This window comes from Cannabis sativa, chromosome 2 (genome assembly GCF_029168945.1).
Source record: "Cannabis sativa cultivar Pink pepper isolate KNU-18-1 chromosome 2, ASM2916894v1, whole genome shotgun sequence".
NCBI classification, from domain to species: Eukaryota; Viridiplantae; Streptophyta; class Magnoliopsida; order Rosales; family Cannabaceae; genus Cannabis; species Cannabis sativa.
Window position 1 is genome coordinate 80,794,371 of NC_083602.1, and position 72,089 is coordinate 80,866,459.

The 72,089-nt window shown below is 35.6% G+C and overlaps 2 protein-coding genes and 1 non-coding gene across 3 annotated transcripts; 2 read left to right on the forward strand and 1 right to left on the reverse strand.

Annotated features, from left to right (window-relative positions):
• Positions 1-29,538: 29,538 nt before the first annotated feature.
• Positions 29,539-33,954, reverse strand: LOC115718674 (zinc finger protein WIP5). The gene is made up of 2 exons (XM_030647495.2): positions 32,547-33,954; positions 29,539-30,172 (listed from the first exon to the last, which is right to left on the reverse strand). Exons 1-2 carry the CDS (start codon positions 33,309-33,311, stop codon positions 29,735-29,737), a joined length of 1,203 nt encoding a protein of 400 aa, XP_030503355.2. The 5' UTR covers positions 33,312-33,954; the 3' UTR covers positions 29,539-29,734.
• Positions 33,955-37,656: 3,702 nt separating this feature from the next.
• LOC133035138 (uncharacterized) lies at positions 37,657-39,162 on the forward strand. The gene is made up of 5 exons (XM_061110919.1): positions 37,657-37,708; positions 37,782-37,958; positions 38,040-38,150; positions 38,570-38,741; positions 38,918-39,162. Exons 1-5 carry the CDS (start codon positions 37,668-37,670, stop codon positions 39,017-39,019), a joined length of 603 nt encoding a protein of 200 aa, XP_060966902.1. The 5' UTR covers positions 37,657-37,667; the 3' UTR covers positions 39,020-39,162.
• A 220-nt stretch (positions 39,163-39,382) lies between these two features.
• Positions 39,383-39,518, forward strand: LOC133035314 (small nucleolar RNA ACA64). Its single transcript, XR_009686585.1, has one exon. It is a non-coding gene; the product is annotated as a small nucleolar RNA ACA64 (small nucleolar RNA).
• The last annotated feature ends 32,571 nt before the right edge of the window (positions 39,519-72,089 follow it).

The following is a 72,089-nucleotide window of genomic DNA, read 5'->3' on the forward strand; positions in this document are numbered from 1 at the left end:
GATTTACTAAGTGTTGTACCACGAACACGACGTACCCCTCGTACTCGTGTTGGTAACACCGTAACCACACTAATATACAACACTATACTAACACCCTGATAGTTACATTCATATTAGTGCTAGTAGTGCAATCAACTAAAACAAGCATATATTCATATATATATTCTTACGCTATCTTACCTCGTTCCGTGCTCAAGTGTGTCGGTCAGCCTGAGTGGAAACGCAGCTCGACGCTTTACAGGGCCCTAAACCGTAATGTTCAAAATTCGATGAGAGACACGCTAAAACACTTATCAGGGATCTAAAATAGAAACTAAGCTTAACCCTATCAATAAATAGGATGCCAATACCCTAAATTACGTAAAATTGGGAAAAACTAGGGTTCGGGAAAAAGTCCCAACCGGAACCCCAGCTCCTGGGTACCAACCGGTGGACCGGTTGCTAGAGGCTTCCCAGAACCGGTCGACCAGTTCATAGCTGGGAACCTCAAAACCGATCCCCTCACCTCAATTCAATCCCAAACTTTCCACAACTTTCCAGAATACCTGCGTACACTATAATAAACCAATACCAACCAACAGAATTCAACAAATCAAACAAAAACTCAATCCACCATTAGAGTGCTAGGTTTGCGTTTTCAAACTCAATCCTTGCCAAAACCTTGAAATAATCCACAAAGATAGCTCAAAACAACTTAAACTAATACCAACAAGCTCCAGAACTATAACTAGAGTGACAACTAAACACACAGCACTAAAATTCCCAAAATCAAGCTTAAAACCTAACCTATGCTTACTAAAATCAACATTGGAAAGCTAGGAATCAATACCTTAAATTGAATCTTCTTTGTTTCAGGTTGCAACACTACAATTCCAGAATAAATTCCTTCCCTTGCTGGTTCTTTGGGGTGCACGAAAGAGAGAGGAAGAGAGAGATGCAACTTTGAGACTTCTAGACTAAGCTTCACTAATCCTTTTACTCTCGAAAATAAAATTAATAAAAAAATATTAAAAAGGCAGCCATATATTCCACTAGAAGCCAAAATAAGGGTTTAAAAAGGAAAAGACCTAACTACCCCTCTAATTAATTAAATTAGTTACCAACTCCCAAGGACTAATTGGTCATTACTAAACCCGACAATTCAACACTTAACAAAACACCACGAGCAAATAACATACATTAAAATATATACAATATGACTCTCTAAAGGCCCAACGTCGCTGTCCACAGCTTCCGAACACAATCACAGAAATTGAGTAATTTACATAAAATAGCATAATAACATATATGATATATTAAATATATTTCCAAAATATGCATTTCATAATTATTAATTTAATCTCATTTATGAACCCTAATTATTTAATAATTCAAAGCATTAATCATATGCGGTCTTTACAATTATCCCCCCGTTAAAAGGATTTCGCCCCCGAAATCTACCTGAACCACTCAGGATGCTGAGCCCTCATATCAGTCTCAAACTCCCAAGTGGCTTCTTCCACTTTACTATTCCTCCAGAGTACTTTAACCAACGATATGGTTTTGGTTCGAAGGACCTTTTCCTTCATATCTAACATTTGCACTGGTTGTTCATCATATGATAGGTCAGGTTGCAATTCCAATGCTTCATAACTCAAAACGTGCATTGGATCAGACACGTACTTTCTTAGCATGGAAACATGAAATACATTATGCACCGCTGACAATGAAGGAGGTAAGGCTAACTGGTAAGCAACTTGTCCAACTTTCTCCAGAATTTCAAAAGGTCCAATAAACCTAGGGCTCAACTTGTCTTTCTTTCCAAAGCATCTGATCCCTTTCATTGGGGATACTCGTAGAAAGACATGACCACCAGGTTGAAATGTAACATCCCGTCGCTTGGGTATCTACATAACTTTTGTGCCTGCTTTGAGAAGCAAGCATTCAAGCTTTAATTTTGTCTATTGCTTCATTTGTTTTCTTGACCAACTCAGGGCCTAAGTATTTCCGTTCTCCAGTTTCGTCCCAATGAATTGGGGAACGACATTTTCTGCCATAGAGCAGCTCATAAGGAGCCATTCCTATGGTACTTTGATAACTATTATTATAGGAGAATTCAATCAGAGGCAAATACTTACTCCATGACCCTCCACAATCCATGACACAAGCTCGTAACAAGTCTTCAAGTATTTGAATAGTTCGCTCAGATTGCCCATCTGTTTGAGGATGAAAGGCTGTGCTAAATTTCAAATTAGTTCCCATAGCCTTTTGTAAACTCACCCAAAACTTCGATGTAAATTTAGGGTCTCTATCTGAAACGATAGATTTCGGTACCCCATGAAGACGAACAATTTCTTTCACATACAAATCAGCATACTGATCCACTGTATAGGTTACCTTAACAGGTAAGAAATGTGCTGACTTTGTAAAGCGATCCACCACAACCCAAACTGAGTCGTACATTCCTGTGGTTCTAGGCAAGCCAACCACAAAGTCCATTGCAATGTCTTCCCACTTCCATTCTGGAAGTGTTAATGGCTGAAGTAATCCTGCCGGCCGTTGATGCTTAGCTTTAATTTGCTAACAGGTTAAGCACTTAGTGACGTAGTCCACCACATCCCTCTTCATCCCATACCACCAAACATAGGGTTTCAAGTCTTGATACATTTTGGTGGTTCCTGGATGAAATGAGTAAGGAGTAGTATGAGCTTCTTCTAGAATTTCTTTCTTAAGCTCATTGATATCAGGGACACACACTCGTGCTTTAAACAACAACATTCCACTGTCAGAAGCTGAAAAGTCCTTAGCTTTGCCCGCTAAAACATCTTCTCGAATTTTAACAAATTTAGGATCTTCTCACTGGGCCACTCTGATTCTTTCCAACAAATCTGACTGAAGTGTCAGATTAAATAACTTCTCAGTCACCAATTCAATGCTTGCCCTAGTCATCTCTGAGGCTAACTGAGGAGAAATCATGATCATATTAAGTATCTGATCTGGTCCCTTTCGGCTTAAGGCATCTGCCACAACATTTGCCTTTCCAGGATGATACAGGATTTCACAGTCATAGTCTTTCACCAACTCTAACCACCTTCTCTGTCTCATATTCAAGTCCTTCTGAGTGAAAAATTACTTGAGACTCTTGTGGTCAGTATAGATCTCACACCTCTCACCATATAAGTAATGTCGCCAAATTTTTAAGGCGAACACCACTGCTGCAAGTTCCAGGTCGTGAGTTGGGTAACGCTGCTCGTAATCTTTTAATTGTCGAGAGGCATAGGCTATGACTTTATCTGCCTGCATTAGCACACAGCCCAAACCCTGCCTTGATGCATAACAATACACCACAAACTTCTCTTGATCAGATGGCAGGGCAAGAACAGGAGCTGTAATCAATTGTTGCTTCAGCTCTTGAAAACTTTTCTCACATTTATCTGACCAAATAAATCGCTGGTTCTTCCTAGTTAACTCGGATAACGGCATCGCAATTTTGGAAAATCCTTCCACAAAACGCCGATAATAACCCGCTAAACCGAGAAAACTTTGGATTTCAGTGACTGTTTTAGGTCTACGCCAATTTTTCACCGCCTCAATCTTCCCTGGATCAACCATAATCCCGTCTTTCCCAACAATATTCCCCAGAAAGAACACTTGTGACAGCCAGAACTCACACTTTTTGAACTTTGCATAAAGTTTATATCTCTAAGTCGCTGCAGAACCATTCGAAGATGTTGCTCATGTTCTGCTTCTGACCGAGAGTACATAAGAATATCATCGATAAATACAATACAAAATTATCGAGCAAATCCTTGAATACCCTATTCATGAGATCCATAAAGGCTGCTGGTGCATTTATTAACCCGAAAGACATAACAAGGAACTCGTAATGGCCATACCTGGTTCGGAAGGCTGTCTTCGGAATATCCTCTTCTCGAATTCTCAACTGATGATATCCAGACCTCAAATCAATCTTAGAGAATACCGTTTTGCCCTGAATTTGATCAAACAAATCGTCAATTCTAGGCAGAGGATATTTATTCTTAATGGTTAACTTATTCAGCTCCCGATAATTGATACACATCCGAAGAGTTCCATCTTTCTTCTTCACAAAAAGAGCTGGGGCTCCCCAAGGTGACACACTAGGCCGAGTGAACCCTAAATCCAACATCCCTTGGAGTTGTATCTTCAGTTCTTTTAATTCAGCAGGTGCCATTCGGTAGGGTGCCTTCGAAACAGGTTTTGCTCCAAGAATTAAATCAATGATGAAATCTATTTCCCGCTGAGGTGTTAACCCTGGCAATTCCTCTGGAAACACATCCAGGAATTCCTTAACCACTTTAACCTCTTCGGGTCCAACTAACACGGGTTTACTGGAATCCACTACCACTACTAGGAATCCAACACATCCACTGCGTAGCAAATCCCTAGCTTTCAATGTTGAGATTCTTGGAACACGAGAACCTTGAACCGAGCCAACAAAGACAAATGGTTCCTCATTCTCCGGTTCAAAAGTTACCATTTTCCGTTTACAATCAATACTAGCAGAGTATTTCGACAGAAAGTCCATACCAAGTATAATATCGAACTCGGCCAATGGTAACTCCACAAGATCAGCGCTCAATTCTCTATTCTCAATTCTAATTAACACAAATCTAACCCACTTTCTTGAAACAATTAATTCCCCATTAGGCAACAGGGTTCCAAACCCCATCTCAAAAATATCGCTAGGTCTATGAAGTTGATCAAAAATTCTCGATGACACATAAGATCGAGTAGCACCCGAATCAAATAAAATAGTATAAACAAAACCGTTGATTAGAAGCTAACCTGCAACTACTGAAGGGCTGGCAGCAGCATCAGCCTGAGTTATAGCAAAAACACGAGCAGGGACAGGTGCAGGCTTGACCTTAGGCTTTGGTTCCTCTTTCTTCAACTGAGGATAGTCTTTCTTAAGGTGTCCCACTGAACCACACTGAAAACAGGCTCTCCGGTTACAAGTCCCCGGGTGATGCTTCTTGCAACGCGAGCACTCAGGATAGGAGTAAGTCTGACGTCCTCCTTTGTTCTGGTTTCCTCGAAGCCTTTTACCTTGTCCTGAACTTCCTGCAAATGGAAAAGTTCTTTTCTTTTGCTCAAAAGTGGAATCTCCACTTTCTTTTCCAGGACCAGAAGTTGGGAGAGTATCCATCCCACCAGCATTAGGAGGCTCTCGGGTTTCTTGCAAAAACTTAACTGCACCTTCAGCTCGAAGAGCCTTGTCAACCATTTCTGCGTAAGTTGTGGTATCATTTGTTGTAATAACCAGGTCATGCCTGATCTTGGCATTCAGTCCAGCCAAATACTTTTCCTTCTTGCTAAAGTCTGTCGGTACAATTCTGGAGGCTAGCTTAGCCAGGCGATCAAACTTGGTTGTGTATTCAGTCACTGACATACCCTCGCCTTGTACCAACTCAACGAATTCCTTCCCCTTTGCACTGCGGACAGCCTCATTATAATATTTGGCATTGAATAAATCCCGGAATTCCTCCCAAGTCATTCTGGCAACATCCCTGGTGAGGGATACCATCTCCCACCAAATCAGGGCATCCTCTTGAAATTGAAACGTGGCACATGCCACCCTATCATTCCCGATCACACCCATAAAGTTCAGTATTCTTTTAATAACAGTCAACCACTGTTCAGCCTTAAGAACATCAGGACCCCCCAAGAACATAGGAGGTGCTTGCTTCCTGAATCTCTCATATAAAGGCTCCATACGGTTACCGGCAACATGTTGCTCAGCTGGCACCGCAAGGGCTGCAGGAACCGCAGCAGGCGGTTGCGGGGGAAGCTCAACAGGAGCATCCCGTTGTTTGAGTCGTCGGATCTCTTCTTCTTGTTGATCAATTCTAGTTTGCATCTCAGCAAAACTTTGTTCCCAATCAATCGGAGCCTGGGGTGGGTTCTCCTGGCCAACTCTCGGGGCACGACCGCGGCCTCTACCGCGTCCACGGGGGTTTTGGGGATTTCTACCACCCCGACCACCTCCGATCTCAGCCATTTCACCCTACCTTTGATCGTTTCGCTGGGCGTCCATTATTAGGACTTAGCCTGCGAACCCATAAGGCACGTAGGTCAGACAGTGGTCCGAATATTTTTAAGACCGCAATTAAGGTTTTACAACATCTATTTAATCATAAATGCAACATATCTTAAAACAGTTTGCAAAAAGAAATAAAGCTTACAGAACCGTGAGTTGAGCTCGACACTGGCCTTGATTGTACATATCTTGACGGTCTTCAGTGAACAACCTGGTGGCTCTGATACCAAACTGTAACGCCCGTATTTGAAATTTACTAAACTCGAAAGATAACTTTAATATATTATATCTTAATAACCATATGGGTGAGGATTCCGAGTATCAAAATACATTTAAAAGTATTTTACTAATATCTACATATAATATTTATTTTTTTTAAACTTGCTAGCACGAAAGCTCAAAATACAGACTCCAAAACAATAAAAGACCGAAACCCTCCAAGCTACACTGCTGCGATATGTACAATCACTGCCGAGCTCTATCTCACTGTTCCTCTAGCTTTGCTTTTCCTTTACCTACACAAGGTACCAAACTGATGAGTCAACAGACTCAGTAAGATATGCAAGATATATATATATAAACTTAACGCGATGCCGGCTTTATGATTAAGCCGCCCTAAGCTCAATAGTTAAGCTCCCAAATGGATAAGAACATTCTTAAGGGAAGTACGACTACTGTACCAAATGCACTAATGTACCAACCCTGTACTAGTGTTGGTAGAGCCCTAACTGTACTCCCGAGATTTACTAAGTGTTGTACCACGAACACGACGTACCCCTGGTACTCGTGTTGGTAACACCGTAACCACACTAATATACAACACTATACTAACACCCTGATAGTTACATTCATATTAGTGCTAGTAGTGCAATCAACTAAAACAAGCATATATTCATATATATACTCTTACGCTATCTTACCTCGTTCCGTGCTCAAGTGTGCCGGTCAGCCTGAGTGGAAACGCAGCTCGACGCTTTACAGGGCCCTAAACCATAATGTTCAAAATTCGATGAGAGACACGCTAAAACACTTATCAGGGATCTAAAATAGAAACTAAGCTTAACCCTATCAATAAATAGGATGCCAATACCCTAAATTACGTAAAATTGGGAAAAACTAGGGTTCGGGAAAAAGTCCCAACCGGAACCCCAGCTTCTGGGTACCAACCGGTCGACCGGTTGCTAGAGGCTTCCCAGAACCGGTCACCGGTTCATAGCTGGGAACCTCAAAACTGATCCCCTCACCTCAATTCAATCCCAAACTTTCCACAACTTTCCAGAATACCTGCGTACACTATAATAAACCAATCCCAACCAACAGAACTCACAAATCAAACAAAAACTCAATCCACCATTAGAGAGTTAGGTTTCAGTTTTCAAACTCAATCCTTGCCAAAACCTTGAAATAATCCACAAAGATAGCTCAAAACAACTTAAACTAATACCAACAAACTCCAGAACTATAACTAGATTGACAACTAAACACACAACACTAAAATTCCCAAAATCAAGCTTAAAACCTAACCTATGCTTACTAAAATCAACATTGGAAAGCTAGGAATCAATACCTTAAATTGAATCTTCTTTGTTTCAGGTTGCAACACTGCAATTCCAGCAACAAATTCCTTCCCTTGCTGGTTCTTTGGGGTGCACGAAAGAGAGAGGAAGAGAGAGATGCAAATTTGAGACTTCTAGACTAAGCTTCACTAATCCTTTTACTCTCCAAAATAAAATTAATAAAACAATATTAGAAAGGCAGCCATATATACCACTAGAAGCCAAAATAAGTGTTTAAAAAGGAAAAGACCTAATTACCCCTCTAATTAATTAAACTAGTTACCAACTCCCGAGGGCTAATTGGTCATTACTAAACTCGACAATTCAACACTTAACAAAATACCCCGAGCAAATAACATACATCAAAATATATGCAATATGACTCTCTAAAGGCCCAACGTCGCTGTCCACAGCTTCCGAACACAATCACAGAAATTGAGTAATTTACATAAAATAGCATAATAACATATATGATATATTAAATATATTTCGAAAATGTTCATTTCATAATTATTAATTTAGTCTCATTTATGAACCCTAATTATTTAATAATTCAAAGCATTAATCATATGCGGTCTTTACATATTTAACTTGCAAACTTTATTTTCCTGCCCAGGAAGAACATAACCTTCTGGTTGCTCCATATAGATGGTTTCTTCAAGAAGCCCATTAAGGAAAGCTCTCTTGACATCCATTTACCAATTTTCATAATCGAAAGCGGCAGCAATGGAGAGAAGAATTCGGATGGATTTGAGCATGGCAACCGGACTAAAAGTTTCCTCATAGTCCACACCTTCTCTTTGGGTATAACCCTTGGCGACCAGTCTAGCTTTGAAATTTTCAACTTCGCCTCCAGCGCCTGTTTTCTTCTTGAAGACCCATTTACATCCAATTGGACAATAATCATCAGGTGGATCTACATATTCCCAGACTTTGTTCTTTTTCATGGAATCCATTTCTGAATCCATGCCGGCTGACCATCGCTTCCGTTGCGGACTTGCCATTGCTTGTTTATAGGTTAATGGGTCGTCATCAATATCGTCACCAACGACCATATTGATTTCACCATCCAAGCCATAACGAGATGGTTTTGTAGAAACCCTCCCACTACGACGAGGAGCGGTGACCTTCTGAACAAGAGCTTTGGTAGTAGTTTTCTCAGTTGCTACAACTGAGGGAGTGGGATTTTCTTCTTCTTGAGTAGAAGAGGATGGAACATTTGAAGGAACAGTATCTGCAAGCATTTCCACTAATACAACTTCACTTTTCGGTTTGTTGTCTTTCATATCGTTATCTTCAAGGAAAGTAGAATTTGTAGAAACAAATACTTTGTTATCCTTGTGACTGTAAAATAGTCCACCCCTAGTCTCTTTAGAATTTCCGACAAACGTGCAAACTTCAGTTCGTGATTCCAGTTTGCCTTCTTTCTTTCTCAAGACGTGAGCAGGGCACCCCCAAATCCTATAATGGCGTAAACTAGGTGTACGACCATTCCATAGTTCGACGGGTGTCTTAGGGACTGCTTTAGATGGTACAACATTTAAAATGTCGTTTGCCATTTGAATAGCATATCCCCAGAAGGACGTAGACAGAACTGAATAACTCAGCATGGACCTTACCATTTCCAAGAGAGTGCGATTTCTTCTATCTGCAACTCCATTTTGCTGTGGAGTGCTTGGGGCAGTGTATCGGGATTCAATTACAAGTTCAGTTAAATGATCATTGAACTACATATCCATATATTCTCTACCCTTATCAGTTCGCAAGATCTTTAATGTTTTACCTAATTGGTTTTGAGCCAAGGAAGGAAATTCCTGAAACTTTTCAAACGTTTCAGATTTCTTTTGCATTAAGTAAAGAAAACTGTATCTAGAGAAGTCGTCTATGAAAGTGACGAAATACTCATAACCACCTCGGGCTTTTACATTCAGAGGTCCGCAAACATCTGAATGCACTAACCCTAGGGGTTGTTTGGCACGCTCTCCCTTTGCAGAGAAAGAACGTTTGGTCATTTTTCCTTCTAGGCAAGACTCGCATACTGAGTCTATCAAAGCCTATTGAGTCTATCAAAGCCTATATGACCTAAACGTAAATGCCATAGATAAGTTTGATCATCATTATCAATCTCTTTTCTCTTAAGGCTTCTAGGTTTAGCAACATTGAAAAGTTCAGTATTTAGTGAGATTTGAGTATCAGGTCTTAAAACATAAAGCCCTTGTTCCATGTTAGCAACACATATATGAAATCCATTACGAGAAATTGAACAATTTGTACTCGAAAAATTCAATATATAAAATTGTGTTTGTAAACATGAAACACTAATCAAGTTTCTACTAAAATTGGGAATATATAAAACATTCTCTAAAAGTAAAAACTTCTTTGTATGAAACTTGATTCGGGTTGTTCCTCTAGCTTTAACTGATACCAACTCGCCATTTCCAACTTTAAGCTTTAACTCATCTGGGTGAAGATTCTCCCAAGTTTCAAGCAGCTGCAATGAAGAACATACATGGTTAGTAGATCCAGAATCAACAATCCAGGTGGATTTGTCATTCTCTAAAACACATGATTCAAAGACAAAGGCATCACCTTCGTTTGAATTGTCTAGAAGCCTGGGACATTGTTCTTCTTTATGTCCCTTTCCATTACAATTCGCACATAGAACATGATGTCTGATAATTGTACTTGAAGAAGCAGCTTTGTTAGAGCCCTCATACTTAATCCTCTTCCTCTGATTAAAGTTTGCAATACCAGGAGGTCCCATTGCAATCAGATTCCGCTCATGGGCCCTCAACTCAGTCTCGAGTTTGTCCATGTCGGAGGAGTGAGGATTGTTCAATAAGTAATATAGAACAAAACTATCATACTCCTGAGGAAGACTATTAAGGATGCGTCGTACCCATTGTTCCTTTGATAAATCAATTCCTCGTAGATTAGCCTTTTGGAATTTCAGATTCATCAACAATAGGTGCGAGTTAATGCAACTACCAGGATGCATTTTCACACTATTGAGTTCTTTTGCAAAGATACTAACTAGCAGTGGATCGGGGTGAGGATTATTCATATTGGCACTACAACATATCAATAAACAGATGTAAGGTTTTGTTTCTATAAATTCATACACAAGTTCAGAAAATAACAAATAATCACATATGTTATAAAAATACTAAATCTAACATAGTTTATTTTCTAAGGTTTCCAACGAACTGATACAGTGTCCCGTTTAGGCGAGAGTCAAAGCATCATCCATTGAATAGAGTTGTCAATTCATCTAAAATGTCAAACATTCTAGCAACCTTTTATTCGATCAAGATTGGAATTCAGCGTTGTCCCGTTTAGGCGAGAGTCAAGGCAATTTTATCTTATGAGCTTCTACCATTGTTTCATACTCTTGTAAGTCTTATACAGTCGCCACCATTAGGGTGGTCATAAACTATATAAAAAACTTATAAGAATACTTATCTTTCGAGTTTAAATGGTGCTAACTTGCTAATGAACGTTCCTCCATTAGGGAGGATTAACCTGAATAACTCTGGATATTGAGCTCTCATATCTGACTCTAGCTCCCAGGTGGCTTCTTCCACCTTGCTGTTTCTCGAGAGAACTTTGACCAAAGCTATGGTCTTATTCTGAAGGACTTTATCCTTTCTATCCAGGATCTGCACTGGCTGTTCCTCATAAGTCATGTCTGGCTGTAGCTCAAGACTCTCATAACTGAGTATATGAGAGGGGTCTGAAACGTATTTTCTCAACATCGAGACATGGAATACGTTGTGAACTGCTGATAAGGCTGGAGGCAATGCTAACCGATATGCCACTTGACCTATCTTCTCGAGAATCTCGAAAGGTCCTGTAAATCTAGGGCATAACTTGCCTCTTTTCCCGAAACGTTTAATCCCCTTCATCGGAGATACCCGTAAAAACACATGTTCCCCTACTGGGAACTAAACATCTCTGCGTTTCGGATTTGTGTAACTCTTCTGTCTGCTCTGTGAGGCAAGCATTCTAGCTTTTATCTTCTCTATCGCCTCATTGGTCCGCTGTACTGACTCAGGACCTAGGTATTTCCTCTCCCCTGTCTCATCCCAGTGGATAGGGGATCTACATTTCCTACCGTACAACAGTTCATAGGGAGCCATCCCTATCGTACTCTGATAACTGTTGTTGTAAGAAAATTCTATCAACGGTAGATACTTATTCCATGAGCCTTCAAAATCCATAACACAGGCTCTCAACATGTCCTCCAATATCTGAATTGTCCTTTCGGACTGACCATCTGTCTGAGGATGGAATGCTGTACTAAATTTTAGCTTTGTACCCATTGCCCGTTGCAAACTTTGCCAAAATTTGGAGGTGAACTTCGGATCCCTGTCCGAAACTATAGACTTCGGTACCCCGTGAAGTCTTACTATCTCTCTGACATACAGTTCTGCCAACTGATCCACTGAAAATGTTGTTCTAACCGGCAGAAAATGAGCAGATTTCGTAAATCAGTCCACCACTACCCAGATGGAATCAAATAAACCCGTGGTCCTAGGTAACCCGACCAAAAAATCCATCGTAATATCCTCCCATTTCCATTCTGGTATGGTTAGAGGCTGCAACAACCTTGCTGGTCTCTGATGTCCAGCCTTAATCTGCTGACAAGTGAGGCATCTCGATACGAATTCTACCAAATTCTTCTTCATACCGCTCCACCAGAAGTACGGTTTCAAATCTTGGTACATCTTAGTGGTGTCGGGATGCAGAGAATACGGGGTAGAATGAGCCTCCTCAAAGATCTCATTTCTAAGTTCCACACTGTTCGAAACACAAACCCTGGCTTTATACAAAAGCATCCCACTATCTGACACTGAAGAGTCCTTGGCTTGACCAGCCAACACCTCATCTCGGATTTTCACTAACTCCGGATCTGTCATCTGAGAGACTTTTATTCTTTCCATACTAGCTACTTGCCCGGGACCCTTTCTGCTCAGGGCATCTGCCACTACATTGGCTTTTCCGGGATGATAGAGGATCTCACAATCCTAATCCTTCACTAATTCCAACCAACGCCTTTGTCTCATATTCAAATCCTTCTGAGTAAAGAAATATTTGAGACTTTTATGGTCGGTATAGATCTCACACTTCTCCCCGTAAAGGTAATGCCGCCAAATCTTCAGTGCAAAAACCACTGCGGCCAATTCTAGATCATGAGTCGGGTATCGCTGTTCATAATCCTTTAACTGACGGGAGGCATAAGCGATGACCCGATCGGCTTGCATCAACACACACCCCAAACCCTGTTTGGATGCGTCACAATATACTACGAACTTCTCCTTGTCCGAAGGCAAAGCTAGCACTGGAGCAGTAATCAACCTCTGTTTCAGCTCCTGAAAACTAGCTTCACATTTATCTGACCAGATAAATCTCTGATTCTTCTTTGTAAGCTCGGTTAGGGGCATTGAAATTTTAGAGAACCCTTCGACGAACCTACGGTAGTACCCAGCTAAACCCAAGAAGCTTCTGATCTCTGTCACTGTCTTCGGTCTCGGCCAATCCCTGACGGATTCAATCTTCCCGGGATCCACCTTGATCCCGTCTTTGCTCACAATGTGCCCTAGGAAGGACACCTGAGATAGCCAGAACTCACATTTCTTGAACTTGGCATAAAGCTTATGTTCTCGAAGCCGTTGCAGTACCATCTGAAGATGTAACTCATGCTCCTCTTCTGATTGAGAGTACACGAGGATGTCGTCGATAAACACAATCACACAGATATCGAGGAAATCCTTGAATACTCTATTCATGAGGTCCATCGATGCTGCAGGAGCATTGGTTAGTCCGAATGACATAACCAGAAATTCATAATGTCCATACCTAGTGCGGAAGGCCGTCTTTGAAATGTCCTCCTCTCAGATTCTCAACTGATGATAACCCGAACGGAGATCAATCTTAGAAAAGACTGTCTTCCCCTGAAGCTGATCGAACAAGTCATCGATCCTAGGTAATGGATATTTATTCTTCACCGTCAGCTTGTTCAATTCCCTGTAGTCGATGCACATCCTCATAGATCCATCCTTCTTTTTGACGAATAAAACTGGGGCTCCCCAGGGTGACACACTGGGCCGAATGAACCCTATGTCAAGCAACCCTTGGAGCTGAATCTTTAATTCCTTAAGTTTAGCTGGAGCCATTCTATACGGGGCTTTGGAAATCGGTTCCACCCCTGGTGCCAAGTCAATCACGAAATCAATATCCCGCTGAGGTGGTAACCCTGGAAGTTCTTCGGGAAAAACATCCAAAAATTCCCGAACTACTTTAATGTCTTCTGGCCGAATGGTATCTGGCCGAGTGGTGTCCACCACCACGGCCAGAAACCCTAAGCATTCGGCGTGCAACAGTTCTCTAGCTGACATAGCCGAGATCACCGGGATCCGAGATCCCTGAACTGAACCAACAAATACAAACGGTTCTTCACTTTCCGGTTGGAAGATCACCATCTTCCTTTTACAATCAATGCTCGCCGAATATTTAGATAGGAAATCCATTCCTAAAATAATATCGAATTCGACTAAACTCATCTCTATCAGATCAGCACTTAACTCTCTACCATCTATCCTGATCGGCATAGACCTAATCCACCTATTGGAGATAACCAATTCTCCGCCAGGTAACAGGGTTCCAAACCCTGATTCATATCTATCATACGGCTTCACTCCAATTTACTAAAGACTCTGGCCGCCACATAAGAATGTGTAGCCCCAGAATCAAACAGCACTGAATATAGCGAGTTGTTAATAAAAAGCTGACCTGTGACAACTGATGGGCTGGCATCTGCATCAGCCTGAGTGATAGCGAACACCCTGGCTGGAGTGGGTATCGCTGGAGCTCGCGGTGCCTCTGGTCGGAGCTGGGGACAGTCCCTCTGGAAGTGTCCGGGCATGCCACAATGAAAGCATCCCTGACCTTTGCACTCACCCCGATGGTGCCTCTTGCAGCTAGGGCACTCGGGATAGGAGAATCGGGTCTCAGTACCACCAGGACGACTCCCTCTGTTCTGGTTCCCCCGGAACCTCTTGTTCTGACTCGAGCCACCGGAAGCAGTGGGTGCTCTCTTCCTCTGATCAATGGCCGAACCACTACTCCCCCTGCTGAAGCCTGATGCAGGAGGGGTAGGAGCTCCGCCACTCACCGGAGTACTGGCTGATTCTGACATACACCCAACTGCGCCCTCAGCTCGCAGTGCCTTCTCCACCATCTGAGCATAGGTGGTGCTGTCGTCTGTGGTGATCATCAAATCATGCCTAATCCTGGCATTCAACCCGTCCAGATACTTCTCCTTCTTGCTGAAGTCGGTCGGCACAATTCCCGAGGCTAACCTCGCCAACCGATCAAACTGAGTAGTATACTCAGTGACGCTCATGTTCTCACGCTGGGTCAGGTGAGCGAACTCTTTCCTCTTGGCGCTTCTGACCGCCTCGTTGTAGTATTTTGCATTAAAGAGTTCCTGGAACCTTTCCCAGGTCATGGTGGTGACGTCATGGATCTGAGACACCATGTCCCACCAGACCAGCGCGTCCTCCTGGAACTGGAATGTGGCGCACACCACTCTGTCGTTACCGGTGACACCCATAAAGTTCAGGATCTTGGTGATCACCGTCAGCCATTGCTCGGCTTTCATCACGTCCGGACCTCCCAGGAAAACCAGAGGTGCTGGCTTCCGGAACCGTTCGTACAGAGGTTCCAATCTATGGGCCGCCACCACTATCTCGGCCTGGGCAGCAGGGGCAGGTGCCACTGGAACTACGGGCACAGGAACTGCAGGAGCACCCTGCTGTCTTAACCTCTGAATCTCGAGGTCTTTCTCTTCAATCCGGGCTTGCATCTCCGCAAACCGAAACTCCCAATTCTGGGCTCCCTGATCGGCTGGGGGAGCCTGGGCAGCCTGTGGCGGGTTCTCATCACCCCGACCACGAGCCGTGCCTCGGGAACCTCTACCTCGGGCCCTAACAGGTGGGGGAAACTGAGCTCCCTGTCCTTGGTTCAACCCCACAGAATTGCCCTGACTCCTGGTAGTCCGCCTGGCGTCCATCTGATTAGAACCGCCTGCGAAACCAAGAGTTGGCATATCAGGTCGTATTCAAGGAGAGCTTACTAATGCCGCTTAATTTGGAAATTAAAAAGGAAACATGCGCCTATTCTACTATCAGGCTACTAACATGCTTCCTAACAGGCTTTTCTTTTCTCTTTTTTTTTATAACTAAATAAAATAAACTACTAAAGCAATAAAGGCTTACTGAACCGTGAACCGAGCTAACTGCTGATGATGATTGTACATGTCGTGACGATCTTCGGAAGACAACCTGGCGGCTCTGATACCAAATTGTAACACCCTAACTACCTTAGGCGTATTACGTGATTTTTAAACGTACTGTGCAGCTCGTTGCTAATCAACGAGGTTTATGGAAAAACGTGATTAATTAAAATTTTGCTTTTTAATTAAACTTATAAAACAATATTACAAAAGACTCGGGATCCCGATTATAAAATTATTTACAAAAGATTTAACTGTTTAACTGATACACAAAATAAAGGTCGTCTAACGACCAGTTACAAAAATCAGCCTCGCTGTCCCGATGATCGTACGCTCCAGGCCTAACCGCCCCGACATGTACAATCTTCACAAGCTCGCTCACAGTCCATCAGCCTTAGCCTTGCCTTTACCTACACATAAACGTAAAACTGTGAGTCGACAGACTCAGTAAGAAAAGCATAATAATACTCATACATAATTCTAACTGTCGTGTCCAACACGATACTGAGTCTCGCTACTGCCGTGTCCAACACGGTACTGAGCCACTACTGCCATGTCCAACATGGTACTGAGTTTTGAACGTTCACAGGGACGGTACTATTGACAAGTATCCTCCTGATCGGTCGAACCGGTCATACTCCGGCTGCTGGTCATACTCCAGCCTGTACCGACGGGATACGTCAATAGTACGGAACCACCAACCAAGTGTCAGCCTGATCGGTCAAACCGGTCATACTCCGGCTGCTGGTCATACTCCAGCCTGTACCGACGTGACAGGGTTGGATGGTTCGAAGCCAACATACAACTAATGTAATCTAATAGGCTTCCTACATGCACGCTAAACATGTAATCTACATATGCATACTGTTATACTAATCTTACCTGGATTCCGAATTCAGGTGTGCCGGTCAACCTGACTGGAACTTTAGCTGAGCGGCGGATTACAGGCTCCTAAACCATAAAAATCACAACGCTATAAGTGACACGCTAAATCACTTCCCGGGGACTTAAACTAGGAACTAAAAGTTTCCCTATCGATAAAAAGCATGGCAATACCCCTTAAAACATAAAAACGAGGAAAAACACGGGTTCTGAAAATTCCCCAACCGGCAGACCGGTTGCCCAACCGGAATTCCGGTTCTGGGAATTTTCGAAGCCCATCCGGAATTCCGGATGCACAACCGGAATTCCGGTTCCTCGCAGGCAGCAACATCAAATTTTCATATCTCAACCAATTCAACCCCAAATTGATTCAAACTTTCCAGACCTGTTCTAAACCTTCCCTAGAACATTTCTAAGGCCTCAAAACAACCCAGAATACACAGAAACAAAAATCACCATTGGAGCTCAAGCTTTGAGTTCTAAACTCAAACTTGAGCAAATCTAAACAACATGCATACCAAGCAGCTTAATTCTACTTAAACATGCTTAAAATAGCTTCTGAAATCAACTAAAAATATTAACCCAGCAACAGATTCAATCATTTCTCTTTGAAAACCATATTTTGAGCTAAAAATTCAAACTTGAGCAAAGCAATTAACATTCATTACTAACAACCTAAATAACCACAAATTAACATGCTTAAATTCCAGTAACAACAACAAAATCACAGCAGCAACAATAACAAATAATTAAGCATGCATCACATTAAAACTCATCCAAAATTTCAAAGAACATGAAAAGAAGCTAGAGCAAGGTTTACCTTGTCTAGGATTACTTAGATCTTGCTAAAAATAACTTGAATTCATCAAGAAAATCCAGCCCTAGCTGCTCCCAAGCTTGGCCGAAAATGAGAGGAAAGAAAGAGAGAGTTTTGCAATTTTTCTATTTTCTAACTTTGAATAACAAAAAGAATAAAATGAAAGCTTTTTCATTAATCTATTTAAGCCAAAATAATCAATTAAAATAAACATTTATTCCATTTAATAACTCACATAAGACAAAACACTAATGGGGCAAAAAGACCAATTTGCCCCTCCACCATAAAATCACATAAATCATACTAAAGGGGTATTTTTGGGAAATTCTAAATTCCCGGCCATTCCCGACATTCCCAATGTCTAAAACCTGTCCCCAAACTACTAACATACTCAGTTGTGATTTCTACTGAGCCAAACGCCGAGTTCCAAAATACCGGGCACCGGAAATGCAAAATATGAAAACTACTGAATAACATAACCATGCATTTCTGAATTCCATAAATAACAGTATAATAAATTATTTTAATAGCTATAAATAATTTCATAAATAATCATAATTAACCGATAATTTCCAAATTAACTAAGCGGGCTTTACAAAGATCTTGCGAACTGATAGGGGTGGAGAAATAGTTAGTAGATATGCAGTTCAAAGATCATTAAATTGATTTTTGAATTATATCCAAACTTACCTCCCCAGAAATTTCGAGTTGCATGTTGATGATTAGTTACTAGTCGTTGCCTAATTCCTTCTATGGTAATACAATTTCAGAATGATGTAATGGTTGTATACTTAATGTAAATCATTACTAGATTCATGGATGACCTAATCAAAATCTTAAGAAAAGCTAGAACTGTTAACCATGGTTTGTTAGCTGTTCTAAGTGATTAGGGTTGGACCATCCCATAGTCAATAGATAAGAAAGTGTGTGTTCAAACAAATACTACTTTTCTAAGAAAATGACTAAGTCTGAAAATAAAGTAGCAAATAAAGGAGATATTTATTTCTTGATTCCAAAAGTGTTCTATCATCTTACATATAATGATCCCACTGCCTCTGTTGTCTTGTCACAATCGAAGAGATCAATACCATTTAGTTTTCTTAGACATAATTCACGGTACCTTATCGTAGTGGGAGAGTTTCTAGGAACTCACCTTCTTATGACTTGGAAGACACTAGTGATTAAAATCCATTATGAGTTTAAACAAGTAATGGATTGTCAAGATAAGAAACTAAGAAGAAAAGCCAATAGAACTATGGTTTAATCCATTTACATGGAGTAACCTAAAGTTTTCTATTACAAGGACATAAAAGGAAATTTTCGTTTATAAGCCTATTCAATGGACTTAACAAAACTTCTTGTTCCTAGTATTATAGGTTTGAGTTTATCTAAACCTATGGCTTGTTGTATACCTAGTAATTACTTACTCTAATGCAAGCAACTTACTTTAGTGAGATGCTGAAGCATTTTCTTTCTAATGGCAATCTATAGAGGGTTCACAACTTCTTAAACATAGATTTTATTTATCTAAGGAAAAGTTTCAACTATTCCAGAAAAGATAAAGTCATGAAAGAATTTCTTAAATCAACAGTGAGAGGTCTTAGATATGCTTTTGTATGCCTTAGACCAGACACCTGCTGTTGAGTGGGAGTAATGAGTAGGTATCAGATTAATCCAGGAGAAGAACATTGGAAGACAATCAAGTAAATCCTAAGATTAAGAAGAGGAACTATATGTTAGTCTATAAGAGTGTGTTTAAAACTCTTAGACTACACCACATCAGATTTCGAAATTTGCCTTTGTGTTAGAAAATCTTTCTGATAAGATGGTGGTTACTCTGGGGGTGGAATAGTGATTTTGGAGAAGTGTAAAAACCTATCTGAAGTCTCTAGGTCTACCAGAAAGGGACTGAATGTTAAAGCTGCAAGAAAGGTACTTATTCAGTCTAAGGAAATTTCTATACATCTTTGGCACCATTCCAAATTGCCTCAAACTACTAGTGTTAATTTCCTGACTAACCAAAAGTAGTTGCCAAAGGTATAGAATCCAGTATCCCAAGAGAGTAGACATATAGAGAGGAATTTCACATTATCAATAATTTTGTGATTAAAGGAAGAGTAATGGTGGAGAAAAGGTTGTGTTTAATTCAAACTTTCAGATCCTATTACGAGGAGTTTACTACTGCTACACTTGAATTGTATATCAAGGTGTTGAGATTATTTGAAACGCACTTTTTGTTTTATATTAGTGCAAGTGGGAGTTTGTTGGGTTTTATGCCCTAAATAAAACTCATTTCAATATAATCAGATTTACTTATTAATATAGATCAGAAATAACATTTAATGTTGCATGGTTCACATGATTTATTTCATGATTATATGCACATAATGTATAAATTCATCTGAAACCCTTTTCACATACTTGATCCTATTTATTGTGTCGTCAACACATTGGAAAGTAAACATGACTATGTGAATAAAGTTTCCTAGATTTATTAGACATAGGGTTTTACTGATATGATAATCTACAACAGAGTTTACTTGCATTAGGAGAAGTGCTATGTTCTTTCCAGAGCATTGGTTAAAGTAAAGCTCAGGTTGGATGCATGGAGTATGCATCGGAAGGGACCGATATTGAACTTTGACTTAGATTTAATTAAACTTACTGTAAAATTTATTCAAGTCAATATCGCCAAGTTGATCCTAGATCAAATGTTCTTAATCCTGTTATGATTAGGCTCAATCTTGAAAGGCTATTCGTGTTCTCTGATTTGTTAGTTAAGCCTACTTTTAGGTCAGGGTGATAGGTACATTTTTGGAACACGGTAGTGCAATTGAGTGGGAGCGCTATCATAAACATGGAATCTATAGCTTCTATCTGGCTAATAGTAACCAAAGGTTGATCTCCTTCGAGCTTGACCAAACGAAAATAAATGGTGGAGTACTCATTTCACATAAGCGGAAATATCATTTATACGGGGTCAAGTGTTTTAAGGATAAAATACATAGTAGGGTGTTACGGTAATCTAATCCCTTTACAGTGTAGATCATTCATATAGAGGATCATTGGTCACATTAGGATTATAACGATGGATAACTGATGATGCGTCTATATGGTGGAACATATAGAGCATTCTATTATACTGAGAGTGCAATTCTAAGTTCTATGCGTGGATTCAACGAAGAATTAATAAGTTAGTGAATTTTAGTAATAAATTCTTGATCTACTTATTGGAAGCTCGGTTATATAGACCCATGGTCCCCGCACTAGTTGAGATAATATTGCTTGTAAGACTCATATAATTGGTTTTGATTAATCAATTATAATTCTCAAATTAGACTACGTCTATTTGTGAAATTTTCACTAAGTAAGGGCGAAATTGTAAAGAAAGAGTTTATAGGGGCATATTTGTTAATTATGATACTTTGTATGGTTCAATTAATAAATATGATAAATGACAATATTATTTAATAATTATTTATAGTTATTAAATAGTTAGAATTGGCATTTAAATGGTTGAATTAGAAAATTGGCGTTTTTGAGAAAATCAGATGCAGAAAAGATAAAACTGCAAAATTGCAAAAAGTGAGGCCCAAATCCACATGTATAGGGCCGGCCACTTTTGTAGGAAATTTAAATTGATTTTTTCATTATTTTAATGCTAAATAATTCAAACCTAACCCTAGTGGAATGCTATAAATAGATAGTGAAGGCTTCAGGAAATTTACACTTAAATTTTCTATTTTTCCTTCAGAGAAAAACCTGAGCCTCTCTCTCTCCCTATCTTTGGCCGAACCCACTTTCTCTTTCTTCTTTCTTCAATTTCAAAAATCTTAGTGTATGAGTAGTGCCCACACACAGCAAGTCATACCTCAATCATAGTGAGGAAGATCGTGAAGAAAGACTTTCAGCAAGAAGGAGTTTCAGCATCAAAGATTCAGAGAAAGAGATCCAGGTTCAGATATTGATAATTCTCTACTACAGAAAGGAATCAAGGGCTAGATATCTGAACAGGAGGAGTCATTATATTCCGCTGCGCCCAATGTAAGGTTTCCTAAACTTTATATGTGTTTATTTCATCGTTTTAGAAAGTTCATATTTAGGGTGTTAATCAACATACTTGTGAGTAGATCTAAGATCCTGGTAAAATAAATTCCAACAAAATGTACTATCACCCTGACCCAAAAGTAGGCTTAACTAACAAATCAAATAACACGAATAACACTCTTGAGATTGAGCCTAACCATATCAGGATTTGGATCATGTGATCTAGGATCAACTTAGTGATATTGAATCGAATAGATATTACGGTAAGTTTTATAAATCTATTTCAAAGTTCAATATCGGTCCATTCCAATGCATACTCCATGCATCCAACCTGAGCTTTACTTTAACCAATGTTCTGGAAAGAACATAACATTTCTCCAAATGCAACTAAACTCTGTTATAGATTGTCATATCAGTAAAACCAAGTGTTCTGATAAATCTAAGAATCCTTTATTCACATAGTCATGTTTACTTTCCATTGTGTTGACAACATAATAAACATGATCAAGTATGTGAAAGGGGTTTGGATGAATTTATAAATCAAATAGACAAGCAATTGATAAAGTGAACCAAAACATACACAAATGAATGAAACATACTTCTGTTACTTTATTGATATTGAATAATCTGGATTACATTGAAATGGAGTTTTATTTAGGGCATAAAACCCAACAATTAGACCCTAAGGCACTAAAGTGTGTCTTTCTTTGTTATTCTCGTCTTCAGAAAGGGTATAGGTGTTATTGTTAGATCTCAACAAATATCGTGTTTCTATATATGTTACCTTTGTAGAAAATACACCTTATTTTTCATCTTCCACTCCTTCTACTAGTCAGGCGGAGGATGATGATTTGTTGGTTTATTCTGTCACATCCTCTGCGCCTGATACATGTTCTGGCGAGTCTCTTGTTCCTTCACCTGCCTCGGTCGTCACCCACACAATGTCTACACCTCCACCACCTCCACCACTCCCTCGGCCTCCTATAGTATACACCAGGCGCCCCCTTCCTCCACCTCCTGTTTCATGTCCTGCACCTGCATCTTCGTCATCAGATCCGGAAATCACAGATGATCTTCCCATTGCACTACGTAAAGGTAAACGCCAATGTACTTTTCCTATTTCTTCTTTTGTGTCTTATAATCATCTCTCCTCGTCTTCTTGCTCTTTTATTGCTTCTCTTGATTCTATCACTATTCCTAAAACTATTCGTGAAGCAATGTCTCATCCTGGTAGGCTTGCTGCAATGATAGAAGTGATGAATGCTTTAGTTGCAAATGGTACTTGGGTCTTGGTTGATTTACCTTCCGGAAAACAGGTCATCGGGTGCAAATGGGTGTTTACGGTTAAATTCAATCCAGATGGCACAATTGCTCGCTTAAAGGCCCGTCTTGTTGCCAAGGGTTATGCTCAAACCTATGGAGTGGACTATTGTGATACTTTTTCTCCTGTTGCTAAACTCACATCTGTTCGACTGTTCATTTCCATGGCAGCTACTCATCATTGGCCTTTGCATCAGCTTGATATTAAAAATGCTTTTCTTCATGGAGATCTTGAGGAAGAAGTATATATAGAGCAACCTCCTAGGTTTGCTGCTCAGAGGGAGTTAGGGCGAGTTTGTCATCTTCGCAAATCTTTATATGGATTGAAACAAAGCCCTCGTGCTTGGTTTGGTAAATTTAGTCAGGCTGTTGAGAAATTTGGTTTGTTGAAAAGTAAGTCAGATCATTCTGTGTAAAGATCAACTGCTGGTATCATTTTGTTAGTGGTGTATGTTGATGACATCGCTATTACTGGAAATGATAATGAAGGCATCTCATCCCTTAAGTCTTTCATTCACACCTAGTTTAACACGAAAGATTTAGGGGAGCTCAAGTATTTCTTGGGTATTGAAGTTACTCGGAGTAAACAAGGTATTTTTCTATCTCAAAGAAAGTTTGTACTTGATTTGTTAACTAAGACAGGAAAATTGGGAGCAAAACCTTGTAATGCTCCAATGAATCCAGCTGTGCATCTTACACGTGATGGGAAACCATTTGAAGATCCTGAGAAATATCGCAGGTTAGTTGGAAAGTTGAATTATCTAACTGTTACTCATCCAGATATTGCATTCCCGATTAGTGTCATAAGTCAGATCATGTCTTCTCCAACAATTCATCATTGGGCGGCATTAGAGTAAATTTTATGTTACTTGAAAGGAGCGCAAGGACGAGGTATAATTTACAAAGATCATGGACATACCCAGATTGAGTATTTTTCTGATGCAGATTGGGCAGGCTCCAAAGTAGATAGACGATCCACTTCAGGATATTGTGTATTTGTTGGGGGCAATCTGGTCTCTTGGAAGAGTAAGAAACAAAATGTTGTATCTAGATCCAGTGCTGAATCAAAATATAGAGCTATGGCCCAGTCTGTGTGTGAGGTAATATGGATTTATCAGCTTTTAACTGAATTCAGGTTTAAGACTTCTATTCCAGCAAAATTGCGGTGTGATAATCAAGCTGCTCTTCATATTGCCTCAAATCCCGTATTCCACGAGCGAACTAAGCACATTGAGATTGATTGTCATTTTGTTCGTGAGAAAATTCAACAAGGTCTGATCTCCACAGGATATGTGAAGACCGGAGAACAACAAGGAGATATTTTTACAAAGGCTTTGAATAGGGTGCGGGTTGATTATCTTTGTAACAAGCTGGGCATGATTAACATTTATGCTCCAGCTTGAGGGGGAGTGTTAGAGTATTAGCTGTATATTAGTTGTAAAAGAATTAGATATTTAGTAGTTTCCTATTTTTTTGGTAGTTTCCTATTTTAGTCTCCTAGCTTTGTATATAAATATGTACTAGTCTATGAAATACATACACAATTCGATTCACTATTTTCTACAAATAGCTTCTCCGAGCTTGATGAAGCCTACACGGTCAAGAAAATCATCACTCATTGAGTCTACTGGGCCGTTCTTCATTATGTCTTTCCAAAGTTCACCGAGGACTTCAATGCCCCCCAGTATCGCGGACAACTTTTCGTCTTCAGTTACCCGTGAAACTTTCGTCACCTCCGTCATGAATCTGCTAACGTATGCTCGGAGAGGCTCGCCTGGTCTTTGCTTGACTTCGACAAGATCTCCCAGATGCAACAGAAGTTGACGAGAGGAGGAGAATTTTGCATGGAATTCCAAAGAGAAGGCTTTCCAAGAGTTGAACTTTCCAGGGGCCAACTTGAAATACCATTACAGGGCAGCTTCCGAAAGGGTAGCAGGAAAGATTCTGAAACACATCTCCTCGTATCCCCTACAAATCCATTTGCATTTCAAAATACTTGAGGTGGGAAAGAGGATCTTCTCTTCCTGTGTACATTTTCCATGTTGGCATTTTAAACTTGTGGGGCAATGCTAGAAGATTGATCTCGGGAGAGAAGGGAGTTTCACGTGCTCGGTCCAGCTCGAGATCATTGTTTCTCTGTCCGACCATGCCTTGGAACATATTTTTCAGCTTGTCTAGCGGTGCCTGCACAGCAGGCACAACTAGACTAACCTGCTGAACATTTTGGTCGATTTGAATCACATCAGTATCTTTCTGAGCGGGAATTTGAGCACGGGCTCCGGGCTGTACAATCGTCATGACAATCTGATTGTCTACTCCTCTCCTTCTGTTCAGATCGCTCCTTAGGTCATGAGTTATCCCCAACCATTCGAATATGGAAGCGCCTGGCTGTCTCAGTGATTGATTTGCTTGGTTGACATGTGGAATGGCGCCGTTAACCTGGTTGGAACTATCAGGTATGACCTCTCCTGATGAATTACTAGACAAGGTCTGCCCGCCTACTGCTAGGCCCACAAACAAAACTTGTGACCGGGGATTTGGCGGCTGACCATTTATAGTCTGGGAAGTATTCATCGCTGGATCTTCATCCGTCTCACCCAGGGGGGTAACATTCGGAGGTTGTTGTCTAACAGTTTGGTAGGCTTTTCGTATCAGCACAGTGTCTTGCCGACTACGATTTTCAATCTCAGTATGATGAGCCCTTAACGCTTCCATCTCTTTGTCCCTCCACTCGAGAAACGTGCGTCCTTATTCTTCGAACACGAGATTTACCGCAGCGCGGAGTTCTTCTTGATCATGACGTAGGGTGTTGGTATGACCTTGCATGAGTCCAAGAGCAGCGCGGAGGTTTTGGATCTCAGTATCATCTCTAGTGGTCGTTTGAACGTTGGTAGTAGGCGGAACAGCTGTGTTACGAATGCCCTGGCTGGGTGCTGAACTGGTATTCCCAGTCTCTTGCACACCAGGCGCGATTTCATCTACAGGAATCGTCACACCATGACCTACGTTCGACGGCTGTTTAAGATTAACAGCTGGCAGAACCGTTACGTTTCCTGGGTTCTGCAATACGGGATCCACCGCCTGTGGATTTTTTGGATCAACCAGGCCCCGGCTTACGAGTCTGTACCACCATCGTACTTGTGGTTAGATTTTGAATGAACAGCGATTCTTGATTCTTCTCTCAATGAAAGCACTAAAATATTAACCTCTCTTTTAGCCAACAACTGTGAGTCTTATTTAGTAAGCGACAAGTAGTTTATAACGATTGATATATAGCAAAACAATATAAAGACACAAGAATTTTATAGAGGTTCAGCTCCGAGTAGTTCGGTAATAACCTAATCCTCGTTATTTGTATTAACTCAAGAACAAGGAGAAAGCTTCCTTTTCTTATAGCTCTTACAACAGTATCTCTGAATATGAATTCTTAGACAATATCTCTCTACCAGAATGTTTTCCACCGACCCTTTGCCCAGTGAACATGCATCACTATTTATAGGGATATGAGCTTGGGGAAGAAGTATTTTCCTTCTCGTTACAATGGATATAAGCTGAAAGATTACATAATAAATACAGAATACACTGATCGTGAGATTTGGACAGCTTGGGATAACACCTACTATAATCCTATATAAATATATATATATTCTAGATAGATGTTACGTGCCAAGTCACGTATGTTAATTTTATTTTAGTTTTTAGTTTTTTTTAATATTATAATTTTAAAATTAATAATATTCAATGTAGTGATAATCATTGAAATTTGAAAGCATAATAGTGATTTAAATAAAAACAAAAATTACTATTATACTTTGTAATAGTAATTAAAAAAATTATTATTATTTGTCCTAAATTTATCTTCGCAATTAATGAAAATGCTCATCTGGTTAAACTATCAAAATATTTAAATTTAATTTAAAATAATATTTAAAATTTAACTAATTCTAAATATCAAAATTTGAAAATAATTTTTAATAAAAAAATAAATAATATGAACAAATTTATTATTAATTGCAACACTTTAGGTGGATTAATTATATTTAGGTTTGACTAACTACATAGATGCTGACATCTAATAATTTGTTACTTTTTTTATTTAAAAAAAAAAAGTCGCCCAATAACTTTTAGTAACTAAGAATTCACTTGTATATCTACATTTTATATAGAATAGATATATATAATAACAAGGCCGAAGTAAGAGAGAGAAATATTAATAATGTTTGACGGAATTAAAGAGTACACCGATTTGAGGTCTTTTTAATTAATTGTTAGGGAGCAATGTGAATATTATTAATAGTAAACAGTCCATTTTATATATAGCACATTTAGTTTTATCATTATATAATATTAAAATAATAAATTGGAAATACATTTCAGAACAACAAGCTTGTCTCAAGTTCGAAAAAGAAAATGCAAGGCAGAGAAAACACTGTGATTAGATTAGGCCTGTTGACATAACACTGGGGAGCGAAGAATTAATTAGAAAAGAATGGCATAATTGAATTAAATAGTATTTGTATGCTGTTTATATTGATGACTCAATGTAGCTTCTTTGTTAAATCTAAAGGTACATACATTGGAAGATCTCTGAATAACTGTCCTAAGCATATGTGTATAGATATATATATATATACACACAAAGATGACTGAGAGATATCTATATGTATTCATCATCATTATTTAAATATTTATATATATATGAGTAAATAAAAAGAAAAAGAAAAAGGATCAGGTAGTGATGACGAAGAAAGAAGTGAGAGGAGGGGGACCTAAAAATTTTGAAGCTCTGAATTGGGGGCACACACATACACATTACTGCTGATCCCACCAAACACAGTACAGTATTCTGAAATAATATTGTAGTTTGAAATGACATATGAGAAGAGAGATATATGACTTTTTTCACTGCTATAACTCTCTTTTTCTCTTTTTCTAAATTTTCTCATCTTACAAAGCTGCCAATAAGATCCATTATATCACTTCCTTACAACCTTTGTGGTAGTAGTAGTAGCAGTGTTGTTTCATGACAGTACATGTACAAATTAAATATACACTAGCTTTAGCTTATATAACCTTTTAAATATATATTATTTTATATATAGAACTGAGATATTGCTCTTATTATATAAATCTCAAGCATATATCTGAAGCTAAATCATTTTATATAATGAAGCCCTTCGTTTATATAAATATATCCTAAACATCTGTTATGTTAGGGGTTTATTAGTAATTTGCAAAGTGACATCTAAAGCCTACAAATATGTTGACACCCTATGGCACAAAAAAATAGAAGAAAAAAATGTTGATACCCTGCTCTACATTTGTAAGCTAGTATACTTAGAAAGCTGATTAATTATTTGTGTACTGTTGATACATATGAACAATAATTATTCAGCTGTCTTTTTAACTATTTTTATATATACTTATACAATAATTAATGGTATAAAAATTCCAACAAAAAATTAATGGAGCAATCGTAGATATTCACGTTAGGAGGTGTCGATTGTAATTTTTTTTTTTTCAAATTAAATGGAATATACAGTTTTTGTAATTTTTAAACGGTAAAGGCATTGTAAGATTTTAAAACTTTAAAAATCACACTGCAAAAATATGATATTGTCGGGTGTGGTTTAAACAATTTACACTATCATAATTATGAAATATTATAAGGAAAATTCAAAGATAAGTCTAATAAAGTTTAAAAAACATCAAAAAAAGAAAAAAAATTATTAAAATTTTAACATTATAACATATTTACTAATTATTAAATAATTCTATTCAATTGTCTCTAGAAAATCATACAATATATATACACATACATTACAAATATTTATTCTTATATCAAAAAAATAAATAAAAATTATATTTTAAAAATTAATAACATTGTAATATGTAGTACTGTAGTGCAGTTAAAACTACAATTATTAAATTTTAAATCATAAACTGCACCGCACTACGCGTTTTGGCAGAAGTACAAACTATAACCATACCGTTAAAAATTTCGAACTATATTTTTTTTACAGTGTGAGCACTTTAATGAACACCACGAATCCAATTATAAAAATAAACTGGGCAAGAAATACTAAGTGTCCCCCACACTATATATGGATAGCTCATTAAATAATAATTACTAATTAATTATAGAGTATTCTTATGAGTTATTAAGTTATCTAGTACTATTAAGAGGTGATGAATTATAATTCGTTAGAGATTTATTATAATATTTATTAAAATAAAATAAATTACATTTGTTATTGAATTACACACTTAATAAACTAACATAACAAAGGATGCTACATATTATGGGTAATTTTTAGCATTTATCTTAATTTTAGTAATCTTACATTCTATGGGTAACTTTTAGCATTTATCTTTATTTTAGTAATCTTTATAAATCTTGTCGTGGCCTCATTTAATTTCTCATCAATTTGTATGTCAAGTAAGTCCTACAAGTTACTTTAGCAGTTTTTCTACGGCTGAGCAAAATAATAGTCTATATGTAAATTATTTATGTTTGTTCCTGAAGAGAGATGTTGAGATTCTGGAGAACTTTATAACGTTGACCTGTAATAAAGAAAATTAATTAAATCCCGGATATATATGACTAACAAAAAAATATATGTTAAGGTCATGATATAAAGAAAATTAATTAACAATTAGTCAATTAAGAAATTAAAGAAGAATAGTGATTATCCCATGCATGATGAGATTTAATTCTTCTAGTTAAGTCTAACAAATTAATTATTATAAAAGGGTGGTTAAGTAGTGTCATTGCTAGGTGGAGGGTGATCAAGAATATCATCATCGTCTTGGTCAAAAGAGTCAACACCATAAGGTGCATGGGCATTGCCAAAGGCCTTAACATGGTCTTTAAGAGATCTCTTGTGCTTGAAATCAGAGCCACAAGTGCAATACCAGAGCTTGCCACAGTTCTTTTCATGGGTTCTCCAGTCACCTCTCACAGCAAAGGCCTTGCCACATTTTCGGCACATGAAGGGCTTGATGCCATGCTTCCGTTTGTAATGAGTTTGGAGGGTTCGAAAGTCTTTGAGTGGCCTTGACCTTGGATGGTCTATGTTGTTTCTACAACCTGGTGAGCAACAGAAGCATGGTAGCCTTAGCATTGCTGTTGGTTGTGTTCCTCTTAGTGATTCAGGACCCTTTCTGTACTGTGATCCATGCCCCCACATGTGCATCTGTCACACACACACGCACATATATACAGATTATCACATCCCTTATGAAGTAATACTAAGATTTTTAATAACTAATAAATTTTCCAGTCAATTATATAAATATACATATGAAACAACTGAATCATTGATCGAGTAGTATCTAATGAATTTAATAATGAACAGAGTTTGCGAAAAAATCCGATTTTGCACGAGTGCACGACTATACAGTTATATAGCACTTAGTTATACATAATAGTCTCATTATGAAGAGATACTCGACACTAAAAATAAACTTTGAGACATACTCGACACTCAAAATTTTTTGAAGAGATTTTGTTTTGCAAGTTCCATTAAAACAAAATATGTATATATATTTTCACCAAGTCGGAATATATTTATATATTTATATGTACGACTAACCTTTTCTCTTTTATTTTTTCATCTAAAGAGGATGTATGGCGGGTAGTTGAAAAGATAAGGTAACAGTTTTTATAAACAAAGTTTTCATCAAATAAAGAGGATATTTGTAGGAGTTTGAAAATAAAATTGTTTTATTTTTCTTGTATACTGTTGGGATATTGTCTTGTAAATATAGAATAGTGTATGGTTTTGATTCAACAATACAATTGATCTTATTCATAATAAAAACTTTTCCTTTAAAAGGAAATTACACTAAAATACTAAAAAGAGAAAAGAAAGAAGAAAGTTTCTATCGTCCGGCCTCTCTCCTTGAACATAAATTATAAATTTATATATTTATAGTTACGATCAGGAGAGGTAAATTTACTTTAAAGTGAAGGGGTATAATACTATGAATATATAGTTATGAAATGACATGATATCTATATATATATATATATATGATAAGGCAAAAGTTTTTTTTTTATTATTTGATTAAATGGCAAAAGTTTTTTTTTTAAATAGGTACTTTAATTAAGAAAAAAAAAACATAGAGAAGGAGAGTATAAGCTAGGAATTAAGCTTCATCCCTTGAATCTTAGCTAGGCATTAAGCTCCATCCCTTCAATTATCATTTTGCTAAAGAAAGTACTATGTAATGTACCAACTACCAACAAGTACTATAACCTTATATATAAATATATATGATAATAAGGATCATGTGTAGCAGCTAGCTAGTTAATAATTCTAGAGCCGTTTTTTTTAATGATTAATTTGAGGTGTTTCTGCATGTATATGGCTACGCAAACTTCATTAGGTACACTGAACAAAAATAAGATCTGAATATTTATTCTTTTATTATTGTTTCTTATAAATGAAACTTAAAATATTCCTAAAAACATAGTATACATGTATATTCCATAGAAAAAGTAATAAACCAATAATGTTGAATTGAGATCATCGTTTTTTTTTTTTTTCCATATGGTATATTTTCATATGTCCCTAAATGTATTTATGTGCGTATGTGTGATCTAAAAACATAAGCAGATATAACGAGAGTTGAAAAGGTTATAACATACTAATATTGATTACAAACTACGATTGTGGAATTAGCAACACAGACAGCAAATACATTTTTATTCGTGGAATGTGAACTTGGTTTTTTCAGGGTTGAGGTTTAAAATTAAAAATGATTTTTTATTTTTCTTGGGCTCTGAAACATGAGAGATCATTTGAAGAAAACTAAGATATCATCGATTTTACACACCTGCAAATGTGTAGCAAATATTATTATTATTATTACACAAACTTCAAGGTAAAAAAGAAGGGGCATAATGGCTTGTGTGGTTCAATCACTTAAAGAATGGGTTCTGATTTTCTGATCTTATTCTCTTGAGTTCGACCAGTAATAATAATAATAATAATAATAATAATAATAATAATAATAATAATAATAATAATAATATAATTACTTCGTCTTAGTTCAAAGCCCACAAATCATGCAAAAAAGATGAATTAAAAAGAAAAGGGGGGGGGGGGGGGGGGGGGACGGAAGAGAAAAATCTTTGCAGATAAAAGAAGAAATTAATGTAAAGTGCCAAACCAAATATAACATATATAATGTATTGTTTTTAACAAAAGAAAGAAAGTATGATTAAAGTAGCATACAAGAAAGGAAAAGAAAAAAAACGCTCTTCGGACCCATTAGCCGAGCATATAATAAGAGGAAAGTTAAAGAAATATTTTGATCCAAAGCCAGAACATTAAAAAAAAAAAAAAAAAAGCAAAGACATACAGGAACAATTAAGTTTTCTCTTTTTCAGCAAAATCAAAATGAAATTTACGAAAATTGACGAAAACGGGAAACTAGAATATGTATATATATTTATATATTATTACTATATATGTAAACATGTGTAATTTGGCATATATATATATATAGAGGGATTATATATAATTAATTTCTATATATGTATATTTATATATATATATTTACCTGCATGTTATTATATCTGTTGAAGGTCTTAAAGCAAAGAGGGCAAGAGAACTGGGTTGGACCGATCAAAATCTGAGAAGGTGTAGGGATCCAATACTGGCCGTTATTGAGCACTGATGACGATGATGATCTGTTTGAATGGTAGCCAGATGATGACGATGATACATGATGATGATCTTCTTCTTCTTCTTCTTCTGCTTCTTCTGTTCCTTCTCTAATAATAACTCCTTTGTTAATATTATTATCAGAGATCTCTGTGGAAGAAAGCCTCGAGGTCAAATCATGAGCTGATGAGTAAGCTGAACTAGGGTTTGGAAGCCCTAAATGCAAAGCCACGGTTACACTTTGATCATTATCATATAATGATGATGATAAGAAGCTGTTTTCATCCTCTAATAATTTCTTCTCTACCTTTTTCTTATTGTGCTCATTAACATCAACATCTTCCTCCTCCTCCTCCTCCTCATCATCATCATCATCACCATATTCATCATGATCATGTTGTGGTGATGATCTTGTGGGGCTTAGGCTTAGGAGAGGGAGAGCCTCTTTGAGAGGAGGTGAGGGAGGTGATGATGATGATAATAAAGAGGTATTTTGAATATTAAAGCAGATGTTAGTGGTGGTGGTGGTGGTATTAGTATTATAATTACTACTATTATTCAAGTAATCATAATAAGGAGAAGATATCAAGTTGTGATGATTGTGAATTTGGTTGAGATTCAACCAACCATTCATGAAATTTGAATAGGGATCTCTACTCATGATGATGGTAAAGGATGAGGGATATAAAAATAACTGGGCGTGAGTGATGTGGTTTTGGTAGAGATTTATGTATCGATGGGTGCTTTTTGGATTTTATATATAAGAGAGAGAGAGAGAGAGAGAGAGAGAGAGAGAGAGAGAGAGAGAGAGAGAGAGAGAGAGAGAGAGAGAGAAAACCAAAAAGTTAATGGAGGTGGATATTGAACAAAATCACCAAATTGAAAGAGGTGTAAGGAAGAAGCGAAAGAGAGAAGAAGGTTATATGTACTGTTACAAAATTAAAGTGGAAAAAGTTATTTATTTTATCATTAAAAAAAACCAAAAACAAAAAACCAAATTTAGTGGAAAAAGAAAGACAAGAAATCACTGCTGTGTGACTAAACAATAATGAAAATATGCTCAAGAGAAAGACAGAGAGGAAAGAGAGAGAACCATGTGTGGTTGGCACAGGAGGAAATCAGAGATCTAAGATCAGATTGTACGTACGAAATTATCTCTTGGAGATTATTAGAGCTTAATTAGCTACAGCTACAAATTACATAACAATTTTGTACATATCATAATTAAATAAATTAAATAATAATATCGTGCAATGCAATGATGAAGGTCTTGAATGCACACATATATAAGCTAACAATAATTATTCGGAGGGCCCGAAATCTGGCTCATTGGGACATAAAAGTCTAGTCTTTGGAGAGTGTATAGTAAACCAAACTAAGTTAAGAGGGGTGTCTTAGCTCGATCGCATTAATTTTTTTTTTTTTTTGAGAGATAAATTAAAGTTATATAGAAGATAAGTTTTAGACCCACATCAGTTCCACACCTTTCATATATAGAAAAGCTTGTTTGTTGCCTTTTATTTATTTGCATAGCTTCCTTCATATAGTTAGAAACTCATATTGGTAGTAGTTTTTATTTGTGAGCGATAACTAAAGAGAGAATTGTATTACATATATAATTAATAGAAACAAAAGTGACTAGTGATTATTAATAGGTTTTTACAAAAATATGTACCCTTTTTGTTATTAATTTATTCATTTTTTTCTCAAAAATACTATCTCAAACTGGATCTTAGTAAAGCTTAAATATGATCGTGTGAAGTGGGGTTTTCTTCGAGCAATGATGAGTAAAATGGGATTTGACTTGCGTTTCATTGATCTTGTTATTGCTACGGTTAGCTCTGTGAGGTATAAAATAATTCATGGCGAACATGAGCTAGGTCTGATTGTTCCTGAGAGGGGTATTAGACAAGGTGATCTTCTATCACCTTACTTATTTCTTATTTGTGCTGAGTGTTGGAAATATTTTACCAGGACCTAGATTTACTACGATGTATGTTTCATTAACATCCTAATATAGATTCTAAAACAATGAAATAAACACATATAAAGTTTAGGAAACCTTACATTGGGTGCAGCAGAATGTAATGACTCCTTCCATTCAGATCTCTAGCCGTTGATTCCTTTCTGTAGCAAAGCATAATCAAGATCTGAACCTGGATCTCTTTCTCTCCTTTCCTTTGATACTGATTCTCCTTCTTGTTGTTTGGATTCTTCACAATCTTCCACACTATGATTGAGATACCACTTGATGTGTGTGGGCACTACTCTATCACTAGGGTTCGAAATTGAAGAGGAAAAGAGAAGGGAAGTGGTGGCTAGAAAGTTTTCTCTGAAAGGAATGAGATGCTTGTGCATTGTTTCCTGAAACCATCACTTTCTATTTATAGAATACCACATAGAGTTAGGTTTGAATTGTATGGCATTAAAATAATGAAAAAATATAAATGGTAAAACACTTTGCATAGTGGCCGGCCATGATATGGATAATGGGCCTCACTTTGCAATTTTGCCATTTTGTCATTTTTCAATCCCATTTTCTCAAAAATGCCAATTTTCCAATTTAACCATTTAAATGCCAATTCTAATTATTTAATAACTAAAAATTAATTATTAAATAATATTTTCATTTAATATATTTATTAATTTAGACATATAAAGTCTCTTAATTAATAAATAAACCTAGAATCTCTTTTCTTTACAATTTCGCCCTTGCGTAGTGAAAATTCATAAACTAGACATAGTATACCTTTAGAATTATAATTGATTAATCAAAATCAATTAACTGAGTCTTACAAGCAGTATCGTCTCAACTAGTATGGGGACCATGGGCCTATATAACCGAGCTTCCAATAAGTCGAACCGAATTTACCAAGTAAATTTCCTAACATAGTAATTCCTTATTGAATCCATACTTAGAACTTGGAATTGCACTCTCAGTCATATAGCACGCTCTATATGTTCCACGATATAGATACGCTATTAGTTATCCATTGTTATAATCCTAATTTGATCAATGACCCTCTAATAGATGATCTACATTAAATAGGCACTAAATTACCGTTACACCTTCAATGTATTTTATCATTAAAATACTTAGCTCCGTATAAATGATATTTCAGCAAAGTGAAATGAGATCTCCACCATTTATCTCTGTTTAGCCAAGCTCGAAGGATATCATCGTTTCACTTCTAAATTCCTCTAGAAGTTATAGACTCCATATTTATGTTAGCGCTCCCACTCAATTATACTATCATCACTACTACAAAAGGCCAAATTCGCGACGGTCCCAAAAACGCTTTTTTTGGGGACCCGTCGCTAAAAAAATTATCTGAGTGTTTAAAACCGTCGCCTATATTGTACTATAGGCGACAGTTTTGAACACTCGTAAACAATAGGCGACAGTTAATAAATGTAGAGAAAAAATTAAAAAAAAAAATTGATACACTATTCGCCACGGTTTAGAACCGTCGGGGAAAGTATTCGCCACAGTTTTAAAACGTGGCTCATTCTTTGCCCGACGGTTCAAAACCGTCGGGTTTAAGGTTAAATAAAATTATATAATTTTTGCTTTCCCCCCATTTTGCCTTATTATTCCCTCCATTTATTCCCATCTCTCACCCACTCACTCACTCGTCACTCCATCTCACTCTCTCGATCTCACTCACTCTATCTCCCTCTCTCGATCTCACTCATCTATCTCCCTCTCTCTCTCTCTCTAACGGTGACGGAAATCACACCACCGGCGACGCAGCTCCGCCACCCCTCCACTGCCGAGAGCCCCTCCTTCAACCTCAGATCCGATCGTCGGGTATGCTCTCTCTCTCTCTCTCTCTCTCTTTCCTTTTTTAAATTTTTACAGAATTAGTTTCACTCTGTCTTGTTTTTCTGTACTTGGTTTGAAATGTCTATCCTTATATCTTTTTTTTTTGGTGAACGTAAAATGCTGTCCTTATTACGATTGGCAAATTATAACCTGAACAAAATCGATTTATGGATGAAAATATGTTTTTGACATGTTTCTGTTTTAATCATCCCAAATTATATTTTTTACTTTCTGAGTTTAAGATTTATTAGCATGTCCAAGGCTTGCTGCAATTAATATGAGTCAAAAGTTGGATGCATAATTTAAGTGTCATAAAATCAATCAAATCATTATTACAATTAAATGATAATAGTTTTTAGTGGACTATTTCTTTTTTCAGCTTTAAACTAAGTTTCATTTTCCTGATAGTTGAGTCGACTGTGAAGTTAAGTATATTTTATTTTGGTTTTTCTCTTCATATTTTAACTATTAAATTGATAAAATGTATGAATATATATATTTAGGTACTAGAAAATGCACAATCCAAAATCTAACTGAACTTTATCTGTTTCAATAATGTGTTTTATCTTTCTTTTTTTTTTTTTTGAGAAAGGAGGAATGGTTTCTTAATGAATCATTTTCCGATGGTGGTTATAGATTAAGGTTGTCTTTGTTCATATAAAGTATAAAATAAAATAATGATGCTGTAGTGTTCTATGGAACAAACATGATTTTCGTTGTTGGAAACATGAACTATGACCATCAAAGTATGATGGCATTTAAAGTTGGAAAACATCATGCTATTTTTGTCTATTATATCTGGAATTTTCTTTTATGGCTGAAACTCTAAACATTTGGCTGTTTAATTTAAGCTTTTATTACAAAGTTGTCCAGACTGAATTTATTGTTAATTTTGTGACCTCTGGCCAAAGATTGCTATTTATATACATCTTTTTCGATCCATATTCTGAAACGATTTCAGTCTTCTCCCCATCCTAAAACTAAAACAAAGAAAAAGAATCTAATGATTTGAATTCTCATCATTTCCTCAAATGCAGCAGTTCAAAGAGACTACTTTTTCTGATTTTACTTAGGAGTAGTAGGTTCTGTTCTGCAGTTGTCTATTTGACAAATAGATGAAACCCAGTTTGTTAATATAAAAATAAAAACTTGTTTCAATTGTGGTAAAGGGTCATCAAGGAATTGTGCCAAATGGGATTTTTAGGAGCCCAACCTATTGCAATCTGGTGCAAGTATGACATCCAATTCTTATTAAACTTGAAAATTTGTTTTGAGAGCTTGTTATTAATTGTGTGTTTTTAACAGGTTTTTGAAGGAACGGTTGCTAGATGTTAATGGATTAAGCAGACTATATGCATTTTTAAATCCTGGGGCCATTGCCTCTGATGCTGGGGATTATAATGCCCGTTCTCGAGCACTGCGCAAACGTATTCTTGAAATTGATAATCCGGCTAAATGGATTATTGCCCCCTATAACAATTAGTAAGTAAATTTAAAATTTATAGTTTCATAATTTATAACTCTACATAATTTATGGTTAATCTAACATGTTTGTTTGTGTAGTAATATGTATCATTGGATGGTTGTACTTATCCAACCAAGTACACATACAGTAGCGTACTTGGATTCCAACAATGGATATGTACCAGAAGATTTAAAATACATTGTTAACACGTAAGTTCTATACATGCCTAAAATCTTAAGCAATCTGCTAACTTTATCCTTTTCTTTTGTTGTTGATTAGGACATAGTAACTGCATGTAGACATAGTAAATTTATCAACCAAGTGTTAAGAACTAATGCATATTTATTGTACTTAATATATGTGAAGATTGAATATGAAAAGTTTTGGAAAGAGAGAGTAAGAATGTTTGATTTCTTTTGTGGCTGTTTAATTATATATTGATTCCTCTAGTTATGAATGTGAGACTCATACAATACTCTATTTTTAAATTTGTAAGTAAAGACACATTAAATACCACCAAATTTGTTTTTTTTGTTTCTTTCTTTTCCTTATATACATATTAAATACAATTATAGGTGTTCTGAATAAGTGTGTGATATTTTATATGCTAATTTCACTTTTTGTGTAGGTCGCTCAACATAGTTAATAAAAGCTTAACTAACCGCAATGATCGTCCCATTGAGTGGATAACTCCGATATGTCCACAACAACCAGACGGGAAGCAATGTGGATATTATGTCATGAAATTTATTGAGAGTTTCATGAACGAAGAAGATCCAATACGCCGAGTGAGAGAAATGGTAAAATTTATCTTCTCGTAGTCATTATATATTACACAATAATACGTAAACATAGTAATTATAGTCTATTGTAAGCTTCTCTTTCACTAATTTCGTGGTAGTTAGCTAGGACTTAGTATAATGTATAAGGTCTTTTACTAATTAATATGTAATTTCTTTCATTTTTTTTTTTGCAGGGTAAGAGCGATCCGTACTCAAATGACGAGATGAATATTTTGCGTGATCAGTGGATTGAATATGTTCGAGCACAAGCAGTGCGACAAGGGCTTTTACAATGACCAGTTTCTATTTTTGTTTATACTTTATCCTAACTAATTAGTGACAATATACAGTAAAAATTAATTAATGTAGGGAAAATTTTACTATGTAAAACAGGATCTGTTTAACTTTCACTAATGACAATATATATACTTTATCCTAATTATTTTTTTCTTTTTTTTTTACAATCCAATGACTGGCAAAACCCGTCGTTGAAAAATACGAAATTTATAATAGATTGAAAACATTATATGCCACGGTTTAAATCTGTGCTTAAAACATTATATGCCATGGTTAAAAACACTGGCCTATAGTATAGGCTATGATTTAAAACTGTGGCTTATACTAAAGGCCACGGTTTTTACATGTGCCTACAACATTATAGACCACGGTTTTAAACTGTGGCCTATACTATAGGCCAAGGTTAAAAACCGTGGCCTATAGTATAGGCCACAGTTTAAAACCGTCGCCTATAGTGTTTACTATAGGCGACGGTTTTAAACCGTGGCCCATACTATTTTCCCGACAGTTTTCAACCGTCGTTAATTTTACCAAGTTTTCGCGACGCTCGTATAGGCGACGGTTTTATGAACTGTCGGGAATTCTTTGGCCGACAGTGTAAAACCGACGGGAATTTGAGATTTTTTAGTAGTGCATGTTCCCAAAATATACGTATCACCCTGACCCAAAAGTAGGCTTAACTAACAAATCAAAGAACATGTATAATACTCTTGAGATCGAACCTAACCATATCAGGATTAAGATCATTTGATCTAGGATCAACAAGTGATATTGAATTGTATAGATATTACGATAAATTTTAACAAATCTAATCAAAGTTCAATATCGGTCCCTTCTGATGTATACTCCATACATCTGATACTGGTAATCTTTGCTAATGCCTTGGAAAGGACATAACACTTATCCAAGGTGTAAGAATACCTATCGCTGATTATCATGTCAGTCTAAATCCAGTGAATTGACAAATCAGGGAATAAACTTTCGAACATATAATTAAGATTATATTCCACTGTGCTGACAACACTATAATCATTAAAAGATTCATATGTTCTAGACTTAAATAGAATTCATACATTATATATATAATCATGAAATAAATCATGTGCACCATGCAACATAAAATGTTATTTCTGATCTTTATTTAGGGCACAAAACCCAACAGTTCAAAGATCATTAAATTGATTTTTTGAATTATATCCAAACTTACCTCCCCAGAAATTCGATTTGCTTATTGATGATTAGTTACTAGTCGTTGCCTAAATCCTTCTATGGTAATATAATTTCGGAATGATGCAATGGTTGTATACTTAATGTAAATCATTACTAGATTCATGGATGACCTAATCAAAATCTTAAGAAAAGCTAGAACTGTGAACCATGATTTAGATGTTTGTTAGCTATTCTAAGTGATTAGGGGTGGAACATCCCATAGTCATTAGATAAGAAAGTGTTTGTTTAAAAAAATACTACTTTTCTAAGAAAATGACTAAGTCTGAAAATAAAGTAGCAAATAAAGGAGATATTTTTTTGATTCTAAAAGTGTTCTATCATCTTATTCTACATATGATGATCCCACTGCCTCTGTTGTCTTGACACAACTAAAGACACTACAAGAAAACCCACTTTTAAAATGCGCCGGCAAAAGTACACTACTGCGCCAACAAAGCTTATCTGGGAAGCTTGGTCGGTGAAATACTTTTTACCGGCGCGTAGAGTAAATGCGCCGGTAAAACTTCCTTTTACCGGCGAGAAATCACGCCAGTGAAAAATAAGCGCCGGTGTTAAAAAATGCCCTTATCCGCTATAAACTTGCTTTGATAAAGTTTTGCCGGCGCAATAGTGCCCGGCAAAACTATTGGCGCCAACCGTCAGATTGGCGCCAATAGTTTTTGGCCACTTTTTACCAGCGCAGTAATGCGCCGGCAAAAGTATTAATTTTTATTTTTAAAAAAAATTAATTAATTATAATATTACTAACTTTTTCAAATTTATAATATCATTTTATTATATTTTTAAAATTACTAACTTTTTCAAATTTATAATATCACTTTATTATATTTTAAATTATATATTACATTTTTCACTTTTATTATTTTTTTAATAATTTATTATTAAATTAAAATTACTAACTTTTTCAAATTTATAATATCACTTTATTATATTTTAAATTATATATTACATTTTTTTTTTCATTTTTATTATTTTTTAATCATTTTTTATTTAAATTAGAATTACTAACTTTTTAAAAAAATTTAATACCACTTTATTACATTTTAAATTATATATTACATTCTTTCATTTTTTTTTTCAATCATTTATTAATTTTTAATCATTTTTTATTTAAATTAAAATTACTAACTTGTTAAAACTAATAATATCATTTTATTATATTTAAAATTATATATGACATTTCATTATTAGATATTTTCTCTACTAAAATTTCGACAGCATAACGGCTTAAAAAGTGTAAACCCAAAATTTTTAATACCTATAAATAACACAAATAAATATTTCCAGACAATATATACACAAACAAATAATCCACCCATCCAACAACAGACAATTTTATCACAGAACCTGTTAGGTTTTATGCCCTAAATAAAACTCTTTACAATCTGATTAGTTATCAATATAAGAAATTTGAAGTGATTGATGTTTGCATGAATTTTACATGCTAATGGTTTAATATGTTTAATATGTTTATTACATTCATACACACAAAATCAATTAAATCCAGATCATATGTTTATTCACAATTACAGTATCGTCAACACAGTGGAATGTGATTGTGATCATATGAATCAAAAGTTTTGGTCCCTGTTTCATCAGTGTTATTGGATTTACACTAATGTGATAATCAGCGATGATGTGTACTTACACTTGGAGTAAGTGTTATGTTCTTTCCAGGACATTAGTAAAGTATACTAGTTTCGAATGTATGGAGTATACATTGGACTGGACCGATATTGTAACTAAGTTAAGATATTACAAACTTACCGTTATACATATCTTTCCAAGTCAATATCAGTAGTTGATCTTAAGATTGAAAAGAATCTAAATCCTGATATGCTTAGGCTCAACTCAGGAGTGCTATTCATGTTCTTTGATTTATTAGTTAAGCCTACTTTTGGGTCAGGGTGATACGTATATTTTGGGAACATGATAGTATGATTGAGTGGGAGTGCTGAACATAAATATGGAATCTATAGCTTCTACTGGTGTATAGAAGTTAAGTGATGATTCCCTTCGAGCTTAGCGAATAGAAGTAAATGGATGAGCTCTTGTTTAACTGACTAATTATTAGATCACTAAACACCATTTACAGGTAGCTAAGTGTTTTAAGGGGCAAAATACATTGAGGGGTGAGAACGGTAAAGAAATCCCATCTCGATGTAAATCATCTATATAGAGGATCTTTAAATCACAATAAGATTATAACAATGGTTAAATGAGATAGTATATTGGTATCGTGAAACATACAATATGCTCTATATAAGTCTGAGAGTGCAATTCTAAGTTCTAAGAGTGGATTCAACGAAGAATTAATAAGTAGGAATTTACTTGGTAAATTTGGTTCACTTATTGGAAGCTCAGCATATAGATCCATGGTCCCCATTCTAGTTGAGAACATTCTGCTTGTAAGACTCATTAATTGATTCGTGATTGATCAATTATAATTCTAAAGTTAGACTATGTCTGATTTTATGAATTTTCACTAAGGGGTGAAATTGTAAGGAAAAGAGTTTTCTAGGTTTATTTATTTATTAATAGACTTTATATGTCTAATTAATAATTAAATTAAATGACAATATTATTTAATAATGTATTTTAATTATTAAATAATTAGTTTTGGCATTTAAAAGGTTAGAATTGGAAAATTGGCATTTTTGAGAAAATAGAGATAAAATTTGATAAAATTGCAAAATTAAGTGGGGCCCATTACAACACCTATGGCCGGCCACTTATAAGGCTTTTTCAAATTATTATTTTCATTATTTTAATGCCAAATAATTCTAAACTTAAACCTAGTAAGTTGCCTATAAATAGAAAGTGATGGCTCAGTCAAAACACATGTTTTCATTAGCTTTCTGACAGAAATTTCTCTCTTCAGAAAAACTGAGCCTTCCCTCACTCTCTACCTTGGCCGAAATACTTCTCCCTCTTTTCCTTCATCTTTTTCGTGACCCTAGTGAAAGAGTAAGTGCCCACACACAGCAAGCAGTAACTCAATCATAGATTGGAAGACTGTGAAGGATCAAAGCTTGAAGAAGAAGGAGATTCGGGCTCAGATCTTGATTATACTCGCTTTCTGAAAGGAATCAAGGGTTAGAGATCTGAGTGGAAGGAGACATTTATTCCGCTGCATCAATGTAAGGTTTTCTTAACTTTATATGTGTTTATTTTATCGTTTTAGAAAGTTCATATTTAGGATGTTAATAAACATACTTGTGAGTAGATCTAAGATCCTGGTAAAATAATTCCCAACAACTGGCCTCAGAGCCATGGTAATTGATTTACTTGCATGTAATTTGGACTTTAAAACGATTGTTTGTATGTTTTTTGGATGGTATCATGTTGCATTGAGTGTTATTTGATGATTGATTGATGATTATGAAATTTTCGTGAAAAATAATTGTTATTTCGGTTCTGGAATTATTTTTATTGGATAGTATGGAAAAAATTAAGCAAGTTAGCCTTTTACAGAACTCAATTTGGATTTTATTTGAATTAGTTATGATTTTTTGAAGATTTGACAAAATCGGGGCTGTGCTGATAGTTTCCTGCGATCGCAGAACTGTTTCGAATTTTTTCAATTTTCTTCAATTTTTCATACTTTTTCATGGAATTAACTTCCAATTTTTTGTATGGTTTTATATATATACTATTACTATTCCTAATTCAATTCTAATTATCATTTTGAATTAATTTAATTTTTTTTAATTTAATTCAAGATATTAGTGTAATTTGAATTTGAATAGAACTAGTATTTATCTTTTTGCTTAAAAATCTATCTTATTTTTAAATTTGATTTTATTTTTTTTTAAATTTAAGGTCAGATTTTTTTAGATATTTAAAATATCTTTTAAGATATTTAAAAATATCTTATCTTTTAAGATATTTATAATATCTTTTAAAGATATTTATAATATCTTTTAAGATATTTATAATATCTTTTAAAGATATTTATAATATCTTTTAAAGATATTTATAATATCTTTTAAGATATTTAAAAATATCCTATCTTTTAAGATATTTTAAAAATATCTTATCTATTAAGATTTTTTAAATCTTTTTAGATATTTTGACCTTATTTAAATTTAAAATAAGATATTTATAATCATGTAATTTTAAATAGATATAAGATATTTTGCTAATTTTTAAATTTTGTTATTTTATTTATTTAAATTAAATTTAAAATCTGAAAAGATATTTTATTTATCTTTTCTAATTTTTATTTTAAAATAACATTTAATTTTTAAAAGTAGTTAGCAAATTTTGAAATGATATTTAGGTTGGTTGAAACCTAATTTTTCAAATAGTAGGTTTAATTTTAAATATTTATTTTTAAAATAATTTCTAAATTTAAATTTATTTTATTTTATTTTCGAAATTAATTAATTTTTTTTTTATTTTTCGAAATTAATTTAAATTTTTTTAATTATTTATTTTTCGAAATTATTTATTTAAAATTAAATAAATCCTACTTCCAACTATCCAGCTAACCTTGTTGCAGGAGTATGTGTTTTTAGCTTGTGTGTAAGTTTTAAAAACCTATTATTACTTGATTGCAAATAGCCATGGTTACTTTTTGTCAGATCTAATGATCTGATGGCTCCCTTGGTCAAGTTAATAATTTGTAACAGGTAAATTTTACAATCTTCTTTCATCTGTGTATGACCTAGCAACATGATAGGATCCATCCAAAGTGTGCCTGTGTGAGCCTATATGTTTATTTTATTATATAGATGCATATAGGTTGTTGCTAAATAAAATGTCACACCATGATAGATTTTATTTAGGTCCATTTAGTTTTTTGGACCTATTCAATTAATAACAGTTATTCATTTTAAGGTTAAATTCCTCTCTTTTGGGCCTTGTGTGAGAGTTGGGTGCCATAGAAGTGGGTACGACATACTGAACCCAGCACCCCCTCACATGAACTACCCCAATTGTGAAGGCCCATTTTGCTCGATTTGAATAAGCTACATCTTAGGTTAATTATATTAGTTTGACCTAATAAAAATTGAATTAGCAACATAATTAACTTTTAAAATATATGAAAATTTATTTTCATTTTAATATTTTAAAGTTAATTTTAAGAAAAACACTTTTAGTTTTAGATATTATTTCTAGATAAACTATTTGTATTTTTCTTGTATTTAATTAAATATAGAATTTTAACTAACTAAGATTCTTTCTGGAGCTTATTTAATTAAATATTCCTATTTAAGTTATAAATTAGTTGTATCAACTGATTTTTCTTAACTAACTTAAATTTGAATATTTGATTTAAATTTTAAATCAAGTTGAGGAATCTTAGGCATTAGTTATTAAAGATTCTTAAGATATTTTTTAAGTTAATATCTTTTCAAATATTAACTTCAAATGGAATATCTTAGATATTTTTTTTGTTAATATCTTTTCAAATATTAACTTTAAAAGATATCTTCAAATTAAGTGGTTACAACTTAATTTGTGATATTTAATTAAATCTAGATTTGAAATTATTTAAGTTTTAGATTTTTTCTATATAACTTAAATTAGATATTTTTCAAATTTTGAAAAGATACTTAGTCAAATAAGATATTTTCTAGATAGTAATTTCTAGACTACTTATTATTTCTAATATTTATATAGGAAAATATTATACTTTTGTGAAATTAATTATTTAAATAATTAATTTTGGTACAATTTTATTAAGTATATTTTTCCTAGTATTAAATAGAAATTAATAATTAAGGCTTCTCTACACTTAATTATTTATTTCTTGAATTTAATACAATTAATTAAGTTGAAAAATCTAAATATCTAAGTTGATTTTCATCATGATACTTAAATATTTATTAATTTTTCATGACACTTAATTAAATAAGAAAATTATTTTTTAGGTTGAAATTTAATTTTTCAACTTAAATTTAAATAATTTTCAAAATATATATTTTTCTTTATTTTATTAATCAATTTCGAAAATTGCATTATGCAATATTTTCGAATTTTTTTTGAAAAATAGATTGAGTTGTAAATAAATTATTTATTTTAATTAATTTTTGGACCAACTCAAGTCAATGATTTTTTCATTTAATTGATTAATTTAAATAAATGAATTTAAAATATATATATTATTAGAAATTGAATTAACTAGTCAAAGAATATCTAGATAGGTGATATTTTTGCTTGAAGTATTTCTTTTCTATTTTTTATTATTTTCGAAAATTGTATTTTTATATACTTTAAATTTTCGAACCCAATAAATATATTCTCAAAGGAAATTTTTAAGTTGCTAATTATTTATTTAATTCAACTTAAATTAATTTCCTTAATATTTATATTTAAGATTATTACTAAGATGGAAATAATTAATTTTATTTCAATCACCATCTAAGTATAATTTTATAAATATTATATTAAATTCTTATTTTTGAATTTTAATTCTTAATTTAGAATTTAATGAGATTTATTTATTAGAATAATAAAGAAAATACATTTTAAACAATGAGCTTTATTATTATTAAGATATTCGATCTCCATTGTGGGTTTTACACCGCGTTTGTTTTAGTGAGTAATCCTCCCTAATGGAGGAACGTTCATTAGCAATTTCGCACCGTTTAATCTCGCATGATAAGTGGTTTGTAAGTGTTTTATATGGTATAGATCACCCTAATGGTGGCGACCATATTTGACTTGCAAATTGCGAAACAATGGTAGAAGCTCATGAGATAGAATAGCCTTGACTCTCGCCTAAACGGGACAACGCTGGATTCTGATCTTGATCGAATAAAAGGTTGCTAGAATGTTTAACATTTTAGATGAGCTGACAACTCTATTCAATGGATGGTAGCTTTGACTCTCGCCTAAACGGGACACTGATATCAGTTTGTTGAAAACCTTGGAAATTATTTAGGATTGAATTTTTAAGTATTTTCTCATATCATTCCTACTTGCTATGTGCTTATAATTTCTGAATAGATTTTGTGTTAAACCATTATTTAATTTCTATTTGTTGATTTCTATTATTTTGTAGTATCCTGTTTTGTCAAAATGAATCCCATGTTATCACTGTTGACTGAAAATAAGCTGAATGGATCTAACTTTAATAAATGGAATGAGAACATTAATATTGCTCTCATAGGAGAAAGTGCCTTGTTTGTTTTAACTGAGCCGTCACCTGAAGTGCCAAGGGACAATGCACCAAAGCTGTGAAAGAAAAGTATGAGCGTTGGCAGAAAGCAAATGACAAAGCTCTATACTTTATGCTTTCTAGCATGGTTGACACCCTCAAAACTCGGTTTTCTAAAGGCGAGAAAGTCTTGAAGTTATGACGAAGTTAAATGAGCTATTCGGTAAGGCATCGCTTCAGTCACGCTTTGACGCGACTAAGAAGTACATTAACGCACGGATGGAACCTCATCAAAACGTGCGTGACCATGTTCTCCTCATGTCCAGTTATTTCCAAGAAGCCCAGGATCATGGTGCTGAAATGGACAGTGCTACTCAAGTAAGTCTTATCTTGAATAGCCTGACTCCAGCATTTCTACCATATACATCAAATTATGTCATGAATAAAAAGGAAATTGACTTTCATGAATTAGTCAATGACCTTCAAACTTATGAAAATTTGATTGGAGGACCCAAGAAGAAAGGGAGTAAACCTCATAATCCTGGTAATGGTAATGGGACGATAAAACCTGAAGCAAATGTTGCCTCTGCTTCAAAGCCCAAATCGAAGAAGAAGTGGAAGAACACCAAGAAGCGAACAAAAGTCATGAAAAAGGCTGCTCCTTCTGGTGATGCTACACTAAAAGGAAAGTGTTTCTACTGCAATGAGAAAGGTCATTGGAAACCCCAATGTCCTAAACTTCTTGCAAAGAAACAAGGTATTTCCATTAATAAACTTTAAAAGTTTAGTGAATTGTTATCCAATTGGATTTATGATTCTGGACTAACTTTGTTTATTTGTTTTCTTCTTCTTATAGGCCAAGCTACTTGAACTCAATTGAGTTCGATCAGAAAGTTGGACCAAAGGGTAAAATCGTCCACATGAAGATGAAGCTCTTCAATTTGAATTAATTGTTTTAGTTTAAAGACAATTTGGATTTCAAATTTTAATTAGGGATATTTATCCCTGTTTTTCTCATATTGTTGCAATACATTTTTTATTTTATTATTAATAAAGTTTTATTTTTTTCGAAATTCACTATTGCAATTTATGAGATTGAGCTTCATTTAATTTTATCTTCATCAATTATTACCACATTATATTTATATGTTTGTATGTGTAAGTGTTTTTATTATTGATGCAAATTCTATAATATTTACAACTCTTCATAGAGTTATATTATATAAACACTAGAAATTATTTCTATGTTTATCAATAATTGTTAATTCTCATACAATTATTAAGAATTTGTTTAATAAAAGGATCTTATGATCTGATAGGGGTGGAGAAAAGTTAAGAAAACTATGCAGTTCAACGATCTTTTATATCTAATGAACTCTGGATAGTATTCAACTCCACATAAACTCTATCACACTAAGAGAATCATGATCTTTACAATCTTTAGGGGTAGATCATAATCTCTATATACTTAGGGGTGGAGGTTATCCATAGTACCCTATATGTATATTCTTAGGGGTGGAGTCTATTCCACAATTCCCTATGAAACACATATCTTGTTTAAACATAGAAGTAATATAATGAGTCAGCTATTGTCAATATAAATTCTTGATCTTGATTGTATGTTCCATTTCGTTTTTACTGTTGTAAGTAAAAGTATGATACCTTTGAAAGTTCTTTGTTAAAGTTTCACACTACCTTAATTGAGTGGGAGAATTTTAAAGTTCTATACCCATCTTCATTAGGTTGATAATTGTGATAGGTACTTAAGAACACTACTGAAAAGCAAATCTATCCATTCACATGGATAGATATAGCTTATCAGAATTATGAGAATAAGATAAAGAACTCTAGTTCAGTCCATTCGAATGACTTGAACCAAGAATTCTTAATCCTCATAAAATTTTATGGTATCTTAATTTTGATTACTTTAATCTCTGGCATGTATTTTTCACTTCAAATACTAGTCTGCTAAGTTGATGACTTAGTCTTGACTTAAAGTTTCAGACTAATACAAAAGTCACAACTAGGTAACTCTCTAAACAATCAGAGGTTAAAAGTATTATTTAACCAGACATCTGCTATTGAGTGGGAGCTATCTGAGATGTAATCAAATAGGGAACATTAGAAGATATTCAAGAAGGATTTATGAAAGTGATCTATATGTCAGATATTAAGGAACTGTGTATCAGTTGTCTTTGTATCACACCATCTAATTTCGAAATTCTTAAGATGGTGCTTACTTTGGGGGTGGAGGAATTATTGTATAATAATTCAAGCTCTACCAGAGAAGAACTATAACTTGGTCTATTCGAAAATACCAGAAAGTTATATCACTGAAGAAAAGTCTACAATGTATTATCTCAATTACATATTTTAAAATATGAGAGATATGTCCTACGGTAATTCAGATGTACTTTTAAAACAGTAAAGATTTCAGTATCCCTTGATGAGTAAAGCATATAGTAAAGGATGTTTCATAAGAGTATTTATGAACTAGTTTCCAGAAGTTTGGGTGGATTCAAATATACTACACTTGATCTGAAGATCAAGACATCAGATTGACCTATTTGCGCAGTTTGTTTTATATTAGTGCAAGTGGGAGTTTGTTAGGTTTTATGCCCTAAATAAAACTCTTTACAATCTGATTAGTTATCAATATAAGAAATTTGAAGTGATTGATGTTTGCATGAATTTTACATGCTAATGGTTTAATATGTTTAATATGTTTATTACATTCATACACACAAAATCAATTAAATCCAGATCATATGTTTATTCACAATTACAGTATCGTCAACACAGTGGAATGTGATTGTGATCATATGAATCAAAAGTTTTGGTCCCTGTTTCATCAGTGTTATTGGATTTACACTAATGTGATAATCAGCGATGATGTGTACTTACACTTGGAGTAAGTGTTATGTTCTTTCCAGGACATTAGTAAAGTATACTAGTTTCGAATGTATATAGTATACATTGGACTGGACCGATATTGCAACTAAGTTAAGATATTACAAACTTACCGTTATACATATCTTTCCAAGTCAATATCAGTAGTTGATCTTAAGATTGAAAAGAATCTAAATCCTGATATGCTTAGGCTCAACTCAGGAGTGCTATTCATGTTCTTTGATTTATTAGTTAAGCCTACTTTTGGGTCAGGGTGATACGTATATTTTGGGAACATGATAGTATGATTGAGTGGGAGTGTTGAACATAAATATGGAATCTATAGCTTCTTGGTGTATAGAAGTTAAGTGATGATTCCCTTCGAGCTTAGCAAATAGAAGTAAATGGATGAGCTCTTGTTTAAGCCGACTAATTATTAGATCACTAAACACCATTTACGAGTAGCTAAGTGTTTTAAGGGGCAAAATACATTGAGGGGTGAGAACGGTAAAGAAATCCCATCTCGATGTAAATCATCTATATAGAGGATCTTTAAATCACAATAAGATTATAACAATGGTTAAATGAGATAGTATATTGGTATCGTGAAACATACAATATGCTCTATATAAGTCTGAGAGTGCAATTCTAAGTTCTAAGAGTAGATTCAACGAAGAATTAATAAGTAGGAATTTACTTGGTAAATTTGGTTCACTTATTGGAAGCTCAACATATAGATCCATGGTCCCCATTCTAGTTGAGAACATTCTGCTTGTAAGACTCATTAATTGATTCGTGATTGATCAATTATAATTCTAAAGTTAGACTATGTCTGATTTTATGAATTTTCACTAAGCAGGGGTGAAATTGTAAGGAAAAGAGTTTTCTAGGTTTATTTATTTATTAATAGACTTTATATGTCTAATTAATAATTAAATTAAATGACAATATTATTTAATAATATATTTTAATTATTAAATAATTAGTTTTGGCATTTAAAAGGTTAGAATTGGAAAATTGGCATTTTTGAGAAAATAGAGATAAAATTTGATAAAATTGCAAAATTAAGTGGGGCCCATTACAACACCTATGGCCGGCCACTTATAAGGCTTTTTCAAATTATTATTTTCATTATTTTAATGCCAAATAATTCTAAACTTAAACCTAGTAAGTTGCCTATAAATAGAAAGTGATGGCTCAGTCAAAACACATGTTTTCATTAGCTTTCTGACAGAAATTTCTCTCTTCAGAAAAACTGAGCCTTCCCTCACTCTCTACCTTTGCCGAAATACTTCTCCCTCTTTTCCTTCATCTTTTTCGTGACCCTAGTGAAAGAGTAAGTGCCCACACACAGCAAGCAGTAACTCAATCACAGATTGGAAGACTGTGAAGGATCAAAGCTTGAAGAAGAAGGAGATTCGGGCTCAGATCTTGATTATACTCTGCTACAGAAAGGAATCAAGGGTTAGAGATCTGAGTGGAAGGAGACATTTATTCCGCTGCATCAATGTAAGGTTTTCTTAACTTTATATGTGTTTATTTTATCGTTTTAGAAAGTTCATATTTAGGATGTTAATAAACATACTTGTGAGTAGATCTAAGATCCTGGTAAAATAATTCCCAACAGAACCTACTTCTCTAACATGCATATACATATTAACTAATAACAAACACTGCTACGTACTAAGCGAAAGCAAAAAAATATACCTGAATTAAGTGCAAAAATGACAACTGCAGGCAGCTAGCGGTAATCCCGAGCGGTCGAACACAGACCTAATTCCATAAAAAAGTAAAACCAAATCAAAAATTTAATACCTATAAAAATTTAAAAATTTTATCACATATCCATTACCCTACACTAACTTACACATATCCACACACATACACACACACATACACATACACTTACACTAACACACACTCACATACACTTATACACACATACACACACATATGGGGGTGATTACTCTGGGGGTGGAATAGTGATTTTGGAGAAGTGTAAAAACTCATTTCAGATTAATGAAACTCATTTCAATATAATCAGATTTACTTATTAATAAAGATCAGAAATAACATTTTATGTTGCATGGTTCACATGATTTATTTCATGATTATATATATAATGTATGAATTCTATTTAAGTCCAGAACATATGAATTTGTTAATGATTATAGTGTTGTTAGCACAGTGGAATATAATCTTAATTATATGTTCGAAAGTTTATTCCCTGATTTGTCAATTCACTGGATTTAGACTGACATGATAATCGGCGATAGGTATTCTTACACCTTGGATAAGTGTTATGTCCTTTCCAGGGCATTGGCAAAGATTACCAGTATCAGATGTATGGAGTATACATCGGAAGGGACCGATATTGAACTTTGATTAGATTTGTTAAAATTTATCGTAATATCTATTCAATTCAATATCACATGTTGATCCTAGATCAAATGACCTTAATCCTGATATGGGTAGGTTCGATCTCAAGAGTACTATACATGTTCTTTGATTTGTTAGTTAAGCCTACTTTTGGGTCAGGGTGATACGTACATTTTGGGAACATGATAGTATAATTGAGTGGGAGCGCTACCATAAATATGGAATCTATAACTTCTATAGGAACTTAGAAGTGAAACGATGATATCCTTCGAGCTTGGCTAAACAGAAATAAATGGTAGAGATCTCATTTCACTTTGCTGAAATATCATTTATACGAAGCTAAGTGTTTTAAGGATAAAATACATTGAAGGTATAGTGGTAACAGTAGTGCCTTTTCAATGTAGATCATCTATTAGAGGGTCATTGATCACATTAGGGTTATAACAATGGATAACTAATGACATGTCTATATCATGGAACATATAGAGCGTTCTATATGACTGAGAGTGCAATTCAAAGTTCTAAGAGTTGATTCAATAAGGAATTAATAAGTTAGGGAATTTACTTGGTAAATTCGGTTCGACTTATTAGAAGCTCGGTTATATAGACCCATGGTCCCCATACTAGTTGAGACCATACTGCTTGTAAGACTCAGTTAATTGATTTTAATTAATCAATTATAATTCTAAAAGTTAGACTATGTCTACTTTATGAATTTTCACTAAGCAAGGGCGAAATTGTAAAGAAAAGAGATTCTAGGTTTATATATTAATTAAGATACTTTATATGTCTAAATTAATAAATATATTAAATGATAATATTATTTAATAATTTTTTTAACTTATTAAATAATTAGAATTGGCATTTAAATGGTTAAAATTTGAAAATTGTCATTTTTGAGAAAATGGGAATGGAAAATAACAAAATGGGAAAGTTGCAAAGTGAGGCCCAATTTCCTTATATGGGCCGCCCACTATGCATAGGCTTTTACCATTTTATTTTTCCATTATTTTAATGCCACACAATTCTAACCTAAACCTAGAGGGCATTCTATAAATAGAAAGTAATGACTTCAGGAAACAACACACAATTGCATCTCATTCTTTTCAGAGTGAATTCCTGAGCCACCACTTTCCTCTCTCTTTTCTTCTCTTCTAAATTTTGAAAATTCGTTGAGTGATAGAGTAGTGCCCACACACATCAAGTGGTACCTCAATCATAGTATGTAAGACTGTGGAAAATCAGCATCAAAGAAGGAGAGAAAGAGATCCAGATTCAGATCTTGATTATGCTCTGCTACAGAAAGTAATCAAGGGCTAGAGATCTGAATGGAAGGAGTCATAATATTCTGCTACACCCAATGTAAGGTTTTCTTAAACTCTTATGTGTTTATTTCATTGTTTTAGAATTCATATTAGGATGTTAATCAAACATACTTGGTAGTAAATCTAGATCCTGATAAAAATAATTCCAACATGAACTGCATATCTACTAACTATTTCTCCACCCCTATCAGTTTGCAAGATCTTTAACCACTTACCTTAATGGTTTTTCACCATTACTAGAAATTCATGAAAATTTTCAAACATTTCAAATTTGTTTTGCATAAGGTAAAATCTAGAGTGATCGTTTTAAGAATATAACGAAAAACTCATATCCACCCATGAATGTACATCCATCTACGAATGAGATGATTATACTTTCAGTGGATATAGGCATATTAACTCTTTGTATTTACAATATTTATCTTTCGAGATCTAACACTATTATGTTTGTCTAATGGTTGACAATCTATTAGGGATTTGTTCCATTAGAACAACAAGCCTAGTTAGATCAACAATGAAGATTCGAAATTAAACTACAAATAATAACAGAATATAACATGGTTCCATACAAATTCATACACAATTCAGAAATTATCAAACATATAGCAAATAAAAAAAACATGTGAAAATACAAAACAAGCATATCTTAAATAATTTCTTAGGTTTCCAACAAACTGATACAGTGTCCCAGTAGGCGAGAGTCAAAGTATCATTCATTGAATAGAGTTGTCAGCTCATCTAAAATGCAAACCATTCTAGCAACCTTTAATTCGATCAAAGTAAGAATCCAACGTTGTCCCAGTAGGCGAGAGTCAAGGTTATTCTCATTTTATGAGCTTCCACCATTTTTTCATGTTTTATAAGTTTATCTCTAAGTAGTCACCGTAAGGGAGAGTCTAATAGAGACGAAAACTTACAGAACACTTATCAAAAGAGATCTTATGGTGTTAAATGCGTTCAACGAATAACCATCCATAAGGGGGACGAAGTCTAGCGTCTCGAGGTTATATTGAAAACATTTAACTATTGTAAGACCAACAATGGAGATCGAATATCCTTATAACTAAAAAAGCTCATTATTTTAGAGAGTTGTATTTTCTCTGATACTTATTTTAATCTATTTATTTTAAATATATATTTATTTAATTAAAATTTCCAATTTAGAATGAAAAATTCTAAATATAAATTTTAATTTAATATTTATAAATTATACTTAGATGGATATGAAAATAACATGAATTATTTCCATCTTAGTAATAATTTCCAATAAATATTTAAAAAAATATTCAATTTAAGTTGTTTCAAAATTAATTTAAATTCATTCAAAAAAAAATTAATTTAAATTAACTTACAACTCAAATTTAATTTTCTATAAATATATATTGCATTTCAAAAAATTGAAGTATATAAGAATACAATTTTCGAAAAATGCTTTAAAATAAAATAAAAATAAATCCTGAAAAAATTATTCTAATTTTATGTTGGCCCAAAATTAATTAATAAAAATTTATTTTCAACAAAAAATATAATTTTCCTATTTGATTAAATATTTAAGAAAAATTTAAAATATTTAAGTATCATGATTAAGAATCAACTTAAATATTAATTTTTTATTTAATTAAATATCACTAGAAAAATACTTCAAGCAAAACAGATAATATCTATCTAGACTTTCATTGACTAATTAATTCAATTTCTAATTATAATATATTTTAGTTCATTTATTTTAATTAAACATTAAATGAAAAAATTATTGATTTAAGTTGGTCCAAAATAAATAATTTTCAACTTTAATCTATTTTTCAAATAAAATTCGAAATTTCTGCATTTAAGAAATGCAATGTAATTGTGGGAAAAAGATTAATAAAATAAAATATGTTTTGAAAATTATTCAGATTTAAGTTATTCTGATAAAAGATTCCAAACTTAAGATAATTTTCAACTTTAATTAAATAACATGAAAATAACAATATTTAAGTATCATGATGAAAATCAACTTATATATTTAGTTTTCAATTTAATTAAATGTATTAAACTCAAGAAACAAAAATTAAGTATAGAAGATACTTAATTATTAATTCTAGTTTAATACTAGGAAAAAATATACTGAACTTAGATTGTACCAAAATTAATTATTAAATAATTAATTTCACAATCTATGATATTTTCTTAATTAAATATTAGAAAATATAATTAGTACTAGAAATAACTATCTAGAATATATATCATTAACTAAGTATCTTTTTAAAATTTAGAAAATATCTAATTTAAGTTGTTATATAAAGAATCTAAAATAACCAACTTAAAAATTTCCAAATAAAATTTAATTAAATATCAAAATTAAGTTGTAACAACCTAATTTAAGAATATTCCATTTTAAGTTTAACAACTTAAAACATATCTCTAGAATCTTTAATAACCAATTCCTAGAATTCCTCAACTTAATTTTGAAATTCAAAAGATATTCAAATTTAAGTTGATAGATAAAATTAGTTAGAAATAATTAATTTACAACTTGAATAGGAATATTTAATGAAATAAATAAAATAAGTTTCAGAAAGAATCTACTTAGTTATAATTCTATATTTAATTAAATACAAGAAAAATACAATAGTTTATCTAGAAATTAATTCATTAAACTAAGTGTGTTTTTCTTAAATTAATTGAAAAAAATTGAAATTAATTATGTTGCTAATTAATTTTATTAGGTTAAACTAATTTAATTAACCTAGCACAGTTATCCAAATCAGGCAAATGGGCCTTCACAGTTAGGGTAGTTCATGTGAGGGGGAGCTGGGTTCAGTATGTCGTACCCACTTCTATTGGCCCCCAACTCTCACAAAAGGCCCAAAAGAGAGGAATTTAACCTTAAAATGAACAACTGTTATTAATTGAATAAGCCTAAAAACTAAATGAGCCTAAATAAAATCTATCATGGTGTGACATTTTATTTAGCAACAACCTATATGCATCTAAACATAAAGTAAACATATAGGGTCACACATGCATACAGATTTGGATGGATCCTATCATGTTACTAGGTCATACACAGATGAAAGAAGAATATAAAATTTACCTGTTACAAATTATTTACTTGACCTATTGACAATTGAACCATGGGTTAAAATCAGATCATTGGATCTGTCAACAAGTTAACCATGAAAATTAAGATCAAGCAATAATAGGTTTTAGAAAACTTACAAACAAGCTAAAACACATACTCCTGCAACAAGTTGAATTTGGATAGTTGGATGTAGGATTTATTTAATTTTAAATTAATTAATAAAAAAAATTTCGAAACTAATATTTAAATAAAAAAATATTTTCGGTTAAAAAAAAATTAAAAATAAAGCTACAATTTTGAAAAATTAGGTTTCCACTAACCTAAATATCATTTCAAAAAAAAAAAAAATTGCTAACGACCTTTTAAATTTCATGTTATTTTATAAATTAAATATTCAATAAAATAAAATGATAAATACATACCGTTTTCTGATTTTATAATTTAATTTAAGTAAAAATAACAAAATTTAAAAGTTAGCAAAAATATCTTATTTCTATTTAAAATACCATGATTATAGTAATCCTATTTTAAATCTAAATAAGCTCAAATTACTTAAAAAAGAATATTTTATAAAACGAATTTAATATCTGACCTTAGATTTAAAAATAAGATAAAATAATCAAATTTTAAAAAATAAGAAAAGAAGTAAGCAAAAATAGATTTTTACCTATTTTCAAATTCAAATTACACTAATATCTAAAATTAATTTTAAAAAATCAAATTAATTTATTTCTGATAATTAGATTTGAAATATGAAAAGTAAAAATCAAAGTACAAAACTACACAAAAAGTCGAAAGTTAATTCCATGAAATAGCATGAAAAATTGAAAAAAAAAACGAAAAAACTTTGAGCTGTACGGACGGTATGCAGAGCACACCATCCAGGAGCACATCCTTAGGCGCAAGGGACTGCTTGGGCGCACAAAGGGTGCTGCCCGCAGCCAGCCGCGTGCACAAGTGTGTGTCACCACCCCCGATTTTTTTAAATCTTCAAAAAATCATAACTAATTCAAATAAAATCAAAATTGAGTTCTGTAAAAAAGGAAATTGCTAACTATCCAATAAAAATAATTCAAGAAATGAAAATTTAATTATTTTTCATAAAATTTCACAAGCATCAATCAATCATCATATAACACACAGATCAACATGAAACCATCCAAATCAACACATATCATCGTTTTAATTCATATTTCATGAAAGTAAATCATTACCATTGCTCTGGTGCCAGTTGTTGGAAATATTTTACCATGATCTAGATTTACTACCATGTATGTTTCATTAACATCCTAATATGAATTCTAAAACAATGAAATAAACACATAAAAAGTTTAGGAAACCTTACATTGGGTGCAGCGGAATATAATGACTTCTTCCATTCAGATCTCTAGCCCTTGATTCCTTTCTGTAGCAGAACATAATCAAGATCTGAACCTGCATCTCTTTCTCTCCTTCCTTGATGCTGATTCTCCTTCTTGTAGATTGGATTCTACACAATCTTCAACACTATGATTGAGATACCACTTGATGTGTATGGGCACTACTCTATCACTAGGGTTCGAAATGGAAGAGGAAAAGAGAAGGGAAGTGGTGGCTAGAAAGTTTTCTCTGAAAGGAATGAGATGCTTGTGCATTGTTTCCTGAAACCATCACTTTCTATTTATAGAATACCACATAGGGTTAAGTTTGAATTGTATGGCATTAAAATAATGAAAAAATATAAATGGTAAAACACTTTGCATAGTGGCCGGCCATGATATGGATAATGGTCCTCATTTTGCAATTTTACCATTTTGTCATTTTTCAATGCCATTTTCTCAAAAATGCCAATTTTTTAATTTAACCATTTAAATGCCAGTTCTAATTATTTAATAACAAAAAATTAATTATTAAATAATATTGTCATTTAATGTATTTATTAATTTAGACATATAAAATCTCTTAATTAATAAATAAATCTAGAATCTCTTTTCTTTACAATTTTGCCCTTGCTTAGTGAAAATTCATAAACTAGACATAGTCTACCTTTAGAATTATAATTGATTAATCAAAATCAATTATGTAAAGCCCGCTTAGTTAATTTGGAAATTAGCAGTTGTTTATGTTTAATCATGAAATTATTTATAGCCATTTAAATAATTTATTATGGATATTTATGGAATTCAGATATGCATGGGTATGTTATCAGTAGCTTTTATATTTCGCATTTTCCGGTGTCCGGTAATTTGGAACGCGGCGTTTGGCTCAGTAGAAATCACAACTTAGTATGTTAGTATTTTGGGGACGGGTTTTAGACATTGGGAATGCTCGGAATGGCTTCTAGGAATTTAGAATTTCCCAAAAATACCCCTTAAGTATGATTTATGTGGTTTTAGTATGGAGGGGCAAAATGGTCTTTTTGCCCCAATGATATTTTTGTCTTTTAGTGATTTTATTTAATTGAAAAAGACTTGTTAAATGCTTATTACTTTGCTGAAATAAGGTGAATATATGTTAAGTGATTTATTAGTTTATTTTTCAAAATTTCAAAGTTTAGAAAAAATAGAAATTGGAAGCTTTTTCTCTCTTTTCTCTCTCTCTTTTTCGGCTGAGAACTTGGGGTTCAAGAGCTGGATTTTTGTGGTGATTCAAGCATTGATTTGCAATCTCTAGTGATCTCTAGGTTGTGGTATGTAAATTCTAACTCTTTCTCTTTAAATTGCTTGAAAAAAATGATGAAAAGTGATGATGCATGCATGTTGTTTTGGATGTTATTCTTTGTTTGCTTTCTGTGGTTATTTTATGTGGATTAAAACATGTTAAATTGATAGGAATTAAGCTATGTTAGAAGCATGTAGGTTAGATTGTTAAAGCCTTGAGTTTTCTTTGCAAAAGTATGAATTTTGGAAGGAAAATGTTGTGATTCTGTTCTGTGATGTTGTTGTTGTTTCTAAATGTTTTCTGAGGTAATATTATGCTAGTTTAAGGTGAATTAAGCTAGTGGATTGCTTGTTTAGTTGGATTTGCTCAAGCTTGAGTTTGGAACTCAAAGCTTGAGCTCCAATGGTGATTTTTGTGTATGTGGTTTCTGGGTAGGTTTGATGCTTTAGAAATGTTATTTGGGACATATAGAGCAGGTCTGGAAAGTTTGGGATCAATTGGGGTCGAATTGGTCAAGTTATGGAATTTTTGGTTGCTGCCTGCGAGGAACCTAATTCTCCGGTTGAGCATCCGGAATTCGGATGGGGGTTCAAAATTCCTTGAATTAGGTTGGGCGTCTGTAGGTTGGGGGGATTTTTCGGAACCCTAGTTTTCCTCGTTTTTGGGTTTTTAGGGGTATTGCCATGTTTTTTATCGATAGGGAAACTTTTAGTTTCGAGTTTTAGTCTAGGGAAGTGATTTAGCGTGTCACTTATAGCGTTGTGATTTTTATGGTTTTAGGAGCCGCAATGTCCGTCGTTCGGCTTCGGTTCAGTCGAGTTGGCCCACACACTGAAATCGGAATCCGAGGTAAGATTAGTATAACGATATGCATATGTAGATTACATGTTTAGCGTGCATGTAGGAAGCTGTTAGATTACATTAGATATGTATTTAGGCTTCGAACCACCCAACCCTGTCACGTCGGTACAGTGGAGTATGACCCGGCGGCGGAGTATAGCCGGTTCGACCGATCAGTGACACGTTGTGGTCGGTTCATGTTTCTATCCGTCGGTACGGCATGAGGTATGACCGACTACAATCGGAGTATGGCCGGTTCAATCGTGAGGATACTTGTCAATAGTACCGTCCCGAACGTTCAAAACTCGGTACCATGTTGGACATGGCAGTAGTGCTCAGTACCATGTTGGACATGGCAGTAGCGGGACTCAGTCTCGTGTTGGACACGGCGATCGGTTTTATGTATGATATTATTATGCTTTTCTTCGAGTGCGACTCACGGTTTACGTTCATGTGTAGGTAAAGGTAGGCGATTGCTTGATGGACGTGAGCGAGCTTATGAGATTGTACATGTCGGGGCGGTTAGGCTGGAGCGTACGATCCTCGGGACGACGGGCGAGATTTTGTAACTGTCGTTAGACGACTTTATTTTGATGTAAAAGTTGAACAGTAAAAACGTTTGTAAATATTTTTATAAATCGGGATCCCGAGACTTTTTGCAAAATGGTTTATAAGTTTAATGAAAAAGCAAAATTTTAATTAATCACGTTTTTCCATAAACCTCGTTGATTAGCAACGAGTACAACGATACGTTTAAAAATCACGTAATACGCCTAAGATAGTTAGGGTGTTACAATTTGGTATCGAGGCCGCGGGTTGTCTTCCGAAGATCGTCACGACATGTACAATCATCATCGGTTAGCTCGGTTCACGGTTCAGAAGCCTTTATTGCTTTAGTAGTTTATTTTATTCGATTATGAAAAAGAAAAGCACGTTAAGCATGTTAGTAACTTTGATAGTAGAATAGGCGCATGTTTCATTTCTAATTTCCAAATTAAGCGGCATTAGTAAGCTCGCCTTGAATACGACACGATATGCCAACTCTTGGTTTCGCGGCGGTTCTAGCTAGATGGACGCCGAGCGGACTACGGGAGTCGGGGCAACTCGAGGGGGTCGAATCGTGGAGAGGGAGCTCGGTTTCCCCCACCGCTCGGGGCGAGGTAGAGGTCCCCGAGGCGCAGCTCGTGGCCGGGGTGATGAGAACCCGCCACGGGCTGCCTGTGCTCCCCGCCCGATCGGGGAGCCCGAGCGGGAGTTACGGTTTGCGGAGATGCAAGCCGGGATCGAAGAACAAGACCTCGAGATTCGAGGAGGTTGAGACGGCGGGGTGCTCTGCGGTTCCGGTGCGTAGTTCCGGTGGCACCGCCCCGCTGCCCAGGCCGAGATAGTGGTGGCGGCCCAGTTGGAACCTTTATATGAGCGGTTCGAAGCAAGCACCTCCGGTATTCACAGGAGGTCCGGATGTATCGAAAGCCGGTGGGCGACGGTGATTACCCGAATCACCGAATTTCATGGGTGTCACCTAGTGAGTGGTGTGCGCCACATTTCGGGGCCTGTGGAGGACGCCACACATGGTGGGACATGGTGTCTCGGATTCACGCCGTCACCACCATGACTAGGGAGAGGTTCCAAGAACTATTCAACGCGAAATACTATAATGAGGCGGTCGAAGCGCCGAGAGGAAAGAGTTCGTTCACACGGCACCCACGGGGAGAACATAAGCGTCACCGAGTATACTACTCGGTTTGACTGGGATGGCGAGGTTAGCCTCGGGAATTGTGCCGACCGATTTCGGCAGAAAGGAGAAGTATCTGGACGGGTTGAATCCCAAGATCGAGGCATGACACCGATGATTACCACGACGACGCACCACCTATGCTCGGACATGGTGGAGAAGGCACCGCGAGTGAGGCGCGGTGGGGTGCATGTCGGATTCGGTCGGTACTCGGTTGGTGGCGGGGCTCCTACCCTCCTCTGCATCGAGGCTTTAGCGAGGGGAGTAGTGGTTCGGCCAATGATCGGAGGAAGAGGGCACCCATGCTTCGGCGGCTCGAGTCGAACAAGAGGTTCCGGGGAACCAGAACCGAGGGAGTCGTCCTGGTGGTAATGAGACCCGATTCTCCTATCCCGAGTGCCCTATCTGCAAGAGGCACCATCGGGGCGAATGCAAAGGTCAGGGATGCTTTCATTGTGGCATGCCGGACACTTCAGAGGGAATGTCCCCGGCTCGATCGAGGCACCGAGAGCTCCGGCGATACCCACTCCGACGGGGTGTTCGCCATCACGCAGGCTGATGCAGATGCCAGCCCATCAGTTGTTACAGGTCAGCTTTTTATTAACAACTCGCTTTATTCAGTGCTGTTTGATTCTGGGGCTACACGTTCTTATGTGGCGGCCAGAGTCTTTAGTAAGTTGGGTAGACCCTTTGATAGATATGAATCAGGGTTTGGAACCCCACATTACAGCGGAGAATTGGTTATCTCCAATAGGTGGATTAGGTCTATGCCGATCGGGATAGATGGTAGAGAGTTAAGCGCGATCCGATAGAGATGAGCTTAGTCGAATTCGATATTATTTTAGGAATGGATTTCCTATCTAAATATTCGGCGAGCATTGGTAGCCAGAAGAGGAAGATGGTGGTCTTCCAAACGGAAAGTGAAGAACCGTTCGTGTTTGTGGGTTCGGTTCGGGGATCTCGGATCCCGTGATCTCGAGCTATGTCGGCGAGAGAATGTGCACGGTGGGTGCTTAGGGTTTCTGGCCGTGGTGGTGGACACCACTCGGCCAGACACCATTCGGCCAGAGGATATCAGTGTGGTTCGGGAATTTTTGGACGTTTTTCCCGAAGAACTTCCAGGGTTACCACCTCAGAGGGAGATTGACTTCGTGATTGACTTGGCACCAGGGGTGGATCCGGTTTCTAAAGCCCCGTATAGGATGGCTCCAGCTGAACTTAAGGAGTTAAAGATTCAGCTCCAGGGGTTGCTTGACATAGGGTTCATTTGGCCCAGTGTGTCACCTTGGGGAGCCCCGGTTTTGTTCGTGAAGAAGAAGGATGGATCTATGAGGATGTGCATCGACTACAGAGAGTTGAACAAGCTGACGGTGAAGAATAAGTATCCATTACCTAGGATCGATGACTTGTTCGATCAGCTTCAGGGGAAGACGGTCTTTTCTAAGATTGATCTCCGTTCGGGTTATCATCAGTTGAGGATCCGAGAGGAGGACATTCCAAAGACGGCTTTCCGCACTAGGTATGGACACTACGAGTTTCTGGTTATGTCATTCGGACTAACCAATGCTCCTGCAGCATTCATGGACCTGATGAATAGAGTATTCAAGGATTTCCTCGATACCTGTGTGATTGTGTTTATCGACGACATCCTCGTGTACTCTCAATCAGAAGAGGAGCATGAGTTACATCTTCAATTGGTACTGCAACGACTTCGAGAACACAAGCTCTACGCCAAGTTCAAGAAATGTGAGTTCTGGTTGTCTCAGGTGTCCTTCTTAGGGCACATAGTGAGTAAAGATGGGATCAAGGTGGATCCCGGGAAGATTGAATCCGTCAGGGATTGGCCGAGACCGAAGACAGTGACAGAGATCAGAAGCTTCTTGGGATTAGCTGGGTACTACCGTAGGTTCGTGGAGGGGTTCTCCAAAATTTCAATGCCCCTAACCGAGCTTACAAAGAAGAATCAGCGATTTATCTGGTCAGATAAATGCGAAGCTAGTTTTCAGGAGCTGAAACAGAGGTTGATTACTGCTCCGGTACTAGCTTTGCCTTCGGACAAGGAAAAGTTTGTAGTCTACTGTGATGCATCCAAACAGGGTTTGGGGTGCGTATTGATGCAAGCCGATCGGGTTATCGCTTATGCCTCCCGTCAGTTAAAGGATTATGAACAGCGATACCCGACTCATGATTTAGAATTGGCCGCAGTGGTTTTTGCACTGAAGATTTGGCGGCATTACCTTTACGGGGAGAAGTGCGAGATCTATACCGACCATAAAAGTCTCAAGTATTTCTTTACTCAGAAAGATTTGAACATGAGACAAAGGCGTTGGTTGGAATTAGTGAAGGATTATGATTGTGAGATCCTTTACCATCCCGGGAAAGCCAATGTGGTGGCCGATGCCCTGAGCAGAAAGGGTCCCGGGCAAGTAGCTAGCATGGTTCAGATCTCACCTCAGCTAGCAGTGGATATGGTTAGATCCAGCATCGAGTTTGTGATAGGTCAGCTTCACACCTTAACGCTGCAATCTGATCTGTTGGAAAGAATAAAGGTTGCTCAGACGACAGATCCGGAGTTAGTGAAGATCCGAGATGAGGTATTGGCTGGTCAAGCCAAAGACTTTTCGAAGGACGAGTGGGATGCTTTTGTATAAAGCTAGGGTTTGTGTTCCGAGCAGTGTGGAATTGAGGAATGAGATTTTTGAGGAGGCTCATTCTACTCCATATTCTCTGCATCCCGGCACCACCAAGATGTACCAAGACTTGAAACCGTACTTCTGGTGGAACGGTATGAAGAAGAATTTGGTAGAATTCGTATCGAGATGCCTCACGTGCCAGCAGATCAAGGCTGAACATCAGACCGGGGTTGTTGCAGCCTCTAACCCTACCAGAATGGAAATGGGAGGATATTACGATGGATTTTGTGGTCGGGTTACCTAGGACCACGGGTATGTATGACTCCATCTGGGTAGTGGTGGATCGATTTACGAAATGCTCATTTTCTAGGTTAGAACAACGTTTACGGTGGATCGGTTGGCGAGTTATATGTCAGGGAGATAGTGAGACTTCACGGGGTACCGAAGTCTATAGTTTCGGACAGGGATCCAAAATTCACCTCCAAATTTTGGCAAAGTTTGCAACGGGCAATGGGTACGAAGCTAAAATTCAGTACAGCATTCCATCCTCAGACAGATGGTCAGTCCGAAAGGACAATTCAGATATTAGAGGATATGCTGAGAGCCTGTGTTATGGACTTTGAGGGTTCATGGAATAAATACCTACCGTTAATAGAGTTCTCGTACAACAACAGTTACCAGAGTACGATAGGGATGGCACCCTGTTGTTGTACGGTAGAAAGTGTAGGTCCCCTATCCGGGATGAGACGGGGAAGAATGCCTAGGTCCAGAATCGGTTCGGCGGACCAATGAGGCAATAGAGAAGATTAAAGCTAGAATGCTTGCCTCCACGGAGCGGACGGAAGAGTTACGCGGTCCAGAAACGTAGGGATGTTGAGTTCGTAGGAGTAGGGGACCATGTGTTTTTGCGAGTATCTCTCGATGAAGGGGATTAAACGTTTCGGGAAAAGAGGCAAGTTATGCCACGGTTTACAGGACCTTTCGAGATTCTCGAGAAGATAGGTCAAGTGGCATATCGGTTAGCATTGCCTCCAGCTTTATCAGCAGTGCACAACGTATTTCATGTCTCAATGTTGAGAAAATACGTTTCAGACCCCTCACATATACTCAGTTATGAGAGCATTCAGCTTCAGTCAGATATGTCTTATGAGGAACAGCCAGTGCAGATCCTGGATAGAAAGGATAAAGTCCTTCGGAATAAGACCATAGCGTTGGTCAAGGTTCTCTGGAGCGCAGGTGGAAGAAGCCACACGGGAGCTTGAGTCGGATATGCGAGCTCAATATCCCGGAGTTATTCGTGTTAGATTTCGGGGACGAAATCCTTTTAAGGGGGGGATAGTTGTAAAGCCCGCTTAGTTAATTTGGAAATTAGCAGTTGTTTATGTTTAATCATGAAATTATTTATAGCCATTTAAATAATTTATTATGGATATTTATGGAATTCAGATATGCATGGGTATGTTATCAGTAGCTTTTATATTTCGCATTTTCGATTAGGTAATTTGGAACGCGGCGTTTGGCTCAGTAGAAATCACAACTTAGTATGTTAGTATTTTGGGGACGGGTTTTAGACATTGGGAATGTCGGGAATGGCCGGGAATTTAGAATTTCCCAAAAATACCCCTTAAGTATGATTTATGTGGTTTTAGTATGGAGGGGCAAAATGGTCTTTTTGCCCCAATGATATTTTTGTCTTTTAGTGATTTTATTTAATTGAAAAAGACTTGTTAAATGCTTATTACTTTGCTGAAATAAGGTGAATATATGTTAAGTGATTTATTAGTTTATTTTTCAAAATTTCAAAGTTTAGAAAAAATAGAAATTGGAAGCTTTTTCTCTCTTTTCTCTCTCTCTTTTTCGGCTGAGAACTTGGGGTTCAAGAGCTGGATTTTTGTGGTGATTCAAGCATTGATTTGCAATCTCTAGTGATCTCTAGGTTGTGGTATGTAAATTCTAACTCTTTCTCTTTAAATTGCTTGAAAAAAATGATGAAAAGTGATGATGCATGCATGTTGTTTTGGATGTTGTTGTTGCTGCTGCTTTCTGTGGTTATTTTATGTGGATTAAAACATGTTAAATTGATAGGAATTAAGCTATGTTAGAAGCATGTAGGTTAGATTGTTAAAGCCTTGAGTTTTCTTTGCAAAAGTATGAATTTTGGAAGGAAAATGTTGTGATTCTGTTCTATGATGTTGTTGTTTCTAAATGTTTTCTGAGGTAATATTATGCTAGTTTAAGGTGAATTAAGCTAGTGGATTGCTTGTTTAGTTGGATTTGCTCAAGCTTGAGTTTGGAACTCAAAGCTTGAGCTCCAATGGTGATTTTTGTGTATGTGGTTTCTGGGTAGGTTTGATGCTTTAGAAATGTTATTTGGGACATATAGAGCAGGTCTGGAAAGTTTGGGATCAATTGGGGTCGAATTGGTCAAGTTATGGAATTTTTGGTTGCTGCCTGCGAGGAACCGGAATTCCGGTTGAGCATCCGGAATTCCGGATGGGGGTTCAAAAATTCCCAGAACCGGAATTCCGGTTGGGCAACCGGTCTGCCGGTTGGGGGATTTTCGAACCTAGTTTTCCTCGTTTTTGGGTTTTTAGGGGTATTGCCATGTTTTTTATCGATAGGGAAACTTTTAGTTTCGAGTTTTAGTCCGGGAAGTGATTTAGCGTGTCACTTATAAAGCGTTGTGATTTTTATGGTTTAGGAGCCGATAATCCGTCGTTCGGCTTCGGCCCAAGTTGGCTAGCACACAAATCGGAATCCGAGTAAGATTAGTATAACTTGGTATGCATATGTAGATTACATGTTTAGCGTGCATGTATGGAAGCTTGTTAGATTACATTAGATATGTATTTAGGCTTGAACCACCCAACCACCGTCACGTCGGTACGGTGAGTATGACCAATGAGCGGAGTATGACCGGTTCGACCGATCAGTCGACAACCGGTTGGTGGTTCGATCTTGTTGACCTATCCCGTCGGTACAGGCTGGAGTATGACCAGCAGCCGGAGTATGACCGGTTCGACCGATCAGGAGGATACTTGTCAATAGTACCGTCCCCAGAACGTTCAAAACTCAGTACCATGTTGGACATGGCAGTAGTGCTCAGTACCATGTTGGACATGGCAGTAGCGGGACTCAGTATCGTGTTGGACACGATCGGTTATGTATGATATTATTATGCTTTTCTTCTTGAGTACGACTCACGGTTTACGTTCATGTGTAGGTAAAGGCAAAGGCGATTCTTGATGGACCGTGAGCGAGCTTATGAGATTGTACATGTCGGGGCGGTTAGGCTGGAGCGTACGATCCTCGGACGACGTGGCTGAGATTTTTGCTTGTCGTTAGACGACTTTATTTTGATGTAAAAGTTGAACAGTAAAAACGTTTGTAAATATTTTTATAAATCGGGATCCCGAGACTTTTTGCAAAATGGTTTATAAGTTTAATGAAAAGCAAAATTTTAATTAATCACGTTTTTCCATAAACCTCGTTGATTAGCAACGAGCTGCACAGTACGTTTAAAAATCACGTAATACGCCTAAGATAGTTAGGGTGTTACAAATTAACCGAGTCTTACAAGCAGTATGGTCTCAACTAGTATGGTGACCATGGGCCTATATAACCGATCTTCCAATAAGTCGAACCGAATTTACCAACTAAATTCCCTAACTTATTAATTCCTTATTGAATCCACACTTAGAACTTGGAATTGCACTCTCAGTCATATAGAATGCTCTATATGTTCCACGATATAGATACGCTATTAGATATCCATTGTTATAATCCTAATTTGATCAGTGACCCTCTAATAGATGATCTACATTGAATAGGCACTAAATTACCGTTACACCTTCAATGTATTTTATCCTTAAAACACTTAGCTCCGTATAAATGATATTTCAGCGAAGTGAAATGAGATCTCCACCATTTATCTCTGTTTAGCCAAGCTCGAAGGATATCATCGTTTCACTTCTAAATTCCTATAGAAGTTATAGACTCCATATTTATGTTAGCGCTCCCACTCAATTATACTATCATGTTCCCAAAATGTACGTATCACCATGACCCAAAAGTAGGCTTAACTAACAAATCAAAGAACATGTATAATACTCTTGAGATCGAACCTTACCATATCAGGATTAAGATCATTTGATCTAGGATCAACAGGTGATATTGAATTGAATAGATATTACGGTAAGTTTTAATATATCTAATCAAAGTTCAATATCGGTCCCTTCCGATGTATACTCCATACATCCGATACTCGTAATCTTTGCCAATGCCCTGGAAAGGACATAACACTTATCCAAGGTGTAAGAATACCTATCGCTGATTCTCATGTCAGTCTAAATCCAGTAAACTGACAAATTAGGGAATATACTTTCGAACATATAATTAAGATTATATTCCACTGTGCTGACAACACTATAATCATTAACAAATTCATATGTTCTGGACTTAAATAGAATTCATACATTATTTATATATATAATCATGAAATAAATCATGTGAACCATGCAACATAAAATGTTATTTCTGATCTTTATTAATAAGTAAATCTGATTTTATTGAAATGAGTTTTATTTAGGGCACAAAACCCAACATTGAGGGCTGCTCGTCTTTGATACGGAAGTTCGAGCGGGATGGTAGGCTTAAAGGTTGCAAGGTTGCTAATGGTGCTCCCGTTATATCTCATATACTTTTTGCAGATGATAGTTATGTAAAGATTGGTTTTGACCGAGTCAAATGTTTATATATATATAAAATAATAATATATATTTTTTTAAAAAAATTAATATTTGTAATAAGCAGTACCCCCTCTCTCTCTCTATCTATCTTTCTCTTTTTCTCTCTTTTCAAAATACAAAAAAAAAAAAGAAAATGCATAAACTCCATAACCACCACACTCCGGAGACCCACCTCCGGCCACCGCCCGACCCCACGCGCCGGACCCCTCGAACCTCCTAGTGCCGGCGACCTCACCCCTCAAGCGGCACCGCTCCTTTCGCCGTCGTTAGCTTGCGATCGCAATTCAAAGTTTGGGGTTTTAAACTTTGAACGGATTTTTCGGTCACCTCCGGCGTCCGTTTGACGAGATGTTTTCACCACTAAACTCAGCTCGTCGAGGAGAACAACCTACACTAAACCATTTTTCCCGATTCGCTACTTTTTCTGGTGACATTTTTGTAGCTCTGCCCCTTTTCGGCGACGTTTCTGGTACACCAATTTTTCTGCCACTGATTGTTAATGTGCACCGTTTAGGTGAGGTTTCGAAATCCCAAATTTTAAATATACTCATGTTAGATGTCGTTGGAATCGGTTTTGAATGTAGAATGCGATGATGATAATTATTTAACCATTTGATGGTATAGGTGAGAGTAATATGTAAGATTGGACTAAACAATTGGAGCTCAGGACTTGAGAGCTTAAGATTGTATTTTGGGAGAGGTAGGGACTCAACTTGATTATTGGACTTGATTTTTATACGTGTTGTATAACATTAGATATATTCCAATTTTTATGATTTACAAATTGTTTGAAAAATTGAAAACTTAATCTGCATATTTTTCTGGACTGTTCTTGAGCACTGAGTGCCAAATATATTTTTCTGTGCAAATATTTATGTAGGTTATGATTTTCGGGTTTATTCAAAATACAGTTGTTATGCTGCCGAATTTTCTAGAAAATAAAAGGGAATATGTTCTTTGTTATGGTTATTATTTACCTGCTTTGGTTATACTGATGAGAGCCATGTTGATCATGATCAGTGCATATTGTTGTTTCACGACCTAGTCTCGATGTCATCATAGGTAGATCAGGTGTGCACTCACCTGTAGGTGAAAGACCTAGAATCTGTATAGGGAGTGAGATAAATCTGAGCCCCGGTATTTATGATGGATATCAGATGCGACTACCCGGTCTTGGATGTTGTTTTCTATGATTGGTATTGAGAGCTAGGGGTCTAGTGGACAGTGTGATATGCATTTGACGTTGATTTGCGATTATTTGTGGTCTCTCTACTTTATTTATACATATTGATACTGTTGATGAGATATTTTATTTTACAAAGCTAACCATGCAGGAATTTTATTAAACCAAGGGTCCTTTGATATTAGTTATTTTCCTACTGGGCTTTATAAGCTCACCCCCTATTTTCTCCCATTCCAGGAACTCAGTTTGATGCTAGTGGAAAAGAATGGTACCGTTGGGAAAGGAATGTAATTATTAGTACAGTCTTATTATACTCTTTAACCATCTAATGAAACAGATTTTGTATTTAAGCTGAAATAGATCGTCTAAGTGACTTAAATTAGCTATGCACTAGTTAGAGATGAGGAATGATGAATGCTAGGTATTATTTTGGTATTTTATTGACGTATTTAATCTATCTATTTGGTGATTACATAACTGTGGGGATATTACTGTTCTTTTATATTGATGAGTGGTCCTGATTTTGTTACTAATATTTTCTTATTAATATAGGAGTTAATCCATTACTTTTAAATTAGTATTTTGTGATATAAATAAAAGGATCATTTATAAGCTTTATCTTCCTACAAGGGTCAAAGTGTGACCTTTGACCACCCTAGTTATGGATATTACATATCTGCCATGGCCTAGGGCTCGGGTCGTGATAGAAAAATGGTATCAGAGCACCGAGTTTAATTACCTCGGAGTGTGTCACAAAATAGTTTAGATTTATTTTAAATAATAATAATAATAATATTGGTATTTATATGTATAAGACATATTTATATTATTAGCATCCAATCCTCGCTAACTAATTAGCTTTTGGTTCACAAACCTAAGAAAATACCTCCAAAAGGAAGGAAGACAAGGAGAACGGTTGGAGAAGACGCCCCTCAAGCTAATGTCCAACCACCACAAGCTGGATATCCTATGAACGCCCTTCTTCTAGCCTTAAGAGCAGTTCCCGCTCAACAAATGGATCCTGCCGCTCGACAGAGTCATCATTTTTATATCTTTCATCGGATTTAAGTGCCTGAGTTTGAGGGTGGACAAGATCCCATGGTAGCTGAAAGGTGGTTGAGGTAGATAAAAAAAATTTCAACACAATAGGAACACCTGAGGAATATCAAGTTACTTTTGTTGTGTCCAAGTTAGAGGGTGGTGCAGAAGATTGGTGGGAGACCTTGTCGAGGACAATGGAAACTGATGGGATGGCTTGGCGAGATTTTGAGGAAGTTTTCAGGGAACAATATTTG

Coding starts and splice junctions, on each gene's coding strand:
- LOC115718674 (XM_030647495.2), bottom strand. CDS start 33,311: ATGAGTAGAGATCCCTATTCAAATTTCATGAATGGTTGGTTGAATCTC. Junction 30,173..32,546: donor ACAGATATAATAACATGCAG/GTAAATATATAT, acceptor TGTGTGTGACAG/ATGCACATGTGGGGGCATGG.
- LOC133035138 (XM_061110919.1), top strand. CDS start 37,668: ATGGGATTTTTAGGAGCCCAACCTATTGCAATCTGGTGCAA. Junction 37,709..37,781: donor CCTATTGCAATCTGGTGCAA/GTATGACATCCA, acceptor TGTTTTTAACAG/GTTTTTGAAGGAACGGTTGC. Junction 37,959..38,039: donor ATTGCCCCCTATAACAATTA/GTAAGTAAATTT, acceptor TTGTTTGTGTAG/TAATATGTATCATTGGATGG.